The sequence below is a fragment of the Lycorma delicatula genome, chromosome 4 (genome assembly GCF_047948215.1).
Source record: "Lycorma delicatula isolate Av1 chromosome 4, ASM4794821v1, whole genome shotgun sequence".
In the NCBI taxonomy this organism is placed as follows: Eukaryota; Metazoa; Arthropoda; class Insecta; order Hemiptera; family Fulgoridae; genus Lycorma; species Lycorma delicatula.
The window spans coordinates 122,031,058-122,082,421 of record NC_134458.1 but is presented as its reverse complement, the minus strand read 5'-3'; the positions used below and the strand labels follow the sequence as shown (position 1 = coordinate 122,082,421).

The following is a 51,364-nucleotide window of genomic DNA, read 5'->3' as shown; positions in this document are numbered from 1 at the left end:
TACATAGAATAATTGTTTTACCATTGTGGTTTATTGACATGGATAGAAGAACTGAATGTAATACAAATTGTCTTACTATATATATTTTTTTTAATTCTCACTTAAAAAGATTTCAGAATCATATTTTGTTGAAGTTTTATTTTAATTTATATTAATGAAACAAGATTACAAATTTTAAAATAAGTTGAATTAAATTCAATTTAAAATTTATTTTAAACCATTTCAAAATGAAAATAAAATTTTTCACAGTTATTATATTGTAAATCATTTAATAAACTAACTGCTGGATGATAAAGCCTTAGGTTTACATATTCACTAGCCATTATATTGAATTGTACCATTTATCACTATGCACTTACAAGTAGTGATAGTGATGATTGATGAAGCTAACTTAAGATAATGAGAAGAAAGTGATTTCCCCATTGACTTCTTCATTGTGCTCTTGTATATCAGCATGCTAAGCCCACTGAAATGTAGGTAATATCTAGCCCTGTGATTGATACCTTCATTGTGTTCGCATATATATTGGCTGTATAATTTACATCATTATTGTCAGAGAAAGCAACTTTTACTAGTTAAAGTTGTACCTCAGATGCTTTTCAGTCATAAGAAAGAGACAGATTGTATAAACTAATATGTTACTGTACTGTAGCAGAAAAATATTACAAATATTATTTCTACTATGTAGGCAAAACTATAATAATAGTATTAATATTAAAAACAATATTGCTTTTATCAGCATATGATAGACTACTTTAACCAGCAAAGTATTTGTTTTATAAGTGATAGAGATTAAAAGCTTTTGATTAAACATTTGAAGGTTGTAGTTTGAAAATTATAAAATGTAAGACTGCTGTAAGACCTAATGAGAAGATCATTCATGTTCAAGATGTTGGGAAAGTAATAGCTTTATACCAGTTTTGAAAAGTGTTGCAGTTGCATAGTTAATACATAAATAGTTAATGATAAAAATTAATTTATTCCAAATCTTTTCAACCATATTTTATATGGATAACAAAAATCATGATTTATTTTATCAACATTACAACACTCTCTAAAGGAGATGAATGCCAAATTAAGCTGCTAAATAATACTTTGATAAAATTAATGAGGTATTTGCATTTCTAATAAGGTGTTTTTTAAGAATGTTTCTAAATTAAACGTGGCAACGAGTTACATAGTCATTCGTTGCTTAAGTAATATTTTTTGGTCGACAAATTGTTAATAAGTTTTTTAAGGCTTAGTTTTCAATTTTCGCGCCGGTAACTATATTTTTTTCGATAAGATAATTTTTTTGTTTTCTATTATCTAAAGCTTTTTGCTGTGTACAACTTGCATTTTATTACGAGAGTAAAATGTTACAATAGCATGAATGATAATTCGTAGTAAAAAGGTAGGGGTTTTACGTCATGGATAATTCATCAAGTCATGCTACCGACTATTACCAAACGGCATAAGTGTAGTTAACCACACAATTCCGTAATACCTGTTATAACTAATAACCAGCCGCTCAGCCGGCAAGGACATTTCACTGCATTACACCCTTCCTTTTTCTTTTACTCTGTTGTTTCAGATTGGAAACTAACTCATTGCTTTCAATTTCTTTGCGTATCATCAAATATATATTTTTTAATTCATTCTAAGATGGCTCCAGTAGCGACAGGTAAGATTTGAATTTATAGAAAATCTATTAAATATGAAATTGACTAATTGAGTATTGCTTTATAAAGATTGCAACATATTTTGCGGAATCAGTGCATTAATAAACCCTCCTCAAAGGAAGTAAATGATCAGAGCTAAAAACCTGAAAATTTCTTTGTGATTGGTATACACGTCTGTTCAATTCGTGTTGGAGAGGTTAGTTATTTGGGAACTGGAGATAAAGGATATATGTTTACGTAATCCGTCGTGGAAGTAGTCTCCCAATTCTTTGGCTGTTTAAAATGATGAATTGTTATAAAATTAATGTAATTATAAGTTGATTTAATTTAATTATTGATTTTTCAGTAAGATAGAAAATTCTGTGATACGTTTCTAATTATTCATGTTTAACGTTTTTGGGTTAGTAAATATGCACGTTTGTATTTTAAGAACTTTAAAAGTGCTACCATTTAAGACTTATAAATCAAGATTTTTGAATGCATGTTATTCTACTAAAGCTACAGGTAAATTTTGTTTAAATCTTTCAAATCTTTTGATTTTATATTATAACCTTAATAACCTAGTTAGATAAGAATTACAAGATATTTACTTTGGTTTTTTTTTTTCATGCATTTAGTTTCTTTTATAATTCTACAGGCATATTTTCCTGTTCCATAGTAATATTTGGATTAATTATGAATAATTAATTTTTATCAATTATGAATATTAGTTTTAAGTTTTTATATACCAGTATTAGTTTATTAAATTGTTAATACAATAAGTTTGAATTTAAATGAGATGAAGTTAGCAGTATATTGTAACTTTACTTTTTTAACTTATTGTTTCATTTTTTTTCACTGCAATTATGTGAAATATAGTAAATTTTGATTAATAATCTTAAATTTTGGTTGCATTTTTTAAATTTAAAATATCCTAACAGGATTTTAAAAGTATTTTATGATTTGTAAGAAAAAGAATATGAAGATGTTGCTATGTGTACAGGATTTTTAAAAAATTTGAAACCTTATGTTGAATTTAAAATTTTTGTAGTGTAGTGAAAATGATGTTTTCATTGTATCAATAAATTTAGTCTCATGGAAAAATTAAAACATCCTGGTGATTGGAAGCCCATGAAAGAAGGTTGTTTTATATGGTTAATGTTTTATTGTTATTTTAAATGTTAAAATAATCATGTATATAATGTGTTATCTGATTATTTGAAAAAGAAGCTTTCACTATTTATATTATTAAATAGCTACTTCTATATTTGAACATTTATAGTCAGCACTTTAATTAAGCTGTTATTTTATTTTTTAATAACCTATTCTCAATAATTTTGCATTATTAGGTTTACGTGCTTTCAAAAAAGGTTTTTTTTGTAAAAAAACCTTTTTACAAAGGTTTTTTTTCTGTTAAAGTAGGATTTTATGTAATTTGGGCATATTAACATTCTATGAACAGACTTTGTGTACATTGATTTGTAATTTGATTTATACAAAGAATTAAAAAAGTAATATTTACTATGTTAAGTACTGATGAAAAAGAAAATTATTAGGCCTGTTAACTAGTTTGTTTTACTAACAGAAAATAAAGTCATGTGATGTTCACTTTATTTTAGGTATAGAATATTCTATGGCTTAATTAATTTTTTTAAGTCCAGTTATCACTTATTCTGGTTTATTTTCACTTTTCTTATATTGATTTCATAATTTATGTTTAGTATATTTGTTAATAAATATTACTTGTTTCATGAAACAAACACTATTTCACTTAAATTTAATTTTAATTATTTCAGTTGAATATACCGGGTATTAATAAAAACCTTTTCAAGAATTAAGTGGATGGTCCCTCACTTCAAAATAAAGAAAATATCTTTTACCAACATTTGCCCAGAAATGCTTTGCTTACTGGCTATCTGCCATTTTGCATTTTTAAGATATAAATCTATTTCCCAGGAATGGAAATGTACTGCTATAGTACCTAGCATTTTACTTGTTTAAAAAATAATGAACCTGATCTCATAATCCATTCCAAAATGACGACCATGAAAACCTATTATTTCTTAATATCATTACAACTGCTGGTTTATTTAAATGTTATTTTATTACAGAAAATGTTAAGTGTTTTATGACAAAGAAGCTTACACCTTATTTATTCAAATCCGTTCAAAAATAACAAAGTTATGGCAAAAATTCTTGAAGTGAGTCACTTTTAAATTAAAAAACCAGTTTTCATTTGCTCTTGAATAAAATTAAATAACTCAATACGATCTCAACAGGAATAAATTTATTAATGTAATAAATTATAATTATATTTTATCATTTAATGAATTAAAACAAATAATGTTGAAAATATTACAATAAAGGAAAGTATTATTGAAATCATGAAAATATTATAATAAATAATATTAATATTGAAAAATAATATATACATTATTATACTTTTTTCGTTTAATGAACAGACATTGGTTATTAAACAAACTCTTCAAAATTTATTTAACAATAGATTATTGTATCAGATAATAAAACATTAATAAAAGAAACTACACTAGCTTTTCAAAATTGCGATGCTCATTCAAAATGCATGCATCCAAATGTTTTTTCATTGAGTGCTGGACTCTTTCAATGCCAGATGACTGACGAATCCTGTCAGTCCCATTTAGAAATCTTGTGCACAATTCTTCCGAGGGAGTGTATATAACTGTCTTTAAATGGTCATAAAAGAAAAAGTCAAGAGGATTGAGATTGGGAGACCTTACAGCCCATGCTAGTGGGCCTCCTCGACCAATCCATTTGTTTGAATATGCTTCATTTGGGTGATCACAAACTTGTAATCTGTAATGAGCCAGTCCCCCATCCAGCATGAACCACATTTTGTTGCGTATGGTTAGTGGTAAATCTTCAAGTAAAAGTGGAAGACCAGCTCTAAAGAAATGTAAACATCTTTTAACATTGAGCATTTCAGGTAAAAAAGATCACCCAGAATACCAGCCCATATGTTTTCTGAAAACTGATATTGATGACTGTGCTGTGAAATGGTATCAGGGTTTTCAATTGATCATATATATATGTGTTGCAAGTGTAAAGAATGGCTGATCTTGTAAATTTGGCTTCATCATTAAAAAAAATTTGGGTTAGACATTGACATAGCTGAACACAATGAGCATAATCTCGAGGTAAAATAGCTTGTACTCATTGATGGAGATAGGCATGGAATTGCTGTTCGTACAAAACTTTTTAAAGTGTTGCATTACTAACATTGAACTCAAAGGCCGCTCTAGTTTTTTTTCGGGATAGTTCATCTAACACACCCTCCTTGAATTTGAGTGTACATATTGAATGTGGTCGTGCTGATTTATCACTTTTTTCATGTTTTAAGCTTTCTGTGTCTGAGCCATCTGTGAATGGATGAAAACATTGTATGAGAAGGTAACACTTGATTGGGAAAGTGTTCCTGATACATCTCAATTCAAGGATGTTGCAACATGCGAGACATTAAATGCATATCAGTCATTTCTAAATTAGTACAAATATAATTCACATTATCTGCCATTGTGACTAAGGTAATGGTAAAAAAAAATATAATTAACTTGTACAGCACAGATCAGTGTATTCAATTAGTCAATAACAAATGAAAAACTGGATATTAGTTTTTATTTATATTTACAATAATGGCTTGTTAATTACAACATCTGTTTTAATGCAGATTATTTTTCAATATTAATATTGTTTGTCAGTATAATATTTTCATGATTTCAATAATATATTACTTTTATTTTTTCATCTTTTATGACCGCATAAAATCACTTTAGTCAGTCTATTATCCAAATCTCTTCGTAGGGACTGTTCATGCTTTCTGGTTCTCCCAGTACTTTTTCAGGTACTTACGAATACGTAAGTACCTGGACCGTAAGTAAAATGGGCCGATATAAAGTTTAACATAGATTCAAAACAGTCTCCTTATTAATTTTAATAAATGGTTATTTATATTTATTTATTTTATAAATATAATTTAACCAAACTTAACCTACGCTCGCTTCGCTCGCTAACCTTGACTAATTAACAGGAGTGTTTTGATTATTTAAATAATAAATAATTGCAATAATTACTGAATTTATTAAATAAATACTCAAAAAATTACGGTGTTAATTAGTCAAGGTTAGCGAGCGTAGGTTAAGTTTGGTTAAATTATATTTATAAAATAAATAAATATAAATAAACATTTATTAAAATTAATAAAGAGACTGTTCATTTTCCACCGAAATCCGATTGACTACTTTGTTTTTAAATAAAGCTGTAGCTGCGGTGGCGTTAATACATAAGTACCCTTTTTCATATGTTCTGATCTCTGTGTCCTTTCTGTTGTTGTAAATTTTCATGTGATTTTCTTTCTTGTGACTGTGCAGCTAGTGCGTTTTTTTCCTTGATTTTTTGTTTTATTTTATCTTATCTGTGATGTCCTTCTGGTGTAAGACCAATTTTATTCAGATTTTCTCTGATCCATCTGCAACCTGTCTTGGTGTTTTTCAAGTTAAGATTGTACTGTACCAGCTGTTACAGAAGTCTCAAATCATGCATCCTCATGATGTGTCCAAAGAATCCTAATCTCTTATGCATGGGTATCAGTGATGGGTTCTAACTCTTTGTACATGATTTTGTTAGGCAAGATCCATCACTGCCCGTCTTTTCGGTACTTTTTGTTGATGCAGGTTCTTCCAATTCTTTTTTTGATTTTTTGGAGTCTGTCAGTCTTTAATTGTTTATTCAGGTGCAAGAGTGTTTCTGCTGCATATATGGCTTCCGGTTTTATAACTGTGTTTATTGATAGATATTTTGTATTGTTGTAGATGAACAAGGTTAATTTTTGTGTTTTTGCTAGTTTGTTTGTTCTTGTTTGGATGATGTGTATTGATTATTAGATGTTTGTTCGTGGTTGTTTGTTTTTATTTCTCCAAGGTATTTAAATTGTGTTTTTATTTTAACTTTATTACTGTTTATATTTACTTCTTTTAATTGTTTTGGTTTTTGGGGCGTAATATTTACCTTTTCAAATGATATTTTGAGGCCAAAATTTTTACTTACAATGTTTTGAAGTTCTAATATCTGTGTTTTAGCTTCGTTGATGTCGTTTGCTAGCAGTGGCAAGTTCAGTGATACCAAGACAGTTTGCCCTATTCTTTGGACTATTTTTATTTTTTGAGGGCTTTTTTTAAGCCATTTCCTCATTACCATTAACAGAGCGCAGTTGAATAGTAGCGGTGAGAGTCCATCACCTTGGCACAGTTCTGTTTTGATCTCAAAATATTTTACTTTATTTTTTCAATATTATTAAATTATTATAATTTATTATAAGATAAAATTAATAAAATTATTCCAGTTGAAATTATATTGAGTTATTTAATTTTATTCAGGAGGAAATTAAAACTGTTTTTTTTTTTTAATTTAAGAGTGAATCACTTCAAGAATTTTTGCCATAACTTTGGTATTTTTGAACAGATTGGAATAAATAAGGTGTAATTTTCTTTGTCATAAAACACTTAACATTTTCTGTAATAACATAACATTTAAATAAATCAGTGGTTTCAAATATATTAACAATTAATAGGGTTTTAATGGCCACCATTATGAAATGGATTGTTAGATCAGGTTCATTACTTTTTTACAAGTAAAACATTAGGTAATATACAAAATTTCAGCTCAATACGATAAATCATTCCTGAGAAATAAATTTTATGTTAAAAATACAAAATCGCAGATAGCCAGTAAACAAAGCATTTCTGGACATATGTTGGTAAAAGGTTTTTTTCTTTATTTTGATGTGGGGGACCACCCCCTTAATTTTTGAAATGATTTTTATGAACACTGTTTTGTAAGGTATCTCAATTTTTTTTAAATTTAATTTGTGAACAAGTTAGGATTTCAGATTTTTTTTTTGCAAGAAAATAATTAAAATTGAAATTATGTAATTAATTCACCAAGAATCAGCTAAAATTAACAATAAAAAATAATTCTCTTAAAACTTATTCACTTGGAAATAACATTTTGAAGCAACTTTTTTTCATTAAGAATCAACTGGCATATGCGCAGTTACAGTTGCTCAAATGATTTAGTTTGTAGCATAAACTTGAAAAAGTGAAAAGTCTGATGAGAGATTTAATTGTTAGAAACTTTTGGCTGAACAAAACTACTTCTTTGCCACAGAGATCAGCTGTAAAAGTAATAGTAAAAATAAAATAATATATTGGAAGTTTGATGTTAAGGAAGGGAAAAATTAAAGAGAGCTCAAAATTTAAATTGTTTTCTTGAATTTAATAGAGTTGGAGGTTCTTGATTGAAGTCCACATAATGCAATTTTTCTTTATAAATAGATTCATTACTACCATCCAGGTATCATTAGAAAATATTTATCTTTATAAAGTTGCTGTGATTATAGTTAAACAGACACCCACCTATTTTTTCTTATTAACTAATATTTAGTATTTATTTTAGGCTAAGTTAAAACATATTACTGAAATGCACAATCTCGTATTTGTCAATATTTATAATAGTTAATTACTATCAAAGTAGAAAATTAATTATAAGAGACAAATAGAATATAACAGATAATGAAGTGATAGGAAGAGTATTATCCACCCTGCAGGTATACAAATTCCGTTAAAATATGTGGCATTATTGTTTTGAATTAGCAAGTGCAGGACAATACAAATTTTACAAATGTTAAGACTAACTGTCCATGGACAATTCTACAAAATCTCATGAGTGGTAGCACTAATACAGTTTTCCTCATTCTGTTAATAGGATTTTCCCAACCCATTATGGATAATCACCTTCATATCAGGTGTTCACTACTATCCTTCTTTAATTACCAGTTAATTTTTTTTTTTGTTCGTGTTTTTATGAGTTGAAGAAATAGTGCTATGAAAATTTCATGATTTGGCTGTACCATATTTAAGATCAAGTCTGCTTTCAAGCAAGTGGGATGTTTTTTACATTTCTCTCCTAAAAATTACTACTTGCCATCCAACAATTTTTGTTGCTCATTTTTGATTTCTCAAAAAAGAACAATCTCATTGGCAAATCTTAAAATCTTCATCCCTTGTTGTACCACTCAACATTTTCCCTCAATATTGTCAATAGTGCCTTTAGAGGGCACTGTTAAATTCCAATATTCTTTTGAGTAAAAGTTGAAAAAAAAAACAGAGAAAGACTACATTCTTGTTTCTCTTTTTTGAATCGCCTTTCTTTATATTCTATTTACCTGCCATTTTATCACTGTTAGTTGATTTTTTTACAGGTTGTATAACTCTTATTTCCTTATATTTTAGTCTGATATGAATTACTGTTTAAAATATTCAACATCTTGTTCCACTCCACATATTATTAAATGCCTTCTAAGATTAGTTTACTGATCAGAATGCTTTCCTTTGTATCTATGTTCTTTCTGAATTGATCATCATCCACCTTCCATCACCTTCCTTCCTTGTACACCTTCCATCACACTTTTTATTTACCTGTAAACTAGCTTGGTGAGTATTTTTTTATGAGATTTTAGACTAATTGTATGGTAGTTCTCACTTTTCAATCTGTTTTCCTTTTTTGGACGATAACAGTTAGACTTGTTTAAAATTTGTGGGTATTTTTCCAGTCCCATAAAGTCTAAAATACTAATTTGAAATTCATTCAGTCCTACTTCTAAACAAGGGAATAATTCTTGGGTTGTATAATCTATCTGTGCTGCCTTACATTTAAGTCTTTTAGAGGGCACTGTTAAATTCCAATATAGAGCCTCCTCTAAAAATCATTGTCAGTTTCTTCTTCCAAACTATAATCCAATTTTTTTTATTCTGTTTATCCCTGTCAATTGTTTGCTTTTTTTTATCTTTGTAACAATAATTTTCCATCAAATCTTTTGAAAATAAAATACTGCATAGTTGTAGGGAACGAAATAAACTATTTAAAAAAAAAAGAAGAAAATTAAGGCTAAACAAAATTAAGCAAAACACATAAATGAATCTTTCATGCATAAGGTAATACATACCAAATACATTTTTTCTCTTTCTATTTTATTACATAGTATGTTTATTAGAGTTCTGTTTGTTTCACATGGTCCCTCTATCTTGCGCGCATGCACACTTGTTCACTTTATTTCCAACCCATGTTATCTTATTTCTTTCTTCATCAACACAAAAAACTGGTATCTGTCTCATGGTAAGCAATTTCCATTGTAATTGAGAATTTCAAGCTGACTTAATTCTGCTTTGTTGTTGTATGTTCATATATATGAAATGTGCAATAAATAAGATTAGTGGATATACAGTACTTAGATAATGTTATCCCCATAATAAATGCTGATAGCTTTATCAATTTAAGTTAACTTAAGTGGTCATAATATTGTTTATTTCATTCTTTTTTTATTGGTACTATTATATATAGCATATATTAGAATGTAAGTTAAAAATATTTAATTAATATGAATATTGTCTTTTTAAATTATTTACAAATGGATTGTAAACCTATTATAAATTTGGTTACTGCAAAGTAGGGCTGTTGAGTTGGTTAGATTGCTATTACAATAATAATGCTACTTTAATTAAAATTTTAGTTTTTTTTTTTAATACATATTTCTGAAGAACACTATGTTGTACTAATTTCTATATTGAACAATGAAGAAAAATAATGTCACACACAAATAATAATAAGAGGATGGGTGAATGTCCATTTTTATTATTATACCCTTCTTACACGTAATAGTAGGTTGATTAAGATTCTATTATAATACTGTCTCAAATCTCTGCTCCTTGAACTTAGAAAAAAATTGGTGTAAAGTCAGTCTATACATATAATTACTTACAAATTAACAAAAACCATTTTCTATTACTAAAAAAAAAAGTAGAGTAAAAATGTTTGATGCACATGAATGAATTGTCAGTAAAACAGGTGATTTAAAAATTAAATAATTCTTTATTTACACATTTAAAACAAATTTTGCTTAAGGTGCCTCGATTCACGTATTCTTTAAGTGGAATTTTTATGTTTCCCATCTAACTGTCCACAGGAATTGCCATAATTTTGTGATAATTTTTTTTTATTACAGAGTATTAATTTTTCATAGGATAAATAGCTTCACAATAAATATTCTCTCTCTTTATGTGAAATCCGGCAATCTCACAGGCTAAACAATATTGGCATGTCTGAAGAAACTGGTCTGGAAACAATCTATTTAATTGTTTTCATTGATCTCCTTAATTATTTATGTGCCTGGTACCCCATCTTGCCTGGGTGGATTTCCAATTTCTCCACCATTTGAGAAGAAGACATTCTTCAAGTGTTTAGACCTGTTATTCTGACATGAGGAAACCATTCCCATCATTTTCCTCTGAATCATACGGATTGAAAATCCTAGATGATGGTGTTGGATGTCATATGTAACTGTACTATATACCTAATAGTTTCTGAAGCATTTCATCAGGTTGTTTATTGCCTGATACCAAAAGTTTTTTTTAGTCACTTATTCACATATCTGGAAGTGTGACTTAAGTCATTAATGTTTTACTCATCGCTCATTAACATATGTTAATAATATCTTTGTTAATGTTTATAAGGTAAAAAATTTTATGACAAGTTGTTGTCCAATTAACTTAATACAGTTAACTTGGTTATTTAATGCCTGCACTGCTAGAATTTTATATGGATGCATGTATATATAAATCCTTAATAAAGGTCTTTGAAATATGAAACACTGTGTTTAACAAGCAAAGTGAAATGAAGTGATGGGCAGACTGTTAGTGGCTTCATAGCACTGCAGCTTTTACAGCATCTTATGTTTTCAGCATTACATGGATTCTTTGTTTACCAGGAGTCTTCTGTATTGAGTTACCTTCTTCAAAATTCTGTGCCTGTACTTTAATGTCACGGAATTGATAAATACTGCATCGGTCATTCTGCTAGATATTGGAAGTGGTATTGAAACTAATGTTATCCAGCTGCAAAACTAAACAGTCTTTGTAGAATGCTTGAATTGCAAACGCATGTTGTTCATCTGCCCAACTCATCGTCATAACTAAATAGTATCTGTCCTGTAGATCTTGTTCTTTATATTAACAAATAATAATTTATCCTGTGAGACACCTTTCATATTCTGTAATTTTCCGACTGAGATTAAATATGATTTTTTTTCCTTCTTATAAATTTGTGTTTGTTTGTCTACAATATTTAAAAAATGATTTTATAAAACCATCTTTCACAAATCGTCCTTTCTTCTTACCTATCTTCCTGTAAACCTGACTATGATGGCCTCTTTGGTCATCATTTTTAGATTTGTGTAAACATAATGAATACAGTGTGAGAACTGTGCTGGGTATTTTTAGTGCAGTATGCTGTTGTGTTGAACAGTAGCTGTTAAGTGTTGAGCAGCAACTGTGGGATTTTTAAAAAAATAAATTAAAGACAGTTTTTTTTTAAACCAACCATTCAGAACATTTGTGGTTCTGTTACTAAAAGTATAATTAAAGTTGAACTGATAGAATTCTTAAAGTAAATACCTTAATAACTCAATTAATTTTGAATTACTGTCATGTTGTAGTCTAAATGAGTTTGAACTGTTAAACTGAATTTTGTTTTTTGTAATATTAATTAATTTTTACTGAACTTGCCTTGTTAAAAAAAACCTCTACTCTGATGGAGTTATAATGAGAAAATTAATTTCATTTCTTTTATTTTTCAGTGTACAGTAATTAAATAAGATGAAAATTATAACAATCTCTTTAATGAATGAGACTGCAAAAATTGATATTACTGCCATATCTTTTAAAGTGTAATTTAATCAACTTTTATATATTTATTTTCTTCAAATAAATCTACATAAGAAAATCATAAAACCAATTAAACCTTGCTCACTTTTAATAAAATATTATATCTTTTATCTTTAATATTGTATTATGATAGGTTTTTTTTTTTTTTTTTTCTAGAAATAGATTCTGCTTGACTCTGTATTGTTTTTTTTATCCATGCTGCATTTACACAAGTACTTTTTTTTGATTGCCAAAGAAAGCTCTTTCCAGATAAAACAAAAATAATATAAAAACAATAGTGGATAAAGTAGTAAACCCAAAATTTTATGTTCATAATTATAATTTTAAAAGAAATGTTTTGCTTTTGTTATTAGAAATTATTGCAGTTCTCTAATTTTGTTTATAAATTGGTTGTTTTTATGTTTAGAAGTAGAAATATTTGCAATAGTGACATGTACATTCATATATATATATATATATATATATATATAGAGAGAGAGAGAGAGAGTATGCAGAATGTGTTTCTATCATAAACATTGATAGGACCTCCGTTAAAAGTGGCTTTATTAAATGGAAGTAAAAGTTCTCAATTCATTTGCTTAATTGAATATTAAATTTATTATTATTGAAGTTCAGTTTAAAAGATTATTAAAGATAGATTTCAAAGAGAAGCGTCGATTGATTGATTTGATCTGTGTTTAGATGATTTGTTTTGTTTTTCAATTTAAATAATTTTAACAGTTTTTTGCAACACCATTGAAGCTTTTTGGGCGTGGAGCAATTTTAACTTAATAACTGTATTAATGATTAATTATAATTTTTATTGACCATATTAAATTTGTTTTGTGCCTTAATTAATCATAAATATTTAATTACAGCTAAATAAAATGTTGACGTAGACCCCTTAGTCGTTAAATATACAGAGTGATTCCAAATTGCACGGCAATAATCTCTCGGGAGGTGATTTCATAGCCAATAATAAGAGCGAATTTCGGCTCTCGAAACATTTAGCCCTGCTTTCTACTTCCTCTGAAAAAAATTAACCTTACTAAAATTCTTGGGGTACAAATCGAGGGGTAAATTTGGTGCTTTCTTATGGACTTTGATCTAAGAATTTGAATAAAAGTGGTCCCAGATCTCTATCCCACTTAGGTTTTAAGAAAAACGGGGTAAATCACTAAAACGTTTTACCGTTTTACTTTGTTAATATACCGATAACAAAACAAATAGAACTTTCTAGTTATTTTTGTAGAGAATTTAATTCCGTGAAAATCGATGTAAATATCGTCTGTTAAACACAAATTTGAGAAGTTCAAATTCAATTACAAACAAAACATAAACTGGATCGGAAAACTGATACGATTATAAACAGAACAATTTTCATCAATGTTTGAACAACGTTATATTAATGAAAACAAATAGAAAACTTATCAGTAACAGAAAAAATTAATAAAAAATAGATTTATAAAACTATAAATCATATATGTTTTGGTTTTTTCTAAAAATTGTCAAATATCAAAATGGTTACTTGATAAAGTTGCAAACATTTCTTCAAAGCGGTTGCTTCATATGGCTGCCGTTCTGTTCAGTGCATAATTCAGCTCTGCGAATCCACGGTAGCCGGGCACGTCTGATAGCATCGTTATTATTCGTAATAGTAGCTCCAGCTTCTGATACACGATGTTTTAATTTTTCTTGTGTACCAATACGAGGGAATAGACTTAACAATTTCATCCAACCCTAAAAGAACAAGAAATAAATATTAAAAATTTAAAAACGACTACCAAAATTGCTGAGAAACATTGTTTTTTAATATAGGATAATTAAAGAGTGTATAAGTGACAATTTTTTTTATAGTATAATTTTTTTATTTTTATTTAAACATATATATATATATCTCCTATGACACTCCCAGTAACGTAAGGATTCCAACGCGGGTCATATATCAAAATCTCTACAGCCGTTGAGCTGCTATGATGGAACAAACATACATACATACATACATACTCCCTAAATACATAACACTCCTTTTTGGGCAGTCGTGTAAAAAGTCCGCTGATGTGAGATCGGGAGATAGAGGTGACCATTTTACTGGCTCATTTTGACCAATTCATTGTTTACTAAATGTGTTATTTAAATAATTCATTACATTACTACAGAGTGAGCAGGTGCGTCGTCATTGAAAAACCACATTTGCATTCTATCTGCAAGTGGATATCTTCAAAGATTTCCATCAGATTTGTTTGCAAAATATGTTAGTACTGCTCTCCATTGAGCTATGGCGGCAAGAAAAAGGGCCTATGAGATTATCACCAAGAAGACTACATCACACATTAAGCGAAAAAGTGCATTGGAAATGACTTAGCTCTTATGGGGATTTTCTTCTGCCCAAGTATGATTGTTTCAATAATTAACAATGCCATTTCTTGTAAAACAAGATTCATCAGTAATTAGAACATTACTTAGGGAATTGGGATGAAGTCCACATTTTCTAATTAACCGACAGAATTTCTTCCGCCAAAATCAGGTTGTAATAACACTTGTACACCTGTTTTATGGAATGGGTATAATTGTTGTTCCTGTAACGTTCGCCACACACTTGATTGCGAAAAATGAAAGCGATGTAACACCCTTATGATGCTTGACGTGGGAGATAATTATACCGCATTCAATATTGCTTCTTCAGTGTTGGTATTTCTCACAAAACATTCACGACCAGCATTGAATCATTGTGGTTTAAACATACCTGTTTCTCTGACTCGCCTCTCCAAAACCTCAAAATGTTTTAGGTTCCGGTACTACTCAGTCTTGATAATTTTCCCTGTATTTGTGCACAGCATCCAATCGATTTTTATTTACCTTACCAAAAGTTAAATAGGTGTCCGCCAGCTCTTTAAATGGAAACAAATTTGTGGTATCACCCGTTGTGAATAAATGACCAAACAATAACAGTACAAGTATCGCCCAAATGAATATTCAAATGCTAATCACTAAACTTAATTGTTGAGCAGCTGTTATTGCCAACGTATGAAAAAATAAACAAATTTTAATGTTTTAGAAGGATGTATTTCAAATATAATTTTAGCATTTGTGTATAAATTGTTCTATTTAAAATTGTGTCACTTTTCCAGTCCAGTTTGTGTGTTTTGTTTCTAACTAAACTTGAACTTTTCAAATATTTTTTTAATTTTAATAAACGTTATTCACATCAATTTTTTCAGAATTCAAAAATAATTGAAAGTTCTGTTTGTTTATTGGTAAATTAACAAAGTTATTATTACAAACCTTTTCTTTTTCCTGTTTAACCTCCGGTAATTACCTTTCAGATAATACTTCAGAATATGAATAAGGATGATATATATGAGTGAATGAAGTTTCAAGTTATAATATAGTGTTATAATATATATAACTTGTATAGTGTCAAGTTCGACCATTCCTGAGATGTATAGTTAATTTAATCCCAACCACCAAAGAGCACCGGTATCCACGATCTAGTATTCAAATCCGTGTAAAAATAACTGACTTAACTAGGACTTGAACGCTGGAACACTCAACTACCAAATCAGCTGATTTAGAAAGATGCGTTCACCACTAGACCAACCCGGTGGGTTATATTATTACAAACCTAAAAAAAAAGTGTATTTTCCAACAAAACCTTTTTGTATTTTACCCAGTTTTTCTTAAAACCGAACTTTCAATTTAAATTTCTAAGATTCATAAGGAAGCACCAAATTTACCCCTCGATTTGTACCCCAAAAATATTGTACGGTTTATCATTCAGAGGAAGAGCAGAAAGGTAAATGTTTCACGAACCGAAATCACTAACAAACCGTTTAACGACCTTTGTTTATATGAACGTTTTTCTTATTTTTGGTTATAGAATCATTTCCTGAGAGATTGCCGTGCAGTTAGGAATCATCTGTAGTTCTATCTTCATTGCATGTGAATGTTTATTATTAAGTTTTGTTTAATTATGTTTCTTTTGTGCGACTTTCTTTATTTTTCCGGATTTTTCATGAATTAATATGCTTATTACCTTGTAGGAAAAATTAATTAAATTTTTAAAAAAATACAAATTTGGTGGTTGGATGTTTTTCCAATTTATGGAAAAGTATATTTAAAGTTTTTTTTCTGGGACAGAAAGTTTTATTTTTCAGCAAATAAACCATAATTTAAAAACTTTATCTTATAACGTAATTTTTAAATGAATTATTTGAAAAGAATAAAACCATAATAAATTTATTTGTCATAAATAAGTTGTTATTTTGGATAGATTAAAAACCAGTTTTAATAATACGTGCTGTTATTGCATACCATTTATTCGTGAACAGGAAAACATATTATAGTTCTTATTAAATGTTATATAACTTATAACTTAACATTAAAAGAATAACTCCTCCCCTTTTTTACATTTTTAAGGTTGTATTCGATTATTTCTTAACATTGCTGAATATGTTGTAGTGATGTTTTATCTAGAATGTTTTTAATGTTCATTTTTTATAGTTTTTTCTAGCTAGTTTTTTATTTTGCTGAGAAAGAAATGTTTTCTTGTTAGTATATTGTAAATAAAATATTGTTAATATTGTTCTGTTTATTTATTTATTTTATAAAAAAAATATTTAATGTATTCATTAATCTCATGAAGTTTTTTTAAGAAATGTGGAATATAATTTTCCCTTCTTTGTGTCATATCTACAGTTCAACTTTCTCATCATAAGAAAATTCTAGTAGTTATCATTATTAGACTGAAAAAATTTGAGAGATTAAATTTTTTTAAAACATCTTTATTTTGTTCCCATACTATTCATGAAAAATCTGCTACACGAGTAGAATTTAAATTATTGTTACAATTGAAATAAAATTCTTTATCATACATAATAATTCTAATTGTATATAACAGTTCCAATGGTTTCTTTTTTGCAACAGTAAGATCATAAAACTTTACCTTCTGCTACAAGTACCCATATTAAATATTCCTGAAAGCATATTATCTTGTTTCCTGAAGTGTGTGTCCTGTTTCCTGAACTGATAATATTTGCGTTAAATTCTAATTTTATATTTTTTTTTAGCATCATATTTTGTTTTTTATGGTTTTATTGCTATAAAAATGAATATTATGCAAAATGATTCTTTATTTAAAAACGTTTTAGTTTTTGCAGTAAATATAAAAAATTGTAAAGGAAAAAAGATTCAATTTTATGAGGAATAAGAGGCCAGTCTACCCAATGGGTGCCTCAGCAGTTAGTTTGGGCACTTAGTACAAACTCTCCTCTTTCAAAATAGAGAAATTAATTCCTTAGGGCTCTTTTATGCGTGTGTTTTGCATCATATGAAAATCAGAAGCAAAGGTACCATCCATTTTATTAGTCAAAAGAATCCATTTTTGCATGACTGTGTGAGTTTGCTGCCACTCAAATTTGTAAGACCTGTGTAGAAGTATTCTAGAAATCACATTTGGCAAAAAAATCATGACTTGTTTAAGTTATTTGAGTTTAATGCTTCCTTTTATGCGGTTGACAAGTTGTGTTGTCCAGTTTCTCCACGAGTACTTCCAATTATCCTGCCTCCTGCCTTATCATACTCGGTCCAGCTTTTTGAAGGTTTTCAGTCTATTTCACTTTATTGTATTGTGTGTGGAGCCGGTTTGTTTTAAAACCTGTCAGTTTTAAAGGTGAATTTAATATGGGATAACGTGCCATATTACAGAAAACACGTGTTTTTATTAAATTTTAAAACTTTTTCATTAACTGAGTGTGATTGCGAGCATTTTTTGAGTAAAAAAGAAATAAGCGTTGTACTAAAAATCCTTGTATTGAATTTTTTTACCAAAATGGTTCCTTCGAACGTTTCCACCATCTCATCAACTGTTGCAGCACACACTGAAAAATATTTGTAAAACTTGTTACTGATATCTCTTAACTTTCTATACAGTTTGCAAAATCCACCCTACATGTATTTCTTGCAATATTGATAGGATTGTCATCTTCTGTTCTTTTTCTTTTTTTTTAATCAAAACTTTAATTGTAAACTGCAACAAATATGGATCCATCTCTGAATAAAGATAATAATATTCAAACTTTGACACCATTTATTGTTTGTTTTTTTTTTACTGTAATACAGAAAATCATGCACAAAAGTATTGCATGTGAAGTACTGGTTATATAGTTAATTATACGGCATGAACAAAAGTGTAAAAGAACCATTGGGTAGTTCTTCAAGCACACGGGGTTATCACCCATTGAACTCCAGTAAAAAAGTAGCTGCCATACTGGCTAATAGATGGTGTTAGCATACAATGATTGAACATGATTGGTGGCTGACCTAAATTCCTGTGGCACTTTTTTTAAAAAATAAAAAGAGTTTAAGGAAAGTGATGGGAGAACAAATAAAACCAACCAACCGAGGGAGGACTGTCTTTAATCCAGATAGACCACAGGCTTGTTGACATTGCAGAATTGTACTGCAAATATAGTATTAGTAAAAAACTGCTCATAAATGTCAGAAGATGTGTTAAAAGTAGGTTTGTTTAACATGCAATATGTAGAGTGGTAAAGCATGTCGACCTGAATTCCGAACCATCACAGTAAGAAACATAATAACCATAATCTAAGTAGCTACTTACTACTAGATTTTTCATTCCTGGCTATTCAGTAGGTATTATATATCAGGATATCTGAGTTCCATGCATACAGTTAAGTTACTATTTTAAAACTTTCTAAATATGAGTGTTTGTTTAATCAATAAATGTCGGTGAATAATCCAGTTGTACACATGGTGTTATTCATCTATACACAGTTAAAAGTGCAAGAATTAATCTTCAACACTAGAAAACTTTTGTGATATTAATAAACTATCAGTTTCTGGTTGTAAATAATATTAATGTAAAAATATATCTCAAAATTATTTATTTCTTCTTTTATTTTTAATATAATATTGAAGAAATAATATTTATCTTTTTTTGTACAAGTAAGTATTGTAATTGTTTTCAGATTTCAATGGAAATATCCATTTTGACCATCCCTGAATCCATTTTGACTAGGTTTGGTGTGTAGTCTGTACGTATGTATGTATGTATCTACTCGCATAATTCAAAAACATTTAGCCCGTAGGATGTTGAAATTTTGGATTTAGGACTGTTGTAACATCTAGTTGTGCACTTACCCTTTTGATTGCAACCCACTGAACCAAAAGTGTCCAAAAAAGCCAAAAATAAAAAAAAATTTGGATTTTGGACTTTTTCTTAATTGTAGTATTAAGTCCTCATTGAGAGCTTTTCAGTGATATACATAAGTGGTAGTTATTTTCATTGGTTCTAGAGTTATAGCCAAATTAAATTTTAATAAATGAAATATTTGGATCTTCTAAGGGGAAGAAGGCACATCGGTTCAAATCAGACTTCATCTCCTTTTTTTTGTTAAACTTTTTTTTCATTTAAATATATTGATTTATTAATAATTATTAACCTCTGATTGTAAAAAAAAATTACAATGAATAATAATTCAATAATAACGAAAATAAATAAAAAATCAGAAGTTATTAATGAAATAAAATTGTATGTACTTTTCATTTAAAAAAAGTGTATATATGTAATTCAATAGGTCTACAAGGAAGTCATGTGGTGCAGATTTTTTTAAATTTATATTTTAGGTTCCAAAATATAGACATATATGTTGCTGAGATTTATTTATTTAAATTAAATTAAACAGACGATCAGTTGTTCATCTAGATCAACTGATGTTGGGTTTGATTCCCAGCATGCACTGTTATTTTTCTTCTATCATTTCATCCATCTTAGCTTCCTCATTAAAATATAAAATTGTTGTAAAATCATGTTTGTAGTCATATTTATTATGACTATAAATATGCTTATCAGTTAAAAAAATTGATGGTAATTAAATTATCCAACTGTAATAATGTTGCTTGCATTTTTTCAAACAGTTAGTGTTCTTTTTTATTATGTTTTTAAATATGTATAGATTTCTTTATGAAAAGTAAGTTATTCTTAGTAGAAAGTTTTTTTGAATTTTATTAATTGAATTGATGACTAATGATTCTGAAGATATTTAGCACATATTGTGATATAAATTGGCTTGTTGATCTCCTTAATTAACCTTTACTATTAATGTGTTTCTCAAGTTATTTGTTGTTACACATTTTTTCTTACCTATGGTATTATTCTTTAGTTTATTTAGTATTACAAGATTTAAATTATGTTGTATATAATAATATTTTAAACCAAAACTTGTAGAATTTTACTTAAAATGTTTAAAAATGTAATTTTCATTTCATTATATTAAACGAATTCTGATATCATAAAGTATGATCTGTTAGGTACTTTTACCTTTTATTGCTACAGCCTTTGTTATCAGGAAGCATAAGTGAATTTATTTTTTCCAATGGGTTTACCTGGGCAGTTGTAACCTATAAGTTACGCAGATTACAGGATCCATTAGTGTTGAGCAGTAGAATCTCCATATTCTTACTCCTGAATATGATCACCAGTGTATAAAAAACTGGTATTTTACTTATTGCTTAAATCTGTTATTACAGTATGGTGAAATTAAAGGAGAATAATTGTAAAAAAGGATACATTGCCCTTTTTTCAATTGATATTGATTACTGACATGTTTGACTACTAAATGCTAAACTTCTCACCACTGTTTGAAATTGACTGCCATCTCTGGCAGTTGGCATATTTTATCTTCATATCTGTCATGTTTGTTTATTTTTTTTTCCTTTGCTTTTATATTCTGCTCATTTCTTAGAAATTATAAATTGTAGTAGAAAAATATAAAACATTGGGTAAGTCTACACAAAACCCAAACAAACAACATTATATATAGTAAAAAATAAAATTGCTTTGTTTCTGATATGCACAATCATCACGTGGACAGTGATTGATGCTTGGTTGTGGAGAGCATTTTTCACAAGTGCTAAGAGAATCTACAGGAAGGAGACTGAAATAGATGTGGCTTTGCCATTTGCAAGGCAAGTGAATGATACTGCTGATCTCATTTCTGGATATATGATAAGGGAAACATGTATGGATAATCATAAAGGAATAATCTATCCTCAAACAGGCTACAAAACAACACAAAAAACTTTACCTAAAGAAGTATCTCAGGCCTCCTTCAGGCAGTGAGCAATCCATCCTACCTGGTGTTCCTCAGAAGACTGATATTTTTAACCAGAATTGGTGTAACACATTACTAAACAATGATGTTGTAAGGTTTTTTTATTAAGAGAAAATATATAATAATTATTATATAGTCTATAACCAGGTAAGAAGTAAATGGTAAAGAGATTTTCGAATGGTACAATCTCTGAAAATATGTAAATAAATAAATTCTTGCCTTTTTATTTTGTAGAAAAGAAAGAAAAAGAATACAGGCTCTTAAAATATAGTTTATTTTAGTTAATAAAGTTATAAATTAGATTAAAAGAAATGTTGACTAACAAACAAGAAAAAATAAAAATGTTTCTTGCTGAATTTTGTTAAAAGAAATCTGTTAGAGCTATCTTCTGGTAGTCTAAGATCAAACTAGAAATAAGATAACAGTGTTAGAGAAGATAAGTAGTAGTTTAAATAAAACAAGTAATTCAGGATGTGGACAACAGTATATGTGTCGAGGTTAACAGATAATCACACAATAATATATTAAATCAAATAACTGATAGGTGGAAATTATTGTTATCTGTAGAGATAAAAATTAAAAAAAAAAATATGCTGTAGAAAATATTTCCTAGTATTGCTTCTGAATTAACTTATTTATAATTAAACATTGTATAGGATTTTTATTATTGAAAATAAGCTAAGAGATGCATAGCTTTCTCTGGTTGCCCATGGAGATCCAACTTTCCCCTGCTGCACTTGAAGAAATTGTAGTTTTTAGAAAAAATTATTTATATAATCTTCCCCTTGTAAATTTTTTAATAAAATTTATTAAATTTCTTCCCTCAAACTTTTTCTCGTGGCTTTTTACAGTAAACCAATCTGAGAAATTCAAATATGATGAGTAATTAACTAGTTAGGAAATAAGGTAAAGAAATAATATTTTTATCTGAGAAAGTAGAGATTTAAAACTGTTGGCCTTCAAATTCCATATTTTTTTTTTCATTTACGCATCAGTAGTTTTTGAAAATGCTTCATCCAGTTTGTATGATTCAGAAGCTTGAAATTGAAGTCAAAATTCTATTTATTGACAGTACCTCTTGCACAATGCAACCTGATCAAATCAGTTATCTGAAAAAACTTCTTTTTTCTTCTGTGTGTGATCAAGTTTTTAGAAAAATTATTGGGTAGCAAGGTGATTTATAGTACAGAAAAGAAAAATAAATTTTGTTTTATGTATTTTTTTTTTTAATTATCAGTATTTAAATAAGCTTAGATTAGCAAAATATTGTATGGAGAAAGAAGCAGAAAAATTAAAGGTCTTTTTAAATGCAAATCCAAATGTGATGAAGATGAAGGACTAGAGATGATTAAATAAACTATCAAGTTTAGTTAAAATGTTCAAGAACATTTTTTTTTCATGTTATTTACTGTAGTACTTTTTAATAAAATTTAAAAAAAGAATATCTAACAATATCTTGGCATATAAACTTTATTAAAATCCACCAATTTTTTTCACAATTTTTGTTGTTTGAGATCAGTTAGAGAAGAAAATGTAATTAATTAGAAAAAAATATAATAATTGTGTAATAACCTGAATAATGTAGTGATGTTTATGAATTAAACAAGTATTGGTTTTGAATGTTTTTTATTAACAGATTTATTGATTAATATTCAGGTGTTTTTATGAATATTTTGTTGATATTAATTTAAAATGTATGAGCCTGTTATTTTCATTTAGAACTTAATCTGAATGTAATACATTTCACTTAACTATTGTTATGGTGATTAATAATTAATTTTTTGGATGTAATAACAATTACTAGTAGTACTTTTTAATGAATTATAACAATTGTTTTTATTGTTAGTAATAACAATTACTAATAGTAATTGCTATAATTGTTATTGCTGATAGTAATTGTTAATAAAGCTTCATTTTTATTTTGTTCACTATTGCTTATCCCTGATTAATCACTATTTTATCAGGAGTTGTTTAGTTAAAAAATTGGTTTTAATTGCCTTCCGAGTCATTATGTTCTAAGTAATTTTCAGAAGGTTTTCCCTTTAAATAATGCTTATGTGTGTTTCCATTAACTCATTAGCTCTCTCTTTTCTCCCTAACGCCAGCTTTCCTTCTATGGAACTCTGATATTAAACTTTGACTTTATTTTCCCAAAAGTTATTTATATAGATAGTATTTTTCACATAGACATTTAATAATATAATTCTTGGAGAATAATTAACACTTTGAACCCTGGGCTTCTCAGCACATGGTGGTCCATGGTAACTGGGCAATTGAGACTGGTTTAAAAAAAATTCCTACTTATAATTCTAAAATTTCCTTACAAGACTTTTATCATCTGACAGAAAAAGACAAATGTGACTTACCTGAGTTTGTGTGTCATGTTAAAATTTCCCTTTCAAACACAGAAAAAAAAAATAGCTGTGACGCAAGCACTTAATATTTTTGTTATTATCTTATCTATTTTAATTTATTTATATTGCATATAAGATATTTTTAGAAACGCAGACACTCTTTCAATATAAATTCATATAGATATAGCTTTGGAGTAATTATGTTCTGTGAAAGTAGTTAAGTCAGAGAAGGAAAAGCTGTCGATGAGGGACTTGTAATTTTAGGCCTACTTGATGAAATGGAGGCTATATCTGTAAAAAATTTTGATTTTTTTTTTTTTTAACATTTCTTCTCTTTGATTGTGGTTTATGCAATCTCTAGACAACAACAGAAGTGTCAGCAACATTTCCGATAAACAGGAGCTGATGAAGTTGAAGGTGGGCCTAAATCTAATTTGGTACAAATAGAATTATCAGCAGAAGTGTTAAGAATTTCAAAAGAAAAACTAAGAGGAGTAATAGTATCACTAGTAGGCCTAGAATTAGAATAATTAGAAATAATATCACTTACCAAAGGTTCAGTTATAGAAACCAACTTTTTTTATCGAATCCCATTGGTTACAATAATCATCCGATGAATACAAATCATGATCACAAGTAAACGGATCTTATCATCTAGTTCCCCTTTAGAACCATTATCAAAACATAATTCACTAATTTGTTCATGTTCAATAGACACAACCTCAATTTCTTTATCAGAATCAGCATTTTCTCCGTCGCTGTCATCCAAAATATCATACACCAATTTGACTGATTTAGGGTCATAATTATCACTCATTTTGCCAATCTTTAAACAATAATAACAAATATAATTTTGTCAATAGAATAAACATGGAAAATAAATCATAACGCACGTAAACAAACTCACCTCACAAATATCATCTACCAGTGCCTTGCAAATATCAACTCACTTAAACTAACACAGTTCAAAAATTATCCAATAAATAGTGAAAACAGCTTGATATTCTAATTCAGTATGAAACACTGAACATCTGAGATCAACGAAAGACAACCTGGAATCATAACAAAAGATATAAAATTTTAAACACAAGGACGACATATACTCATCTGTCATTCAACTAAGCAAAGATGGTCGGATGAGTTATACTCATCCATCATATACAATATGTTAACAGTTAATTATTTTTTTGCTTTCAGAAGAGAAACATTATGATCTAGTTGTAATTGGTGGTGGATCTGGTGGTTTAGCATGTGCTAAAGAAGCTGCTACTAAATATAATCAGAATGTTGTAGTCTTTGACTATGTTACACCATCACCTCAAGGTACAACATGGGGTCTTGGAGGTACTTGTGTCAATGTCGGCTGCATTCCTAAAAAGCTTTTCCATCAAGCTGCCTTACTTGGAGAAGCTATTGAGGTAATTTAATTAAATTAAATGATTTAAAATATACAAAAACTCACAATCATTTCAGATTTGTTTGTTACTGTCAAGGTTCAGACATCAGTGTATTAACTCTAGCAGTCATTATCTTCTGTGGCTAATGGTGTTGACAGACATTTCAAAGTTGCCCTATTTTTGATTTTGATGATTCAGAAGCTGGAATATAAGTCAAAACAAATGTTACTAGGAATTTTCTGAATAAGATTTTTTTTTGCATTTGTTTGGTGGAGATGTTATTTAGCTCATTGCTGATGAAACAAATAGTTACTATGAACAACTAACAAATTCAGTTGTGAAAACTAAAAGCAAAGAGAATGTCTGGTTTGATTCAAATATATAAAATATTTTCCTGTATTTCCCCTGAACTTATTGATACACCTGTCGAAAAGTGACATACACTTTTATTGGAGAATAGATGTACTAATTAAATATTTTTTTGCTTATATTAAGTCTGAGAATAGATTTATTTTAGTTGTCTGATGCTTATATTCTACAGATAATAAAAATACTAAAAATAGAATTATTCAAAATCAGTGTTATAAATCATTTCAATGTAATTAATGGAGAAGTGTTGTTTATTATTTATTCACTTTTGTGAATTTATATATTGATGTAATTTTGATACTGTAGAAAGGCAGACATAGATAACACTGGGGAACAAAACAGTATTTTTTTTTTTTGTCTCAGGAAGAAAATATGTGATTCTGATAGTACTTTTCTCCTGAATTTAAATGTGATATCGGTTTTTTCCAATCACACAAGATTTTCAAGAGACAGACATTTATAATTTCAAACATTTTAATACCTTCTACATTCTTAACTACACAATATTCAAAAATTTGAAATGTTTGAAGTATAGAAAGTAAGAAATGACAATTTTCTGCTATATTTTATCTGTGGAGCATCACTCTTGATGGTCTAACTATGCTGGCTGATTATCCATCAGATAATCGTCCTGCATATCTGATATTAGGATTACATTTGTTTTGATACCTCTTTTCCATAGCTGTAATCTCCTGATGAAAGTGTTCCCCATGCTCATCACTCACTGCGCCAAGATTTTACGGAAGAAATCTAGGTACGAGTGCAGGAAGTGTACTTTTAAGGACATATTACAAACCAAATTTTCGTAAGGTGTTATAAGATCATTGACAATATCATAGTAATTTTCCGCCTCTTGATTTCCCAAAAAACTCTTGAGTTACATTTTTGAATGCTTGCCAAGCTGCTTTCTCTAGTGGATTCAATAGGTCCTCAAACTTTTCATCGTGCATTAATGATTGTATTTGTGCACCAACAAATATTTCTTCTTTAATTTTTGCATCACTAATTTCAGGAAACATCTGTTTTAAGTACATGAAACCAGTAGTATTGTCCATGGCTTTGACAAAATTTTTCATTAATCCTAGTTTGATATGTAACGAAGGTAGATACATATTTTTAGGATTACACTATGGGTCATGTTTCACATTTTTCTGTTCAGGAATGAGTGATTCATATTTAGGCCCATTCTTTTCTAATGAAATGGTTTTCTCTGTCCCTACTATCCCATTCACACAAAAAAACAACAGTACTTTGTGTAACCAAATTGCAGACCAAGAATTAGTACATTTACTTTAAAATAACCACAAATATTCCATTCATACTTTGGTATGGGCAATTCTTTGCAGTGTGAAACTGGTCTCATCGCAAATTGCAAGTTAGGATACATCTCTATATGTTTTGATTTTGATGTAATCCCTTTAATGTTAATTAAGCGGAAATAACAGTCAGAAGAGTGAAGTTCATAACACTTTTTTACTAATGGAGTATGGTTTCGCCTTTGGAACTTGAGGATCAGTTCACCACATACATAACAAAAATTGTTAGGATGATTGAAACAAACTCTAGGCATTTTGTAACTAATGACTAATTAAAAGAAATAAAGTTGTAAGTATGTAATACACAATAATTCGGACACACAAAGCACTCATAATGATGTGTTTACAGATCACATTTATATATTTCTGTACTTGTCTGAACCTGCACAACAGTAGCAACTCTACCCAGCTCATTTGGTTTCATCATATTTACAATGCTCTATGAGATTTTACTTGACAATGAACAAAAGGATGAAAAAACGTTTTAAAATATTTAAAAAATTTTAAATAACAAAAAAACTTTGGGTGATGGAGAAATTCTGAATATGTATTTGAAAACAGGATAAAAACTGCATTAAGTATACACCTATTGGTACTCGTGAGACAAAAATCATGTTGACTAGTGTAATCAGACTAAACGACGTCAGTTCAGAAAATAACCAAACATTTTTAATTACACACCACTGGAGATTTGTAGTTGACGGCATTGTGTTGTGCATAACCTCCTCTGTAACCATGTGTTCTTTTTGAGGGCAATGTTTTTAAGTGTTAATACTATTTTCAGGAGCAAGATACAAGGTAAAATTTTGCATGAAACGGTGGGAAAACTTTCACAAGAATGTTTCAACTTTTGAAACAAGCTTATGGAGATAATGCTCTGGATCTTATGCAATGTTACGAATGGTTTTCACAATTTAAAAGCGATTGGACTGAACAGCAGAAAGAACATTGAATGGAGGTTTGTTGGCAACTTCTTGAACAAACCAATGATGATGAAACATTCAAGTAAAGGATCATAATGGAAGACGAAAGCTGGGTGTATGGTTATGACATTGAGACAAAAGTTCAATTATCACAATGAATTGGCAAAGAATCTCCATGCCCCAAGAAAGCACATTAGTTTCGATCCAATGTCAAAAGTTGGTTTCTCGTTTGATGACCAAACAGCAGAAAGAACATAGAGTGAACATTTGATGACAACTTCTTGAACAAGCCGGTAGTGATGAAACATTCATGCAAAGGATCATAACGAGAGACAAAAGCTGGGTTTACAGCTATGACATTGAGACAAAAGGTTACTCATCACAATGGATTGGCAAAAGATCTCCACACCCCAAGAAAGCACATCAGTCTTGATCCAGCGTCAAAGTGATGTTCTCTGTTTTTTTTTAGTTTAATGGAATTGTGTATTTTGAATTCTTGCCTCAAGGTGAAACAGTGACCCATGCGTACTATCAAGGTATTTTACAGTGGTTACATGAAAAAATCCACAAAAAGAGACCAGAGTTGTGGTGAGAAAATCATTGTTTCTTCACATTGACAATCGCCTGCACACTCAGCTTTGTCAATTCGTCAGTTTTGTACCAAAAATCAGATGACTGTCCTCCTTCAGCCTTGCTACTCTCCAGACCTGGCTCTTTGAAATTTTTTCTTATTTCCAAAATTAAAATCTGTGATGAAAGGACATGTTTTGAGACTGTTGACATTAAAGCAAATTCATCATGGATCTTAAAGGCTATTTCAAATAAAGCTATCCAGGACTGCTTTGTGAAGTGGAAACACTGATGGAGAAGTGTGTGAATAGGAGAGGGGATTACTTTGAAGGGACAAGGACCAATAATATGTAAAATTAATTATAAAGATTAAAAAAATAAAGTTTGATTATTTTCTGATAGATTTCGTATGTTTTCTCAGAAAGACAATTTTTTGTTTTGCTTGATGAATTAATTCACAACAGAAACTTTGAAGATTGTATATAGGAATTTGGAAATGGAATTTTGTAGCATATGCATATGTAAATACCATGCGTGAATGGGATTTGAACCTGGGATCCCTGGATAAAAGGCTGAGATGCTGCCACTTGGCCACTGAGATCCCTACAAAAAGAAGTTTAGAAAAAAAGTTTGGTTTTGATGATAAGTTGGAATTCTGTTTACTCTTGATTCTATACAAAGGAAAATACATAGTTAAAATATCAAGTCTAAAAAATGGTGGTCTGCCTTCAAATGTTACGTCTTATAAAACCATATTTTGATAAAGGGTGCAACTTTTTTTTTTTGATAACTGTCCAAAGTCAAAGATGCAGTTCTGGGGCCATTTAATTTTTTTTAGATCTAACAACATGTAAAACCACAGAATATTAATTTAGGTCCCAAGAATTTTAGTATGGCTTTTTTCACGTTGGAGCAGAACATTTTTTTATGGTTGTATTGATGTCTCAAATCACTTCCTGAAGTATTAGCTGTACAACTTTGATTCACTTGTGTATAATGCTCATGTTTGCCTATGTAGCAGTGTGTTTAAAATTAACTACTAAGCTGATGAAATGTTTTTTTAAAAATCTTATAGAATGGTTATTGTAGATATAATTTATTCAGAACTCCATTATTAGGTATAATAAAAGGCTTTTGTTTCAGTGCTGTTTTGACCATTACCTCTTTGTGTTCATTTTACTGTTTTTAAAGGGTTACATATAAATTACAAAATTGTTTTCATAACCTGTTCACTGAACTTATTTTTAGATAACATGGCAATTTATATTGTTCACATCTCAGCACTTAATCTATTTCTTAGCTTGAAATATTTACTAGTGGATTGACTCCTATTGAGAAGAATTAGATTTTGTCATTACTCACTCAGGAGGCTCTTTACAAAAGTAGCGTAAAGTCAGAAAATTAAATCCAGTAAAACGTTTTTTATTAACATACTCAGGTTGCAGTTTAGTAAAAAAATGTTAAGCTATAAAATTTAAAGCAAATAATATTTTATATATATAACTTAAACAGAAACTTTCAAATAATTCCTCTCTCACTTTATGGGCGCATTGTTTTTATTTGTATGCACTCAGGAACAGGAATTTCGGGGTTAAGAATTAAAATTTGCAACTATTTTCGAATAAAATATTATGGAATTTTGACTGAAGGTTCTGTTCCAGTTGATAAATGTCATCTAGTTCTTGGAGGAACATCTGGAAGTTAGGCCTGTTTGTTCTGTAAACATAGTAGTACTTTGCTTTTTTAACTGTTGCATCAGAGAGATTTCTACATTTTACTCTAAATTCTGATATTGTTTTACATCTGAAGACTGGATACAACAGGATTGAACATTGTTTTTACTTTTTTCTAGATTTTCCTAGACTTCTATTTTTAATTTGTTTTTTTCCAGGATTCAAAATATTATGGTTGGTTAGCTGGAGAAAAAGTTGAACATAATTGGGAAACATTAAAAAATGCAGTAAGCGACCATATTAAGTCTGTTAACTGGGTTACAAGAGTTGAATTGCGTGATAAGTATGTGTTTTTTATTATATAAAATTTTTGATAAATTTTAGTTAATATTTCTATATAAACTTTGCACTTCGTAGGCTATTTTTCTTTTTTGTTCTAGATGCTTTAAATAATTGAAGCTTAATAAAATTATTAAGGCTTTTTCTTTAGTAATACAATATGTTCAGATGATCGCTATGCTAAGAGGAATAGAATTAGCGTCCATTTTAAAAACGTCTCAATATCTTAATATATAAATTTAAATATTAATTTGTACAACTGTTGTTTAAAATTCAGAAACTTCTGAGCTGATCAGAGCGATTGTTTTATTACTGTTATTGAACTTTGAAGATGATTGATGATTGAAGATATAACTTATTCGGATAAACTCCATTATTGATATGTAGTAAATCTTAGATAGAGAACAAGACAAATTTTACATCATCATTTCTCATGTACTCATATTTTAAGTTGCCTCTACTGAATCACATTCTCTAAGAGATAGGAGTATGGTTCCATCAATTAAGATTAGTATCCTTTTAAGTAGTAATTAAGATAAAGTAACACCATCAGTTATTTCAGCTGTTAAAATGTATAAATCTGAATGTTATGATATTTGTTCCAATCTTTACTTAAAATTATGTATCTGCTTGCCTGATCTGAAAGATCTTTTTTACCACTGTAGTTACTGAACTTTGAGTACGGTTTTAGGTATAAATTAATCCAAATTGATAAATTTGGATGATTGGGTAAAGAGTGTGACTTGTTTACAACATGTTTTTTGAGGCATTGGGGAGTGACAATTTCATACTTACATTTTAAGTTTATCTTATATCTTGTCTTTATAAGTCTTTCTAAATAAAATTGAGAAATTTTAATTTTTTTAGTGTGTAATTTTTATTACGTAATCATAAGAGGTGTGATTGAAAAGTTTTAAGATTGGGCTTGTAATTTCAAATTTCAATACTTATAGGCTGTTGTGATGGAACTCCTCTAAAGTGTCCCCTTCCTACTGAACATACTGACTCCCATGGTATTTCTGTTTTTGGAAGCATTCCTGAAAATTTTTTATCCTAAGGTGTTAAGAACTCTCTCCATATTTACCTGGATATCTTCAATTGAGTCGAATCCAGTTGCCTTCAGCGAAAATTTCAATTTAGGCAACTGGTAGAAGTCAGCAGGGGCTAAAACGGGAATGGGGGGTTGCAGTAGCACAGGAATTTGGCCATAAATTCTGTGACCAGTGAGCACGATGAGCGTTGTCATGTTAGAGGACCCAATTCTTGTCTGTCAGAGTGCAGGTCTTTTCTTCTGCACATTTTTCCACAAACACTGAAGGACACTATTGTGGTATTCGTGATTGACTTTCATAGTATCTGCTCCCTAAGGACAAATTTGTGATACACTATACTCGTAGAATCGAAGAAAACCGCCACCATTGTCTTCACATTTGACAGACTTTGTTCTGCTTTTTAAGTCATGGTAATCTTGTTTGTTTCTGGGTCATACCAATAAATCCATGACTTGTCTCCTGTAATTACCTTATTTAACAAGTCTGGGTCAGTTTCAGCTCAATTAATCAGTTCTTGGAACACTTCAAATTTGTGTTGTTTCTGCTAGTCTGACAATAATTTTGGAGTGAATTTCACGGACACTCAACACATGTTCAAATCTTCAATTAAAATTGACTGAACAAAGTAGAAAGTTAAATCCAGTTCATCCTAATTGTAAAGGATCTTCCTAATTGTAAGTCTATGAACAGAGCACACTCAATCACAAACTTTCACAATGATTTCATAGGTTTTTGAAGTGGATTGACCAGGGGTCATGTTCGACTGATTCGCGGTCATGTTTGATTCTGTTGAACCAGTTAAAAACATTTGACTGGCTCAGACTTTTATCCCTGAAAGCTGTTTTTTTAAGTTTATTAATCTCCGAAGCTGATCGTAGTTTTCAAACAAAATTTGACACAAACATGTTATTCCATTTTTCATCTATTTTGCGAAATACTGTAATCCATCAAGAACCAAAAACACTTCTTCACTCACTAGGATGCCACTCTCTACTGAACAAAGATATCGCAGTCATATTTTCAGGACATTTCAAGGACAAAACAGGCTTCCTCTTTCACATCTACGGACATACCTACCCCTTCCTATTGAGCAGTGGTGGAAAGTGTCTTTAAACTTTCCAATCACATCTCATACTATGCCTTGGACAATTTCTCCAAAGTTATTACTTTTAATTTTTGTTCATTTCATACTAAACTGTGATGTGTAAGATATTGAATAAATATTTATCATATTCACTTTAAACAAGTTGGTAATAAGCAGAAATTTTCTTAAACTCTTTCTGTTAGTTTTTAGGATTAGCGGATTATAGCAGGGAAAGAGCAACAGTAGATAACAATTGAAAATGATGGAATAATTACTTATTCCATTATTAAGTATTCCAGTGCCAAAAAGTACTTGTGCCTTATAATTCAGTTATTTAATTTAGATCTAAAGTTTGTCACCTATCATTCCTCATTCCTCAACTGTACATTTATATGCTTGTAATTCAGTTCAAGGATGAGTTAGCACTAGAAGTTGTAATGTATTTATTAAATATTATTGTAATATTAATTGAAATGATGCATTCATTAAAAATTAATATTTCATATTATTTAAGAAAACTTTAGTGTTAATAGAATATTTTACAAATATTGTATATAAATAAAGATTGATATTTAAAATTATATATAGAATTAAAAAAATAAACTTAATGAATTCGTTACTGATTACTTTTTATTTATTTTATTTTAAGGAAAGTTCAATACTTAAATGCACTTGGATCATTTGTTGATCAGCGTACAGTAAAGGGTGTTACCAAACAAAATAAGGAAGTGATTGTGAAAGGTGATAAAATTGTTATAGCTATTGGTGGTCGACCAAATTATCCAGCTGGCTTTGAAGGTGCACAGCAATATTGTATAACAAGTGATGATATTTTCAGTCTTGAAAAACCACCAGGGAGTACACTCATCATTGGAGCGGGATGTATCCTTTTTTTTAGTTATATTGCATTCATTCTGTTTTTATTCTTAACTTGATCATATTTGTTAAAAAAAAAACTGTTCATTTATAAGCTTGTAATTTAGTTCAAGGATGAGTTAGCATTATAATGATATTGCGCACAAGCACAAGCCAGTATGAGCTACACTAGCATAAACATTAATACAAATATCACTTGTCACACACAGCAGAGAGATAAAAAGTACACTAATAGCAAACAAGCTGTAATGTACATATGATGAACTTGCATAATTTTAGCCTTTTTTTATAGTGTTTGTGAAATTTTTCTTCATGAAAAAATACTGGCTGTTCTTGATGTAAATACTACTAAAATCTAGTAGACAACTTGAGACTATTTGTGAATAGGATATACAAAAATTTTGAATGCTTTTTCAGTGGATTTATTTTTTTTAGTATTAAAGTATATGGTAACTTATTGTATGTATATTATTTAACAGTATTTAATTTATTTCTGTTTGTAATCCATTACAAGTAAATGTTATGAAACATCAGGCTTTCCAAATTTATGAACAATGACTATCTTGGTAGTTTTGTTAACTATGTTGGGGACTGCCTGTTAAAGAAATTAGGATGAAAATTTTGCCCATTCTTATATCTTCATCTCAGATCAAACTCAAAGGGCGTCAGAAGATCAGCGTAATTCTCAGTTCTTGAGTGCATTTGCTGATATATATATATATTTTTTTTTTAACTCTACTCCACTGGGCCGGTCCGACTGGTTGGTATTGCGCCACCCAGGGAAGTGCCTGTTCTACTCTAATGGGCCTTCCCACCTACCGGCTATAAGTCCGGCATGGCAGGTCGGCCCACCGGTCAGTTCTTTTGAGTTCTTTTGCCCATCCGTATATCGCCACGTCAATACCATGTATTGTCATGACGTGGCGATTGGGTCTTTTCGGGTCTTGATATTAACCTAACGAAAAACCCTTAGGAGTCCCCAGTGGATCATCGGAACCGACACTCCTCGGCATGTCAGCCCTCACCACTGAGGCTGTCCACCCTGCCCTATGCTAAAGTTTAAAATCCTAGTCTCCTCTCATCGTTGTTTTTCTGCATAAGTATTCTTTTGATGACCAACTCAACTTTTTTCCAAGTTTCTTCACTGTTTAACATGCTATTGATTAGTCTCCCAGTTCCATCAGATGACAGGTCAATACTGTCTGTCTCTTCCCTCCATTTATGACATACAGTGAAAGTATGTTCGACATCATCATCACAGTCACAGTACATACAGGCTGCAGTTTCCCTTCTACCAACTCTATGCAGATAGTAATTAAAACTACCGTGTCCTGTAAAATACTGTGACATGTAAAAGTTTATTTCACCGTGTTTTCTATGTATCTAGTTCCTTAGATTGGGGATTAGCCTTCTGGTCCTGTCTCCAGGGCCTGCTGTGCTCCATCTATCCTGCCATCTCTCTAGTAGCCTATGCCTCGCTTCATGAACTTCAACACCTTGATCTCTTTCGACTCTGAAATGAGCCATAAGGTTGATCGGAGGCACTCCTGATAAAACGCATAACGCCTCATAGGAGACTGTCCTGTACGCGGAAACCACGCCAAGCAACAGTCTCCTATGGGTCCTAAGTTAACATGCCAAGTTCTTCTTTATCCGTACTGAAGGCCACCATACCGGGACAGCATATAATATCGACGACATAACCGAGGACGCAACAACCCTCCTTTTAGACACTTTAGGTGCTCTTTGAGAAGTCATAATAATATTAAGAGATTTAGTCATCTTATCAGCTCTATTGCAAACCTTGTGTATGTGTTCCGTAAATGCACCATTTCTCTGAAAGGTGACCCCCAAGTACTTTAATCTATCTGTTTCTGCTATTACTTGTTGTTCATTGACCTTGATATTTAGCCGCTCGATGATCCTTCTGCCAGTAAATGTAATAAAATTACATTTACTAGTATTTAGCGTTAGATTCTTTTCACATAGCCAACCATTTATTATCTGCAATGCCAAATTGGCCTTTTCTTGTGCCTCCAATTCATGCCTGTCACTCGCCAAGACCACCAAATCGTCGGCATAGGCCATAACAACCCCAGCAGGATAGTCTAGATTTAAGATCTCATCAAACGTTAAGACCCATAATAATGGGCCTAAAACTCAGCCCTGGGGCACTCCACTGTGTATATCTATCTCCATTTCTCCTTCTTGCGTTGCCACCTTGCATGTTCTATCAGAGAGGTATCTCATTACTTGCCTCCTCAAATATGGACTAACATTTTTTGCTAATAGCGCTCTTATGTATATGGCTCTATTTAATGGAGCCAAACGCATTCTTGATATCCAATGAGACAAGCAATGGAACACTCCTTGTCCTCCAGGTGCCACGTCTTACATCTGTCATCCAGGAGACTACTTTCTTGGCAGCCATCACTGTGGAGCGACCTTTCCAAAACCCATATTACTTTTGGCTAATCCCCACTCCTTGCTCAATTTCTCCAATAATCCTTGCGGCAAGCATCTTCTCGATATTGCTCATATTATTTAAAAGGCTTAATGGCTTGTATCGAACTTGTTCTTGTTCATTTCCACCCTTGGGGAGAAAAACAACTCTTGCTTCTCTCCAGCACTGCGGATAGCAGTCATTCTCTAGCCCATGGCTGGCAATGTCCGTCATTTCCCAAGGCCGTTGTTTAAAAAATCCTTTAAGTATAGCGGCTGTAATTCTGTTTACGCCGGGGCTTCTTTTATTGCCAAGCTGGCCAATGGCACAATTCAGTTCGGCAGGTGTAAATCTCCTGGGCTCAAAATCAGGTAAGGTGACAATCGCTTCTTCTTCGCACGGAAATAGCTCGTCAAACTGGACCCTGGCGTGATGCTCACTCAATATCGGTAAACGCCTGCCGAACTTCTTCGTGACGATTTTGTATGCCTGACCCCAGGGATCATTGTCGAACTCCTCGCAGAGTCTGGCCCAATGATCCCTTTTGGCTCTCTTGATAGACCTATTAAGCTGATGCCTTGCCTCTATATAACACTTGACTGCAGTGTCATATTCAGAGCCGCCTCTGATCCTTAGTCTTTGCTTTTTCCTCCTAGCTTGTTGTGATATATATTTTTTAAACTGCCTACTGTCTAACTGTCTCTATTTTACAATATTACACTAGAGTCAATTGTTCCATAAGTTTCAGCATTAATAGCTAGCTCAGTTAAAGGAACTTAAAGTTTGCAAACGCACTCCCTCATTTATAATTTATTTCTTACAACTGTTTTTCATTTTCCTCTTATTTGCATGGTAATGTGCTAGCTGGTTCACCAAAGAGCCAAGTAATACGTATATCATTGGATTGCAATGCATTCTTATAATTCAAGTATTTAAAGCTCCCTTGAGGAGAATAAATTCTTAAACATCTGTAAGAAAGGAGGTGCACCACCTGAAATTTCAAAAAATCATGGCTATTTCAAAAACGCTTGGATCATTGAAACACCGAGTCTTTCATGAATTTCCTTCTCCGCCTTTGTGTAAGGGTTTATTCAATGAATGTCATTCAGTTGTTAAAGTTTGCTCTCATTTAATGTTTAGTTTTCTTGTCTTTTAAGCATTTTTCTGTTGGCCTTGACAAAATCTAGAATGTGTAATTGACTATATGATAGAAGTTGATTTGGTTCTTAATATAAGGAGCTGACAGAAATGGTGTACATCTAAAATTATAAAATAGTATAGGCTACAATCAGGAGATAGCTGAATATTAACATCAAATGAAACAAAAAAAAGCACAATATTGTATTACTGAATATTTTGCATGAAATTGTTTGCTATTTTATCATTTTCTACAAAAAAAATGCTTAATTTCTACCAGGATTATTGTCACGGGTAATGAGACAATTTAATAAAAGTGTATAAATATCATGATTTTGGACATTATTAACATTGTATGAAATAATAAATACTTATATAATTGAGTTGACTGCCCATTCATTGAGGTTTTGAATGTTAGAAATTTGCCTAATTTCATGAATTTTATCCTTATTGACATTTTCTCATGCTTTCCTGTAAGAGAATTCCTTCTTTGTGAGATTCTTTGTAAGAGATTCCTTTTTTTTTTGGTAACTGACTATCAGAAAGATTAGAGTATGAGCTAGATTTATTAAATTGAATCACACTGTTCAACAACAAATAAGACAGAGGGGCTATTTTATTTGCCTCCATTTTAACCACAAAATTCATTAAGGAATTTAAAAGATAATGCAATAGAAGTACAATCAAGAAAGAACTATTAAAAAAAGGAACATTAGGATTTCTTATATATTTTAAAACAATGAGTAAAAAATGTAAAGAAAAGTTTTTAAGGTGATATTGAAGTAAATTTTCAAAAGATAATGTAAATTATAAATATATTTTGGATTGAAAATTATTGTGAATATGGTAGTTTTTAAAATGCAACTCTATTTCCATAAGCTTCTTTACTACTACAATCAAAATAATTTAATTACTTAACTGGTAGACATAATTTCAATAAAACATAAAAGTGTTCTGGCCTATTCATTATTAGATTTTATATATTAAAATGAACCAAAATCTTTCTATGAAAGAACTGTTATTTCAATTGGTCTGTAATATTCATCGAATTCTGCATAGCTATATTTGGTTGTGCTGCAATAAAAGCAAAATTTTGAAGGATCTTTTCAAAAGCAAGATAACCTAAAATTATGTTAAATCTGCTTCAAAGTAACTGTCATTATGTATAAAACAAATTAGATTCATTTAAACTGTTTAATATAAGTAACATATGAGAGCTATAAATAAATATCACCATATTTGATTAGTTAAATTTTTTTCTTTTTCAGTTGCTTTTGACCATTTATTCTAAAGCTTTTAAGGACTTACACTGATTTTCAAGCTTCATTTTGTACAACCTCATAGTTCCATTATACTGGAACATTTCAAGAATTGACCATCTGGAAATTAAATGTTTGTGAAGTAATAACAAAATGCTTATTGCCAAAACCATCTTTAATAAAACTAATATAAATTCCTTCATATCATTGAAGTCCAATAGTGCTGTTAAACAATAAGAATAAAATCTTTGTTTTTTAACATTTCTACACTTGCTTCATTATTGTATTTTTATCTATGCTGTTATTTACCAAAAATATTAATTGGAATAGTTTTTCCTTAATAATACTTTTAGATATTGGATTAGAATGTGCTGGATTTTTGAAAGGTTTAGGTTATCCAGCCACAGTTATGGTGCGATCTGTTGTTTTAAGGGAGTTTGATCAGGGAATGGCATCGCTTATACAAGATTATATGACTGAAAAAGGAGTTGAATTTTTATTAAAGTGTGAACCTAAAAAAGTCCAACCTACACCTGACAATAAATATAAGGTCACCTTTCTTAATAAAAGTGATGTAAGTGTAATTATTTTTAAGCATATAATTTGTTTATTTTATGTTATTCAAAATATTATGATGCTTTTAACTTCAATATTTAAAGCTTAATTTGTTGCACACATCAGTGTCATATTTTAATTACTATATTTTTAAAAATACGTGTAGATCTTAGCTGATTTGCATTTATACATAAGTTAACCTTTTTTTTAACCATATTAGATGTAGTTTGGTTTAAAAAAAAATTAACCAAAAAGATAGTGGCATCTTAGGAGAAATATAATATGTTAACCATCGGGATATCTCTAAAGTAAATACCACTGGGAAATTTCTCTCCTTAAGGTTAGCAAAACTGTGTCATTCATGGCCACACTAATAATGTACACATTGCATTGTTGGCTGTAAGTTGTCACGTTGTAGTATCTTTGATTATGTGTGAGTTATTACGTTATAAAATAAATAGGAAATCGATGTTGCTGCCAACTGTGAAATACGTGGAGTCATGATTTTTAAACCATCAAAACTTTAATCCGGCTGAAATTCATAGGCAGTTGGTTGCGATGTACAGTGATAATGTAATGCATAAAAGAAACAACTGAAAATGGAGTGAAATAAAAAAAAAGATTTAGAAATAACAATTAATGTGCATGATGAACATTCAGGGAGGCCCTTGATAATCACCAAGGACTTGTTGAAACACATCAATGATGAAACCAGAAAAGATCATCGCTCAACGACTTCTGACCTGGCCCTTCTTTTTCCTGATGTTTCAAGAGCTGTTATTGGTCTCATTGTTCATGACCATTTAGGCTTCAGAAAAGTTTGTGCATGTTGGGTGTCGCACATCTTAAGGGAACATCACAAAAAAATCTGAAGGGATCTGCTTTGGAATTTTTGATGCGCTATACAGAAAAAGGTGATGAGTTCCATAATTCAATTGTTACCGGCAATGAAACATGGATTTCGTAGTACACACCAGAGAGAAAACGGCAGTCAAGTGAATGGCATCATCCTCAGTCACCAACAAACGTCAAGCTACAGCCATTTGGGTGCAGATTGGTAGCCACAGTATTTTGGGATCAGTTTGGCATACTGCTGATTGTTTTCATGCTACATGGAATGACTGTAAATGCAGAAGTCTATTGCAAAACTTAACGTAAGTTACGGCGCGCCATTCAAAATTGGTGACATGGACGGCTGATCGACATAGTTTTACTGCTTTATGATAATGAACATCCACATTTTTGGGGTCTGACACATGATTTACTGAGAACATTTGGATTGGAAATTTACAATCAACCACTATATAATTCAGACTTAGCTCCTTTTGATTACCATTTGTTTGGGAAATTGAAAGAATTTTTGAGTGGAAAGCAATTCGCGGATGATGATGAACTTAAAATTGCTGTTAATCAGTAGCTGAATGGACTAGTAGCAGAAGAATATAATGAGGGTATATTGAAGCTGGTGTATCACTACAATAAATGTCTTAATTCATGTGGCAATTATATAGAGAAGTAGTATAAGGTATGTAGTTTAAGAGAAATAAAAAATATTTATAAAGTTTTCAGAATAAATTTTTCACAATGAAACTGTCTTTACTTTAGAGATAACCTCTCATAAATACATAAACTTCAAGTGAAAAGTTTAAGCATCAGTTTTATGTAGAATATTTTTTAAAAAATACAGTTTATTTATCTATAATTGATTTTAAAAATCCTCAGAATGTGAGTGTAAAGCTAAAAAAAAAATATCTTGGTCCTAAACTAATATTTTTCGTCTTTTGAGTGCTATCTCAGAGGTTGAGTATCATAACGGTAACTGCTTCGTTTTAAACACAATTTTCACAACACCTGTATTATCTAAGGGAGTAGCAACTTGAAAATAAATTAAAATAAAACAATAGTAATTGCTGCCTGTTTAAAGAGACATTTAATTTTATAATTTCCCATGTCATTGATATTGAATAATGTTTGATTCTGGTGAAATTTTGGTATTGTTCATTTTTTTAGCTGACAGTTATAGAAGCCCAACTGCTTAAAAGGTTATCTTTAATTCATTTTATTATATATTAATCTGGTATAAAAATAATTTTTATACTATACAGTTCTAGTTTAAAAATTAACAAATCCATAACTTGAGGTTTTTTTGTTGATTTTTATCGTATATATTTCAGAATTCAGTTCATGAAAGAATTTTTGATACTGTACTGTGTGCTACTGGCAGACGGCCTACAACGGATACTCTAAATTTAGATAAAGCTGGTGTTAAGTACGATCAGGTTACTGGAAAAATTGATGCTGTGGATGAACAGACAAATGTTCCTCATATTTATGCTGTTGGTGATGTACTTCTTGTAAGTAAACTAGTTTAAAAATCTTTGTCTTTAATTAACTTAGCATTTTAATGGCTTATATTTATTCTTGTTATATTTCATTTTGCAGGATATGTTTTTATGGGCAAATAGTAAACAGTATTGTATGAGATGTTTATAATTTCATTATTGAAACCTGAGGCATCTGACCTTCGTATTAAATATGTTCAAGTTCAAAAGTATCTTGGGTACTTTTGAACTTGAACAAGTACTAACCTGTTGGGTAGGTAGTTGCATTTTGAATTTCAGTCCCTTCATGTCACTCGGTCTTGTTAAAGACTCGACATAGATGTGCTTTGTTTTAGACATTTCCTTGTTATTCCCATCGATGTATTCACCAATGGGAATATCACATGTGGTATTCACATCAGTGGCATCCAGACTTAGGGAAGAACGAGGCTGAGAGATGCCTTTTACCGAGGTTCTGAAGATGACCTCCAGTAAAGCCCATAAGGACTAAGTACGGAGGGGAGTGGCATGGTGACCGAAACTGCCACATGGAGGGTATCTTCCCCTACGGGGTCAGGATATTTCATTACTACATATCTATTGTCTGAAAGAGAAGTAACTTCACTATTAAAGTTTTTAAATATTTTAAGGTGTTTGTTTTGATGTTTATCCCTAAGAAACCATTTGAAATTCATTGATGTAACTTGGGAAAAAATTATATAAAACAAAAGTGTGTGAAACAAAGCTTTGGTTCAGAATATATTAAGAAATGAAGCTTATGAATTATTGCTTTTCTTATTTATCCAACAGGAATTAAAACACATTTACAAATTGGAAAAGGAAAGTTTTTAATTTCCCTTTCCATTATTCTTCGTTTATATGAATAGTTGGCCTAATTGAAGTCAACATTCAAAATGAACTATCTATATATATATATTTTACTTTACTGAAATTATTCTTTTAAGATTTACAATATTCCTCTGTACTGTTAAATTATACTTATATTCTATTAAATAAACCACCTAGTACAGAATATATAATATTGAGATAAGACATATCTTACCTTAATTTTTCATGAAAGTACTTTTTGCAGGATCCTGCATCCTTAGTCATGATTGAAATAATTCTGTTATTCTAAATAACAAAATTAAGGTAAGATATGACTTTTCTCAATATTATATACTAGGTGGTTTGTTTAATCATTTTAAAAATATATATATATTAACAATAACAGCATAAAAGTAGTAACCATAATTCGTGGGTGGGGTTTTTTTTTTTATTCAAAAATTTTAGCAATAATTCTCCATTCTAATTACATAAATGGTAATTAGGTCTTCCTATTTCTAAGTAATAAATCAGTCAAATATTGTTATTTTTTTTTGTTTTAACAGTGTATGAATTTTTTACTTGGGTTAATCTTATTGATATACCTGAAAAAAAATTCACCAAGGTTTTATTTATTATTCTTAAATTCTTAAACAATGTTGAAAAAATTTTAAATGATGCCTGTGTGAATTCACAATTCTCTTATATAATTTTCAGTTATATTTTGGGATAAATGAATATTGTATCAAAACTAACCTTGTTCAGAAATGAGTACTAACTAGCTAATATTCCCTATATGAGGTCTGTTCAAGAAATAACTGAACTTTTTTTTTCGCCAATGGAGATATTTAGTGATGTGTATTTGGTAGCATTATGTTCCGCATAACCTCCTCTGTAACCACATGTTCTTGGATTGTTGATATCTTGTTTAGTTTTTGTGTTACTGTTGTTTGATTACAACATGTAATGTAGCGATTTTTGTAATGTGACTTTTTGATGACGTTTGTTTCAATGTCATAGCCATAAACCCAACCCACCTTTCGTCTCCTGTTACGATCCTTTGCATGAATGTTTCATCATCAGCTTGTTCAAGGAGTTTCCAGCAATTATCCACTTAATGTTCTTTCTGCTGTTCAGTCGTCAAACAAGGAACAAACTTTGCTACAACTCTATGCATGTTCAATATCATGGCATGATCCAATCAAGATGCTAACTCTTTCTACAAGTTCTCTGATAGTCAATCGGCGATTTGCACGCACCAGATCATTGATTTTCTGAATGTGTGTGTCATCAGTTGAAGTCGAAGGCCTTCTTGGTCGAGGGTCATCTTTAATTGACTGATGACCACTTTTAAATCATGAAAACCATTTGCAGCATTGCATACAACCCAGAGCATAATCTCCGTGAGCTTGTTTCAAAACTTGAAAAAGTTTCTGTGAAAGTTTTCCCCAGTTTCACACAAAATTTTACATTGTATCATTGCTCCCGAAAAACACACATTACAAAAATCACTACTAACACTTAAACACATTGCACTCAAATTATAATAACACGAAAACTAAACGAGATATCAACAATCCAATAACATGTGGTTACAGAGGAGGTTATACAGAACACAGCTGCCAACCGCATGTCACTAAATGTCTGTTGGTGCATAATTAAAAAGGTTCAGTTATTTTTTGAACAGACCTCATATTTTGTCTGTTTAAGAAAAAGTTCAAAATATTTAAAAGTAACTACATTTTCAGTTGTTAAATTCCATTTAGTTTTTTTTTTTTAAACATGTGAGCATCAACTAGATTTTAATATTGTTCACCTAAATTCAAAAAGTACTTGGTGAATTAGTTATTAAAAAATATTCTCCATGATGCTGATAAATTTTTGTCTGTTAAGTAATTCTTTAATGCACCTTATGCTAAAGTTGATATATATTGAGATCTTATTTATTATTTTTTATGACTGCATGGGATCACTTTAGTCAGTTTATTATGAAAGTCTCTTTGATGGCTAGTACTTTTTCATACGTTTCGATCTTTGTGCTCTTTCCAGTGTTGAAAATTTTCATGTTGTGAGTTTTTTCTTGTGAGTGTAGCAAATGTTTTTGTTCTTGATTTTCTTGTTTAATTTTATCTTATCTGTAGTATCTTTTGGTGTAAGGTTAATTTCCTTCAGATCTTCTCTTATTTCTCTGATCCATCTACATCCTGTCTAGGTGTTTTTCAAGTCGAGTTTGTACTGTACTAGCTGTTTGAGAAGTCTTGATTCTTGCATCCTCATGATATGTCCAAAGAATCCTAGTTTCCTCTTATACATGGTATCAATGATGGGTTCTGACTCTTTGTACATTAGTTTATTGGGCACAATCCACCACTGCCTGTCCTGGTACTTTTTATTGATGCAGGTTCTTACAATTCTTCTTTCGATTTTCTTGAGTCTGTCTGTCTGATTGTTCAGGTAGAAGAGTGTTTCTGCTGCATAACTGACTTCTGATTTTATAATTGTATTGTAGTGTCTTATTTTTGCATTTTGATATGCATTTTTTTATTGTAAGTGTACCAGGTTAATTTTTGAGCTTTAGCTAGTTTGTTTCTTCTTATTTGGATTGAGGTTTTTTTGTTTAGATTGTTTGTTATTATTTCTCAGAGTTATATAAATTGGGTTACTATTCTGATTTTATTACCATTTATATTTACTTCTTTTAATCATGATGGTTTTTGGGACATAATTTCTGTCTTTTTGAATGATATTTTGGGGCCAATTTTATTTGCATTGTTTTGAAGTTCTAATATCTGTTGATTTAGCTGCGTCAATGTCATTTGCTAGCTGTGCCAAGTCGTCAGCAAAACCAAGACAGTTTGTTTTGATTTTTCAGTCTATTTTTACTTTTGGGGGCATTTTTTTAAGCCATTCCCTTATTACCATTTCTAGAGCTCAGTTGAATGATAATGATGAGAGCCCATCGCCTTGGCACTGTTTTGATCTCAAATGGTTCCGACAGCTTGCCTCTGAATTTTACCTTCAACTTAGTATTTGTGAAGGTCAATTTTATCATGTTTATTAATTTACTATGTAGTCCACGGTGTCTTAGAATTTTTAGTAAGGATTCTCTGTGAATGTATTATAAGCTTTCTTGAAATCTACAAATGTTAACACCATGTCATGAGATTCTATTTATTAATAGCTACATTATAATAAATGGAATCATAAGCATATAAATTTTTATGAGTCATGTACATTAATTTTATGTTTATTTATTCTGTAGAATAAACCAGAATTAACACCTGTCGCAGTCCATGCAGGTAAATTACTAGCTCGTCGGATATTTGGTGGTGGCCAACTGACTATGGATTACGACAACATAGCAACCACTGTATTTACACCACTTGAATATGGATGTGTAGGTTTAAGTGAAGAAAGAGCTATTTTAAATTATGGTGAAGAAAATATTGAGGTATAAAAAATATATATTTATTCTTTTAATAATTGTTAATAATTTTCTATGAAAACGAGTTTTCAGAATACTTAGCGATAACTACCTTCCTTTTACTGTATTTCTTCAGTGCATTGAATCATCATCATTATTGACCAGATTTAATGACATTATTACATGATAAAAGTGGAGTTTGGTTCAGATCACTTCCTTTAACTGGGTTTGAATATGCTTTAGATGGCTCTGTTGTAGAAATGTTTAGCTTTGAGAAGACCAGCTACAAATCTGTAATTCGGCTACAGCCTTGTTATAAGGCCACTCTTATAATAGGCCTTATTTTAAAAAATAAGGCAGATAACATTTTTAGTTAAAATTACATATTTTCCTCCACCTTCATTTATTTTGGTCAATGAACAATCACTTTGGATAAAAAGCAGGTTTTTGGTTTGCAGCATTTTTTTTCTTTTTTGTGTGCACGTGCTGTGCTTCCTTTGGTTTCAGATTTTCATGCCTAGCCATGCTTACATATACTAGTGATGATAATAATAATAATAATAATAATAATAATAATAATAAGACAGTTTCATGATGAAACAAAGATTATGATAAACTGTAAATATTCAATTGATAATAGAAATACAGTAAAATCCAAATCAGGATAATCCAACCAGACATAAAGAGAGAAAAATTTGTACATTTATATTAATTGAAAGTGTGCTTTATTTTTCAGCATATGTAAAGAATTTATTTATGTATTATAATTAATTGCTCAGTGAACTATATACAGTTAATAATACAAACTGTAAAGTAGTCTTAATGAAAATCATTAGCTTTATGTATTGTCATGTTAAATTAATTGATAAAAGATTAAATGCTAAAAAAAAATGAAAATGTACTGTTAAACAATTTGTGAAGTCCTTCTTTCAAAGAACAAACAATACAGGAAGTTGCCACTCTAGAGCTGCATACCTTAATTGTGTAAAATCACTAGTACTGCTTCAATAGCATCACTTTTGTCAATTATGCATCCAGTTCCCGTGCCATATATTTATGGCAACCTACACTTTACACATTACATTTACACTTTATTTATTAACTATTGTGTAATATAAGCCATTGGTATGATTTTCATGACCGTGGTCATTTGCCATCAATTCACTTACTGTAATCAATTTACTTATATTTAATTTACTTCCATACCCTTGCATGTCAGCAGTTGTTTTCCAAGGTTCATCAGATTGTCATGTGGATAAATATGTGTATCTTATCTATTGATTTTATCACATTTTACATTAATCAAAGTTTTAGTACCTCAGTAAATGACATCATAGTTAATTTGTTTTTACTTTTGGGTACTGTAACCCTTTTCTCAAATCTTAGAATAAATTCATATTTTGCATAGACTGTTATAGATTAGGATCAGTAGTATATTTTCATCTTTTTGTTATTAATTTATTAGAAATACCTATATCAATAATTGAATAATAGTATTAGTTACTTATGAATAGGATATATGACTAAAATAAAATAAACAAAACTAACATGACTAAAATGACATACAAACATCCAATGTTATAGTTACTGGACACCATCAAGTAGCTTACTGCATATGCGGATGTTGATGAAGAGTCGTGTGCTTTTCTTTTTAAAACTGTTACTGTGATCTTAAACTTACCATAATCTACTTCAATTTTTTTATTTTAGGTTTACCATGCTTTCTACAAGCCAACTGAGTGGTTTATTCCACAGCGTGACCCTAAACATTGTTATTTGAAAGTCATTAGTTTAAGGGTGGCTCCACAAAAAGTACTTGGAATGCATTTTGTTGGTTCCAATGCTGGAGAAGTAATTCAGGGTTTCTCTGCTGCTGTTAAGTATGTTTTTTTTATTACTATTATTTTTTAAGTGAAATGGACCAAAATAGTGTTTTCTCTCTAATAAACTATAGTTAGAGTGAAATTTTATGAGCTTTATTTCAAAATTATAAAGAAAAATAATACATTTTTAATGCAATTGACTCAGTCGGTCTAATTTAACGACTGCACTACTTAAATTTAATCAAATGATTAGTTGAATCATTTTTCTATACAAAAATCTTAATATTTTTACATCTTTATGAGGTTTTTTTTTTCTTTTGTATATATCTGACAAGTTCTTGGGCTAGAAAATTTAAACCAGTAGTATATAAGGGACATTCAGTAACAAAGATACAAATTGCTCTGGAGCTTAACAGTTTATTTAATTGACTTTTTTCATTTTTCAATATAGTCTTATCCCATTTCTGGAATCAGCTTATTTATAATTGATGTAAAGAAATCTTTGTCTTGAAGTCAGAACCAATTTAGCAAATTTTCTTTGATGTCATCATTGCATTAAAGTCTTGTAACATTTTTTTACGTGTCTCCTTGAGTGGACCAAACAAGTGGAAATCGGATGGAGCCAAGTCAGGACTATATAATAGGCCTGTTATCTGTTTGTTTTCTATTTATTAATCCTTCTTTCCTCGTTTACTCCCATTCTCGTAAGTTTATAAAACTTTTATGAACACCCAAAAAAAATATTCAGCAAACATGAAATTTATAGTTTTTTCCAGATTCTTCTTATTGTTATAAATAATATATAATAAAAAAATCATCTGCGTTAATGTATATGCAAGGAAAAAAATAAAAGTTAAAACAAATCTACACAGAGACTCAAATCCCCAACCTTTCAATTATGAGACCTGGGTCACTTACCATTCTGCTGCTGCTATGATTGCATTTATACAAATAAGATATTTGAACCACTCAAAAATCTTTTAAGTGGAGTTTCCTTTGAAATGGGGCCAAGTTCGAAGATGCAATTTTTTATGTAAAGTAGGGAACCCCCTTCCTACCACTCTGCAAAAGAGCATCAGTCAAAAGGGGTCAGATAATAATCACCTGCCGTGGTAAGCACAATGCTTTAAATTTTATACATTACTGCCACGCAAAATATGTTGTTATTTTAAAAATATTTGTTTCAAAAGTTCAACACATCTATTAGTTTGTTTATTATGCAATCATCAGCATACAAGGCTCAGCTGATAAATTTTGCACATTAGCATGCTACACAAAGAAAAAAGGTACTATTGAGTTGGGTGTGATAGCTAAAATTCCCCTCTACAAACCTGTGATAATGCGTTAAAATCAGTTTACCAGTTTGTTTTCAGTAGTAGTTAAAATGGAGTCGAGTATGGCCAATTGATCAATATAGTTAAAACAGCTTGCAGTGATCAAATTTTTAACAGCAGAAAATATGAATCCTTTTGAATATTTTTCATCATTTAAAAGCAGTTTACGGTAGTGAAACTGTTGATAGGAGTACTGTGAATATGTGGGGGGCGTTGAAATTTCACAAATGTGAAGCTTGAAAAGCGACAATTGAGGATGCACCTCGCAGCGGACAACCAGTTTATCTGTGACTGATGAGAAACATCAAAAGGAGGTGGACGATTTGCTTCAAAGTGACTGGCGAATCACCCAGCAACGCATCGTTATTCAGTTTGTCCTATCTAAAGAACAAGTAGGCCGTATTATTGAGCAATTGGGTTACTGTAAAAATTGTGCATAATGGGTACCATGCAAATTCCGATGGCTCTCCACAAGCTGAAGTTTGAGCCTATTCTGCATCTACCATACTCACCGGATTTGGCTTGAGAGGGATCTCAAAGGTAATCATTACACCACCAATGATGAGTGAAGGAAGCTGTGGTCACTTGGATCTGAGAAAGATTGCCAGAATTTTTCAGTGACTGAATGCAAAAACTTGTCACACATTGGGAAAAGTGTATCAGTGTAAACGGGAATTATATTGAGAAATAAATACTGCATTTTATTATATTTCCATTCATTTTTTATTTCATTCCAATGCTATGCATATATGTGTAAAATTTATCAGTGAGCCTCGTACATTATAACAATGAGGGAGATTGGGAAATTTTACTTATTTCAAATTAATGTCATTTACAAAGCGCAATTACCTGTGGTTGGAGAAAACAGGCCTAAAATATTATATTGTATGAAAAATAGATATTTATAAGATATAGTGGAATTTCATTTTGTGCCTTTGTACATTTCAGGTGTGGTTTGACAATAGAACAGCTGCAGAATACAGTTGGCATACATCCAACTTTAGCAGAAGAATTGACTAGAGTTTGCATCACAAAACGTAGTGGATTGGATCCAAAACCGCAGAGTTGCTGCAGTTAAATGAAACAGTATTCATTGAGATTACACTCATTAACCATTACTCCCCACCTCACTGAAACTCACTTTGACATTATTAATATCATAATCACCGTTATTATTTTATTATTAAAACCCATTTGTAGAAATATTTTAAAATGAATTTCTTTTATATGCAATATTAAATAAATATCTATTATAAACACAAGATGACTGTGTCTAATTGGAAGTGTGATATACTTTTTACTTTTGGTTTGTACCAAAATATGTGTAATGTTTATCAAAATAAACTTCTGATTTATTTTAATTGATTTTTTGTTTGTTTTATAGTTATTGTACAAATCCAAGCTATATGTATTAATAATTTATTGAAATTATTACTTAAAATAGTTAAAATGCATATTTTTTTTTTTATCTAACATTTCTATAATAAATAAATAAGACGAGAAGTTTCATGATAATATTAAATTTATTCAGTTGAAAAACTGTTAATATTAAATACATGTCCAGAATCCTTAAGCTTTTAAAATTATTGTATTTTGTTTGATTATATATATATATATATATATATAATATTCTAAGCAATTGTGTTTTTTAAATTTTATCAGTTATAATTAAATATTACTATTACATCTGTTTAAAATAGTCACAAAGCTTCTAAACATTAATATTTAAATGTGTGTACCATACTTATTTTTGCTGTTTTTTTAATAAAAAGGTTAAATAATATTATGTGATAATTATATTTAAAAATTGTGAGGTTATTAATTAAATGGATAAAGGGTTTTTAGTTTTTAAGATTTTTTAAAAATTATCTATTTTATAGTAAATTCATGCAATAATATCAGTTACATTTGTTAAAAGTGAATAAAACTGATGTATTTTGTTTATCAATGTTTTCTTAATTCAACCCCTATTATGTGAATAATTTTAGGTATATTTTATTTTTTCCTTGAAACGGTACCGCACAACTTAAGGGTTTTTAAGAAAATTTTGAATAGGATGCATACTGTGTAACTAACCAAATAGGAAGATTTTGTTTTTCTTGCCAAAAAATAGTTTAATTTTTTATATCATTTTTAAGTTTACTGAATACAAATTACAGAATGTTCATTAAGTTATATTTAAGAAAAACCTTTAGGAATAATACAAATTATACATAAAAGTATCCCTATTTTAGTAAATTTCAACATTTCATACCTGAGGATTTTTTTTTAAAAAAACATTTGTCTAATGTGGTGACTGATGCATGGAGTATTTTCTGACCATTGATGCTAGGTATAGCAGCAAGCTTTCAAAATAAAATATGTTGGGTGTTAAGAACACAATAAATAGTGCTGAATCAAACAACCTGTTATTCGATTCTTAACAAGTGAAGGTGAGAGATATTGAAGAACAATGTGTATGCATTTAAGTTCGTTTTAAACTCTAAAAATTTTACAAATAAATTTCAAATGCTTCAGCAAGCATGTGGAGAAGTGTCACAGATATATCACTCATTTTAAAGTGGTCAGAACATCAATCACTATAGATCCCTGACCTTGATGACCTAACATATCAACACCCGGTGATCATATCAAAGCATCCATTCTACGATTATTGAAGTTCCTGTTCAGCTACCTGAGAAACAACTAAAGGAGTGGGCATCACATAAGATACCTAATTTAAGACA

At 30.2% G+C, this 51,364-nt stretch overlaps 1 protein-coding gene across 2 annotated transcripts; it reads left to right on the top strand.

The window, feature by feature from the left end:
- The first annotated feature begins 1,440 nt into the window (after positions 1 to 1,440).
- On the top strand, positions 1,441 to 50,582 carry Trxr1 (Thioredoxin reductase 1). Of its 2 annotated transcripts, none has more exons than XM_075364096.1 (9): positions 1,441 to 1,663; positions 25,116 to 25,336; positions 30,385 to 30,509; positions 33,291 to 33,523; positions 38,710 to 38,930; positions 41,086 to 41,265; positions 45,320 to 45,508; positions 47,192 to 47,361; positions 49,587 to 50,582. In XM_075364096.1, the coding sequence occupies exons 1-9, from the start codon at positions 1,645 to 1,647 to the stop codon at positions 49,714 to 49,716; spliced, it is 1,488 nt and encodes a 495-aa protein (XP_075220211.1). In that variant the 5' UTR covers positions 1,441 to 1,644; the 3' UTR covers positions 49,717 to 50,582. The 2 variants fall into 2 exon arrangements, with proteins under 2 accessions (XP_075220211.1, XP_075220210.1); XM_075364095.1 differs by lacking the exon at positions 1,441 to 1,663 and adding an exon at positions 1,775 to 2,165.
- Positions 50,583 to 51,364: the final 782 nt, after the last annotated feature.

Coding starts and splice junctions, on each gene's coding strand:
- Trxr1 (XM_075364095.1), top strand. CDS start 2,045: ATGTTTAACGTTTTTGGGTTAGTAAATATGCACGTTTGTATTTTAAGA. Junction 33,524..38,709: donor ACTCATCATTGGAGCGGGAT/GTATCCTTTTTT, acceptor TAATACTTTTAG/ATATTGGATTAGAATGTGCT. Junction 45,509..47,191: donor ATGGTGAAGAAAATATTGAG/GTATAAAAAATA, acceptor TTTTTATTTTAG/GTTTACCATGCTTTCTACAA.